Source organism: Caretta caretta, chromosome 3 (genome assembly GCF_965140235.1).
Source record: "Caretta caretta isolate rCarCar2 chromosome 3, rCarCar1.hap1, whole genome shotgun sequence".
Taxonomy (NCBI): domain Eukaryota; kingdom Metazoa; phylum Chordata; order Testudines; family Cheloniidae; genus Caretta; species Caretta caretta.
In genome coordinates, this window is record NC_134208.1 from 145,193,215 (window position 1) to 145,265,303 (window position 72,089).

At 40.2% G+C, this 72,089-nt stretch overlaps 1 long non-coding RNA gene across 1 annotated transcript; it reads left to right on the forward strand.

Moving 5' to 3' along the window:
- Positions 1–8,382: 8,382 nt before the first annotated feature.
- LOC142071437 (uncharacterized) lies at positions 8,383–33,963 on the forward strand. Its single transcript, XR_012667466.1, has 4 exons — positions 8,383–8,474; positions 27,448–27,477; positions 28,059–28,217; positions 31,339–33,963. It is a non-coding gene; the product is annotated as an uncharacterized LOC142071437 (long non-coding RNA).
- The last annotated feature ends 38,126 nt before the right edge of the window (positions 33,964–72,089 follow it).

The window sequence follows — 72,089 nt, forward strand, 5'->3', positions numbered from 1 at the left end:
TATATCTATCAGAAGAAGGTCTGCATTCTTTATTAGGTTTATTATGCAGAAACTCTGTGAATTGATCAAAATTCTAACAAGAATACACGTTATTATCCAATTTGACAAATAACACTTGAATAGCTCTGTTGTTTTGTTTTACTTCATGGGCAAACCTAGAAAATCTCTTCCTCTGAGTTATTGTAACACTGAAATTGTATCTTTTGTCCATGAAACTAAATAATTATGGGCTTTTGTATATCATAAAATCCCCTTACGGTCCTATTTTCTGTCATATTGTGTTCAATTTCTCATTGACCATAGCAGATCAAAATGTCTCAACCTTGATACTTACTATCTCCAAAATCTCTCAGGCTCCACTCTGTCCTTTCTGTCTATTGGTGGCTGTTTTAAATTTCCTGTCCGCCTGTGGCCATCACTTTCCAAACATCATCTGGAGAGGAGCAAATGACTTCATCTTCGCTCTCCTTAGCCCACCAGCAAAACCTATTTTTCACTTTCTCTCTCTCTCTTAAACTGCTCAGAGGTCATATTCTCCACTGGCCTATGGCAGGTTTAGAGGGTGGAGGGTTATAACTTTAAAATTATAATTCATACAAATGAAACTCTGCATTTGCTGTTCTTTCCAAAATTCCATTTCCACCTTCCACATATATTCATCCCATGACTAGAGGTATCAAACATTTTCTATTACAAAAATCTGACTATCTAAACAACGTGTCTTTTTCACTCCTTTACCTTGAGCTTGCATAATTGTCATTTTCACTGATTAATTTTAAATGCTGAGCTAATTAATTCATAATCTTCTTCTTCTTATACACCAGATTGGGGGTGTTGATAATGTCTGATGTCTTTATTTATATAGCACTGTTTATATAATGTTTGATATCTTTATTTATATATAATATATATATATAAATATATATATATATATTATAATATATAATTATATTATATATTTATATATATATATTTATTTATACTGTTTATATAATGTCTGATATCTTTATTTATATAGCACTGTTTACATAATGTCTGATATCTTTATTTATATAGCACTGTTTTAGTGTTATAGCACACTGATAGGTAGGAAGTTCAATTATTATAAATAAGCATCCACATTTTGGGGGAGGGTGTTATGTAAACTAAACCTCTAACCCTTATGAGGTTCTCCTATCTCTAGATGTGATGCTGTATGAACAAATTTCTGAAGTAGGTCAGCTCAGTTTGAGTAATGCATGGGTGGAATTTCGTATAGGTTTGTTGATCGGTATTATGTATCAAAAGCTTTTTAAAAATTCTTGTCAGAACAGAGGCAATTACCATTTAACTACTTCACAGACATTTATCTGAAATCCATTTGGCCCTGGAGATTTGCCTATAGTGAAGCACTGAATAAATAGGGAATTTCTACAGTAATAGCATGTAAGTGAATCCAAGAATTTACTATTTTATTATGAGATTAGGTCATTCTAATTTGCAGAGGATGTCATTAATTTGAGCTCTGTTTATGGCTATCTGGGAGTAATACATAGCAGTACAGAAATGTGTAATAGCTGCCTTAATTTCTGTTAGTTGGTCAATTATCCTGTGAGCTCACTTTCTAAGCTGACAGGATATTATCCTATCAGGTTTAATGCTCTTCTTCTAAATGCTGTAGCATTTCTAGTGTAGACATACTCTAATTGGGGAAAGGAAGCTGCTACTATTTCCTCCTCTGGGAAAAATAGCCCTTGCACCCTTGAGCTGAGGAAGTGGAAACAAAACAAATTAAGAACAGGAGACATACAATTCTCTCCCAAGGAGTTCATTCACAAATTTAATTAACACATTATTTTTTTACCGAGCATCATAGAATCATAGAATATCAGGGTTGGAAGGGACCTCAGGAGGTCATCTAGTCCAACCCCCTGCTCAAAGCAGGACCAATCCCCAACTAAATCATCCCAGCCAGAGCTTTGTCAAGCCTGACCTTAAAAACTTCTAAGGAAGGAGATTCCACCACTTCCTAGGTAACGCATTCCAGTGTTTCACCACCCTCCTAGTGAAAAAGTTTTTCCTAATATCCAACCTAAATCGCCCGCACTGCAACTTGAGACCATTACTCCTCATTCTGTCATCTGCTACCACTGAGAACAGTCTAGATCCATCCTTTTTGTAACCCCCTTTCAGGTAGTTGAAATCCCCCCTCATTCTTCTCTTCAAAATCCCCCCTCATTCTTCTCTTCTGAAGACTAAACAATCCCAGTTCCCTCAGCCTCTCCTCATAAGTCATGTGTTCCAGTCCCCTAATCATTTTTGTTGCCCTCCACTGGACGTTTTCCAATTTTTCCACATCCTCCTTGTAGTGTGGGGCCCAAAACTGGACACAGTACTCCAGATGAGGCCTCACCAATGTCAAATAGAGGGGAGCAATCACATCCCTTGATCTGCAGGCAATGCCCCTGCTTATACATCCCAAAATGCCATTGGCCTTCTTGGCAACAATGACACACTGTTGACTCATATCCAGCTTCTCATCCACTGTAACTCCTAGGTCCTTTTCTGCAGAACTGCTGCCTAGCCATTCGGTCCCTAGTCTGTAGTGGTGCATTGGATTCTTCCGTCCTAAGTGCAGGACCCTGCACTTATCCTTGTTGAACCTCATCCGATTTCTTTTGGCCCAATCCTCCAATTTGTCTAGGGTCCTCTGTAACTTATCCCTACCCACCAGCGTATCTACCTCTCCTCCCAGTTTAGTGTCATCTGCAAACTTGCTGAGGGTGCAATCCACACCATCCTCCAGATCATTTATGAAGATATTGAACAAAACCAGCCCCAGGACTGACCCTTGGGGCACTCCAAGTGATACCAACTGCCAACTAGACAGGGAGCCATTGATCACTACCTGTTGAGCCCGACAATCTAGCCAGCTTTCTATCTATCTTATAGTCCATTCATCCAGCCCATACTTCTTTAACTTTCTGGCAAGAATACTGTGGGAGACCGTGTCAAAAGCTTTGCTAAAGTCAAGGAACAACACATCCACTGCTTTCCCCTCATCCACAGAGCCAGTTATCTCGTCATAGAAGGCAATTAGATTAGTCAGGCATGACTTGCCCTTGGTGAATCCATGCTGACTGTTCCTGATCACTTTCCTCTCCTCTAAGTGCTTCAGAATTGATTCCTTGAGGACCTGCTCCATGATTTTTCCAGGGACTGAGGTGAGGCTGACTGGCCTGTAGTTCCCAGGATCCTCCTTCTTCCCTTTTTTAAAGATGGGCACTACATTAGCCTTTTTCCAGTCGTCAGGGATCTCCCCCAATCGTCATGAGTTTTCAAAGATAATGGCTCTGCAATCACATCTGCCAACTCCTTTAGCACTCTCAGATGCAGTGCATCCAGGCCCATGGACTTGTGCTCATCCAGCTTTTCTAAATAGTCCCAAACCACTTCTTTCTTCACAGAGGGCTGGTCACCTCCTCCCCATGCTGTGCTGCCCAGTGCAGCAGTCTGGGAGCTGACCTTGTTCGTGAAGACAGTGGCAAAAAAAGCATTGAGTACATGAGCTTTTTCCACATTCTCTGTCACTAGGCCCCTCATTCAGTAAGGGGCCCACACTTTCCTTAACTTTCTTCTTGTTGCTAACATACCTGAAGAAACCCTTCTTGTTACTTTTAACATCTCTTGCTAGCTGCAACTCCAAGTGTGATTTGGCCTTCCTGATTTCACTCCTGCATGCCCGAGTAATGTTTTTAGACTCTTCCCTGGTCATTTGTCCAATCTTCCACTTCTTGTAAGCTTCTTTTTTGTGTTTAAGATCAGCAAGGATTTCACTGTTAAGCCAAGCTGGTCGCCTGCCATCTTTACTATTCTTTCTACACATCGGGATGGTTTGTCCCTGTAACCTCAATAAGGATTCTTTAAAATACAGGCAGCTCTCCTGGACTCCGTTCCCCCTCAAGTTATTCTCCCAGGGGATCCTGCCCATCAGTTCCATGAGGTTGTCAAAGTCTGCTTTTCTGAAGTCCAGGGTCCGTATTCTGCTGCTCTCCTTTCTTCCCTGTGTCAGGATCCTGAACTCGACCATCTCATGGTCACTGCCTCCCAGGTTCCCATCCACTTTTGCTTCCCCTACTAATTCTTCCCAGTTTGTGAGCAGCAGGTCAAGAAGAGCTCTGCCCCTAGTTGGTTCCTTCAGCACTTGCACCAGGAAATTGTCCCCTACCTTTTCCAAAAACTTCCTGGATTGTCCGTGCACTGCTGTATTGGTCTCCCAGCAGATATCAGGGTGATTGAGGTCTCCCATAAGATCCATAGGTCCTGCGATCTAGTAACTTCAGTTAGTTGTCGGAAGAAAGCCTCGTCCACCTCATCCCCCTGGTCCGGTGGTCTATAGCAGACTCCCACCACGACATCACCCCTGTTGCTCATGCTTCTAAACTTAATCCAGAGACACTCAGGTTTTTCTGCAGTTTCATACCGGAACTCTGAGCAGTCATGCTGCTCTCTTACATACAGTGCAACTCCCCCACCTTTTCTGCCCTGCCTGCCCCTTCCTGAACAGTTTGTGAGTCCAGTCATGTGAGTTATCCCACCAAGTCTCTGTTATTCCAATCACATAATAATTCCTTGACTGTGCCAGGATTTCCAGTTCTCCCTGCTTGTTTCCCAGGCTTCTTGCAGTTGTGTACAGGCACTTGAGATAACTTGCTGTTTGTCCTGCTTTCTTAGTATGAGACAGGAACCCTCCCTTTTCACGCTCATCAGCATGGAAGCTTGGCCTCTGGAATGGTGGCCAAAGCATGAAGGGGCATATCTGGCACGTAAACACCTTGCAACGAAGGCTACAAAAGTGCCATGTGAATGCCTGTTCTCACTTTCAGGTGACATTGTAAATAAAAAGCAGGCAGCAGTATCTCCCATAAATGTAAACAAACTTGTTTGTCTTAGCGATTGGCTGAACAAGAAGTAGGACTAAGTGGACTTGTAGGCTCTAAAATGTTTACATTGTTTTGTTTTTGAGTGCAGTTATGTAACAAAAAAATCTACATTTGTAAGTTGCACTTTCATGATAAGGAGATTGTACTACAGTACTTGTATGAGATGAATTGAAAAATATTTCTTTTGTTTATCATTTTTGCAGTGCAAATATTTGTAATAAAAATAATATAAAGTGAGCACTGTACACTTTGTATTCTGTGTTGTAATAGAAATAAATATATTTGAAAATGTAGAAAAACATCCAAAAATATTTAATATGTTTCAATTGGTATTCTATTGTTTAACAATGTGATTAATTGTGATTATTTTTTTAACCGCAATTAATTTTTTGAGTTAATCATGTGAGTTAACTGTGATTAATCGACAGCCCTACTTTTTATATTTCAAAAACTTTTCAAGTTCTAATATTTGTCAATTATCTGGGGAAGGCCCCCAGAACATATTTTTAAGTTTTTAATAGAGGTTTTAAGACTCTCACAGATGGAAACATCTAATACAGCCAGTTCCTAGCTGATAAGTGTCATCACCTGTACAGTCAACAGCTGGGGCAAGGTTAATTAGGGAAGCTGAGAATGCTCTTTTGCCTAACACTTTTGAAATAAAAAATCCCCATCCTCAGGCTGGATTTCAAAAGGAATGTTAATAACTTCTGTTTGCTCTTATGACTGAATCTGGAGTCCCCCATCAACCCAGCAAAGCTGATTTTTAGATATAAAGGAGCCTCTAAATTCAAGTAATGTTCAAATGCCTAAAAGTTAGAAATGTGGTACAATACATTTATTTTATGGGGGAGAAGTTCTTGCAGTAAGTAACATAGCCCAAGAGCAACTCAAGTTGGAAGATGGCATTCTTCTATTATCTGTCTGTCTATGTGCTATACGCTATACTTAATTTAGGAGCAGAGTTTTTGCTCATATTTTTTCAACACAAGATCATTTCTCATCTCTTCTTAAAAAGAGATTTAATCAAATGATGCTGAAGAGCTCTTCAGTCTCTATTAAAGCAGATGTGGAGCAAGTTCCTGATGTTAGCGCAGATGATATGTATGTTTAATTAATATTTAGAATATTTTAAGAATTTTCTCACTTCAAATTAGTGTGATTTTTTTTTTTACTTTTATTCTTGAGACAATCAAATATTTATGCCTTTAAACTGCCTTTGAATTTCCTGTATTCGTGGGCTATATAGGCATGTGATGAGCCCCTTGCATAAATTGGAACAGTCTCCAGGCTGCTCTAAATTGCTCTCTGTGAGCTTCTGATAGAAGGTCCTGTCTTCAGAACAGGTCAAGAGTCAGAATGTTGGGAGAAAAGGTACTGATATTCGACTCAAATTTTGCCCACAACAAGCAAGGAAACAACTGTATTGGCATTTAAATGATCAGCAATAGACTTCAGAGTTCAGACACCACCGAGATGAATGTGGGAGTTGACGCTTCTCAGACTGTGTTAAAACAGCGCTGCATCGGTGCACATTTGATACAACAGTGCACGATTGAAATTCCTTCGCAGAAATTATTCCTATCTGACATCCAAAACAGGCCAAACGATGAGGTCAAGCATGTTCTGACATCCAAAACAGGCCAAACGATGAGGTCAAGCATGGGTCAAGCTCTGTGAGAGGGATCCTTGATTGTATCAGTAAAATTCAGGGAGACCATCACATCCTCAGAGACATGTAAAAGTTCACCAACGCTAGCAACTGGCCTGCCTCCATGAAAACCAAAAAAACCCATTTAATCTGAGAGGTCACAAAGGCCAGGAAAAGCATGCAATCACGGTGCCTGATGCAGATGCAGTAGTGCATTTTTGGCCATCAATACTACCTGAGAATCCAGAAGCAAGTGTGGATTCAGAAATACCTCTAAATTATGAACCTCACTGGACAAAGGATGAACAAGCCACTTGATTCACAGAGGTTGGCAGAATTCCCACATTTTTTCCAAATTCTCCTAGCCCACCAGCACCATTTCAGACATATCTCAAATTAGCCTCAGCCAGGTCATTATTAGTGGAACATTGCACCATCTGGGCCTGAATCAATCACTGGGGGTTTGAGTCTTTCAGTCAGAGGATGGGGCACTTCAAGTGGTGGGGAGAAAGAGAGTGATTGGGAAATAAACAGGCCTAGGAAATTTTAATGCCCACAAAGAGGAAATAGATGTCTCTTCATCATAGCAGCAGCAGCCTTACCCCAGAAGATACAGGGGAAATGCTGCCTTATTAGGATGTGAAAAAGTTTCTCAGGGAAAGTGGTGGAAGCCCCATTGCTTGAGACCATTTTAAATGATAATGAACAAAGCACTTGCAAATATACGTGGAGAGCAGTTCCATTTCGGCAAGAGGGAGATGGCAAGGGGATAAATAAGATGAACTTAAAAGTTCTTTTTCATCTCAGATTTCTATGATTTTATTGGAGAAACAGCTTGAGGGGTGACTTAATAATGGTATACAAATACAATACATATGGGAGTCAATTGCGAATTGGGAAATAAACCTGTTTTCAATACAGGATAATATAATGGAAATTGAGAGAGGAGATTTAGACTGGATATTGAGAAGATTTCTTGTATTCTTGTAAAGATTTATATGGATATGAAATAGACTGCCAAGGGAAATAGAAGAAGTTAAAAGCATCAAAGGATTTAAGGTCAGAATTGATAAGTATCTGAGGACTTAACATTTGGTGGGGGGCTGCCTGTTGAAAGATAAATTAGTTCTGTTGAAAGGCAGGGTGTATGCTACTTCTTTCAATCTCAATCTCAATTCACTGTGTCCCAATATCATCCCAATCAAATGTTATTTACCAGCAGGTAGTTGATGAACAAAGTTGTTTAAATCTATCAAGTACACAAAAAGCATGCCATCTTTTCTGTTAATTGGAGCATTATTATATCTTGTTTTTCTAAAGCAATTTGGAATTTCTCTGTGTGTGTAGAAGTGGATTTAAGTTACTGGATGCTTAAGACAATAGCATTGACTCAAAGACCTCTGTAATGACTGCCATCTCCTTTTTATGTCCACTGATTTCTTTTCCAGCTATTTACCAGTCCCTCTGACATGTAAATTATGTCAGCTAAGGCTCACTGTGCCAAATTCAGAGAGAACACAAAAGTAAGGAGGTGTAAATTACATGTCAGTAAATGACTGTGCATTTAGTAAAGTCTAACTTGAATCTAAATTGGAATAATTTACATGGTGAGAGCGCTAGAAGATACATATCAATTACACCAGACTGACTGTCCTTTAAAATTCAAAATATAGCATTTTTGCTTCATCGTGACCTTAGATTGGAGGGGATAAATTGAGTCAAAGAATGTCTATGCTATGGGAACTGTACCTGTATAGCTACATCACGGTAGCTATGGCAACATAACCCTGTCATGTAGATGCAGCCTACACTGATGGAAGGGGTTTTTCTGTTGGTGTGGGAACACCTCCTCCCTGAACAATGGAAGTTCGGTAGAGAGAAGCATTCTTCCATTGACACAGGTATGTCTACGCGGGGGGTTAGGTCGGTAAAGGTACATTGATCAGGGGCATGGATTTTTCACAACCCTGACCAACATTGCTATGTCAACCTAAATATTAAGCATTTACCAGGCCTTAGAGCTCTGCTGTTAGTGGTATCTGAAAGCACTCTGCTGTAGACAGTGCTACAAACTTTTGGCGAACCGGTGGGTTTTTGTAGTACCTTCGCCTGTCTCTGTCAGAACCTTTTGTAAGGAAATTTCATAAACAGTATTGGATCCTGATCCAGTTAATAGAAAGATTCCCATTGACTTTAATAGGCTTTGGATCAGATCTTAGAACAGGCTGGAAAAATCCATAAATTCCACCCAAGGTTAAAAGAAAAGGAGGACTTGTGGCGCCTTAGAGACTAACAAATTTATTTGAGCATAAGCTTTCGTGAGCTACAGCTCACTTCACTTATGCTCAAATGAATTTGTTCGTCTCTAAGTTGCCACAAGTACTCCTTTTCTTTTTGCGGATACAGACTAACACGGCTGCTACTCTGACACAAGGTTAAGACAGTTTTACCATTAGGAATGCTAAGCTAAAGATTTCTGAGCTGGTATATTAACGAAGCTCATCTATGGACATGCCATACAAAAATGCATTTACAAAAGAATTTGCAGTATAAAGCTTAGGTCTATAGTGTGCCTTGTGAATAATCTATAATGAATTAGTTAGTTTTCAAATTGGTAAAGTCTGCAAAACACTGCTTTCCCTCCAGAATGGAGCTCTACACTTACCTTCTCATGAGGGATGAAAACATAATTACTGTAGATAGCCCTTTACTAGACAAGTGCTATGGACTGCACAACCAGTCACTTATAATTTCATCTCCAGATCCTTCTGAAATTGGTTTAGGCACCAACTGGAGGCTGAGAAAATGCTTATTTAAATTAATCACTTTAGAAAATATGTATTGAAATTTTTTTTAAAATTCATGCAGTATGACTGGTGTTTCTCTATTTTGCAAGAGGAAAAAATAAGATAGCTTGTTTTATTTTTTTCATGACTGCTTTACAGTCAGTGCAACCTGTGTTAGGGCTAGGGTGAGTCAGCTAGTCAGCTGTCCCTATTTTTATAAATAATTCAACAGTTTGGCCTCGTATTTTTAGCTAAATTAAATTAGCGTGGTTACTGTATTTGCCTTTCAGTATCGTCATGTAGGCCTCCTCTATATGATAAAGTTGCTTCCACTTATCTCAGTTGCTTTTAAATTGATCTACTTAAACTGATGCAAACCCCTAACATAGATGCACTTAAACTCATTTAATCCTTGCTTAATTCTGCTTTAGCTTACTTTGGTCATCTACTGATGCCATTTAAAGAAGTTTAAGCAAGGTTAAACTGATGTGTGTGTGTCTATACTAGGGAATTGCACTAATTTTAAAATCAATGTAGTTAAACAGGTCTAACTTCTCATAGATGACAGCCTGAGTTCAGGATCATAAGTAGCTGTTCACAACTGTCACCGCTTTACAGGATGTTAACAAAAAATTCTGTCGAAGAGAGCTTCTGTGAAGATGTGTCTGATTTCTTTAAATCTATAAAAGGAATCCAGGCAGTAGGGGCCAGGGAAGAGTCTAGGCAGAAACCCTGCAGTAAAATAGAGAGCAAGACTAAACACTGAGGATGGAGTGGAGGTTAAGGATAATCTAGGCATGGCCCAATATCTAAACAAATACTTTGCCTCAGTCTTTAATAAGGCTAAAGAGGATCTTAGGGATAATGGTAGCATGACAAATGGGAATGAGGATATGGAGGTAGACATTACCATAACTGAGGTACAAGCGAAACTCAAACAGCTTAATGGGACTAAATCGGGGGGCCCAGATAATCTTCATCCAAGAATATTAAAGGAATTTGCACATGAAATTGCAAGCCCATTAGCAAGAATTTTTAATGAATCTGTAAACTCAGGGGTTGTACTGTATGATTGGAGAATTGCTAACATAGTTCCTATTTTTAAGAAAGGGAAAAAAAAGTGATCCGGGTAACTACAGGCCTGTTAGTTTGACATCTGTAGTATGCAAGGTCTTGGAAAAAATTTTGAAGGCGAAAGTAGTTAAAGACATTGAAGTCAATGGTAAATGGGACAAAATACAACATGGTTTTACAAAAGCTAGATCGTGCCAAACCAACCTGATCTCCTTCCTTGAGAAAGTAACAGATTTTTCAGACAAAGGAAACACAGTGGATCTAATTTACCTAGATTTAAGTAAGGCGTTTGATACTGTGCCACATGGGAAATTATTAGTTAAATTGGAAAAGATGGAGATTAATATCAAAATTGAAATAAGGATAAGGAATTGGTTAACAGGGAGACTACAGCGGATCCTACTGAAAGGTGAACTGTCAGGCTGGAGGGAGGTTACCAGTGGAGTTCCTCAGAGATCAGTTTTGGGACCAATCTTATTTAATCTTTTTATTACTGACCTTGGCACAAAAAGTGGGAGTGTGCTAATAAAGTTTGTGGATGATACAAAGCTGGGAGGTATTGCCAATTTAGAGAAGGACAGGGATACCCTACAGGAGGATCTGGATGACCTTGTAAACTGGAGTAATAGTAATAGGATGAAATTTAATAGTGAGAAGTGTAAGGTTATGCATTTAGGGATTAATAACAAGAATTTTAGTTATAAGCTGGGGACGCATCAATTAGAACTAACGGAGGAGGAGAAGGACCTTGGAGTATTGGTTGATCATGGGATGACTATGAGCTGCCAATGTGATATGGCCGTGAAAAAAGCTGATGCGGTCTTGGGATGCATCAGGTGAGGTATTTCCAGTAGATATAAGGAGGTTTTAGTACCGTTATACAAGGCACTGGTGAGACCTCACCTGGAATACTGTGTGCAGTTCTGGTCTCCCATGTTTAAGAAGGATGAATTCAAACTGGAACAGATACAGAGAAGGGCTACTAGGATGATCCGAGGAATGGAAAACCTGTCTTATGAAAGGAGACTTAAGGAGGTTGGCTTGTTTAACCTAACTAAAAGAAGGTTGAGGGGAGATATGATTGCTCTCTATAAATATATCAGAGGGATAAATACCGGAGAGGGAGAGGAATTATTTAAGCTCAGTACCAATGTGGACACAAGAACAAATGGATATAAACTGGTCATTGGGAAGTTTAGACTTGAAATTAGACGAAGGTTTCTAACCATCAGAGGAGTGAAGTTTTGGAATAGCCTTCCAAGGGAAGCAGTGCAGGCAAAAGACCTATCTGGCTTTAAGATTAAACTCAATAAATTTATGGAGGAGATGGTATGATGGGATAACATGATTTTGGTAATTAATTGATCATTAAATATTCATGGTAAATAGGTCCAATGGTCTGCGATGAGATGTTAGATGGGGTGGGATCTGAGTTACTACAGAGAATTATTTCCTGGGTATCTGGATGGTGAATCTTGCCCATATGCTCAGGGTTTAGCAGATCACCATATTTGGGGTCGGGAAGGAATTTTCCTCCGGGGCAGATTGGAAGAAGCCCTGGAGGTTTTTCACCTTCCTCTGTAGCATGGGGCATGGGTCACTTGCTGGAGGATTCTCTGCTCCTTGAAGTCTTTAAACCACGATTTGAGGACTTCAATAGCTCAGACATAGCTGAGAGGTTTATCGCAGGAGTGGGTGGGTGAGATTCTGTGGCCTGCGTTGTGCAGGAGGTCTGACTAGATGATCATAATGGTCCCTTCTGACCTTAGTATCTATGAATCTAAGAGAAAGACAGTGTAACTTTAGAGATAAAATTGTTTTCCTTATTCTAATAATGGTCCTTTTGTGAAGTTAGAAGTAACCAGCACTGTCCATGATTCTTTACCATTGTCACATGAGAGCCTCACCCTTAAAACAGATACTTCTGTCAATAATTCTAACTGCAGCTGAGACCAGAGCAATTTGCTAACCTCAAACATTTTAAAAATCATGAGGCAGGCCCCCAAAACTATGAAATTGGCTTTAAAATTATGAGATTTTTTTAAAAAATCAAGTTGGTGTTCTCTTGTTTTGCCTTGTGATTTCTGAGCCTTTAGGGTACACTTGGGTCAAATTTTCAGGCTTTCCTGCACACAGATGAGGGCTAGAAACTTTACTTTAAAATAAGTAAGTAAATAAATAAATAAAAAGCTAAGATTCTCATGTAATTACATGCTTCCAGGGGCTGGGACTTTAAGAAAAACAACAATATTTTGAGACTTGACAACACTAACCCCTCAATTTTACTATAGCCAAGGAGCACACAGTACAATTAAGGAGAGGACAAGATCCAAAGTTGACTTAAGTCTGTGTGCTTCATTAGTAACCCCAGTGTAAGTTAGAGCACTCTAACTGCTTTCCTTTTTGCACCCATTGTCAATGGCATTAAGGGCCTGTTTATGGCAGCTGGGGAACAGAGGAGTCTCTGCCATGTCCTGTACTGCAGTCACAGAGGAGTGATTGCATAACGACCATTAACACACGCTATGCATACTGTGATGTCCAATTACACTGGTTTAGGCATAAAATGGCCCCCTGCTTCAGGGGAGGATTGTGGGCAGGTACTGTTAGACATGTTCTTGCACAACATTGTAACCAAATTACTGAAGGATTCATATGTTTTGGTCGTTAGCAAAGGATACCTTTGTCTTCCGTGTTCCTATTGGGTAGAGAGGCCTCAGAACAGTCAAACTTGAAACTTTGTATCAACTCTTGTACCTTGCCCCGCAGTATATAATTAAACTGAATAAAATCAGGGCTGTGTCTGCAGAGCTGTTTAAAAGCAAGTGGTGAATCATGATTCTTCAACACAACAGGTATAGAATGTCTCCTTGTGGTATTCTCATGCACCATGTGCTTATTTTGATCACCTTGTTGTAACTTCTTTTTTATGACACGTGACTTTGGCTTACATTTTCAAAAGTGACAAAAGCCCAATTTAAGACACCTTAAAGAGGCTGATTTTCAGGAGGTGGTGAGAACTAGCCCTCTGTAAACCTGACCCTTTTAAAGTGTCTCAACATGGGCAACCAAAAACTGAGGTTCACAAAATTACTAGTCACTTCTAAAAATGTCGGTCTTTATTTCTGTGGCTGTCCTGTAAGCAGCAGCTCTGAAAGTAAGAAAATATGCCATCAGAGAGCAACCTTAATTTCTGGTATACAACAGCTTCTAAAAAAGATGTGAGCCACAAGCAACACAACATTTCTTCAAAGATCTAACTGCTGGTACATTGAAATTAAACAAAACCTGTAAGAATATATGTAACAGCACTTTCTGGTGACTCCCTGTAATATTGTAGTCATGATGACTTCACTGAACCCGTTCAGACAAAACGTTGTTGATACACGGGGGAAGACTCTCACAACATCATTTTCAAGCATTTACTCCAAACTAAGCACCATGCGCCAGTCTAAATTTTTCACTAGACCAATGAGTATCTGAAACGGTTATTATCAGCATATTTAGTCAGTAGATAAGCAGTGATCTCATACATGCTGTTTGTCACAAGCAAACATTTTTGAAATCCAATAGTCCATTGTATTAAGTATGGCAGTATTTGTAATTCCTGCCTCCCCTCTCTTTAATTGAGAAATATTATCTTACAGCCTAGGTGGTGATCTAGATTAAATTTTTCTCTATGCTGAAAGAGAAATAGGATATTTGGTTTGATGGTAGTGTTTATTGTACACTGCCAAGGGTTTATATTAGATTATTTCCTCCGGAGCTTCCTGGTGTAAAAGATAAAATAATTGTTCAAGTGCCTGGAGTTTCCTCTTTCTATTTCCTTACCAAGTAGGAATTTGAAACATTACCAGTGCATTGATTTATTAAGTTTAATGGGTAAATACAGTTAGTAAGAAGCAAAATAAGCTAGTATAATTATATCCTCCTGAGCTGCATGCTACTGCAAATGTATTTTTATAACATACATTTTATTCCCCAGTCTGGAAAACTCTGTTTCATAGGATAGCTGCTATGCAGAGTTCAACAACATGAATCTGCCTACGGCAGCATCGAGGTTGGCCTTAGGTATTGTAAAATGTGCAGTCACCCCCAGGTCTTCAAATCTAGGGCTGGCCTGAAAATCCTTGTGCCCCATGAGCTTATCCTCCAGGAATGCAGGCAACAAAAAAAGTCAGCCCAGGTACTTGGGAAGACAGCATTGCGCTCTGAAATACATCTTAAGGAACACAAGGTAGGTTGGCTAAAAGACCCTCAAGCTCCAGGAGCTCTTTGAAAGAATTGGGAAGCGGAGGAGGGCCTGAGGGCCTGAAGTTTCTGTGTCTGGCCTCCACTTCTGCTTTAGTATTTACAAGACATTAACTACTTATGTCATGTAAGGTCATGTTTGTATGAAGGAGTGCCCTCTCCCCGGCACCCCTCCATACAAACAAACTTTTTAATGATTCATACAAATCAAATTTGTCACATATATAATCGTATGAATTTATTATTGCTACCCTAATCTTTCCTTGCCTCCTATTGTTTATCACACTCACATGTCTTTCCTTAAATTAGATTGTAAGCCTGTCAGGTCGAGAATGTTGTGTCTTCCTACGTATTTTCCCATATCAACTTTTAAAAGAAATTGCAAACAATTTTTTCTGTATTTAATTTCCTATCCTATCCGATACAATTAGCATTACCTACATAGTGAAATACTTTTAATTTGATAGAGGTATTGTCTGCAGAAGGATATTTAAATTTACAAAATCTGACCTAGATAAAGACTAGAAAATTAATTTATAATTATATTCTAGGCTTTAATCAAATTCAAGTGTATCTTATTACAAGGTACAGAAGAGTATGATGGGACCATATCAGAAGTATGCCAATCCCTATAACTCAGAGGTGAAAGGATGGGTATTTTACTCTCTGTGATTTGAGAGACTAGTTAGGGCAGAGGGAATGTATGGTCATAGTGGAAAATTAATAAAGGATTAATGGAAATCACATGGGCAGAGATGTTAAGAGGAGTTCCTGTTTTCTTGTTGTTAAAACTTCCTGTTTTAATTAAATGGATTCAGTCTTGATGCAGAAGACTTCAGCACACTATTGAAATGAGATTGGTGTTGTATCTTTCCAGACATAGCAAACTAATGTGTGAAGACTCCATTAAAAGAGAACATTTTCCCTCAAAAAAGCATATAAATGCTAAATAAAGGTCCTGAAGAGCAAGTACATAAATCAAGCAGAATTAATAAAGAAAACCAAATGTCAGGGAATGTATCCCTGAGGTAAAACCTTTATTCTAGACTGAAAAATGAAGCAACTTTGTAAACATTTTTAATAGTGCCCTTGGGCACTCCATGCTCTGTTCACAAGGTCGCATCTCACAAAGTTTTCTGCTTAAGGATTCACCATATGTGTTCATTAATTTTACATCTCTATGTCCTAGGCAAGGACATCCTCATTCATCCAAAACTCCCATTGATTTCAGTAAGAATTCTAGAAGCATAAGAACTGCATGCCTGGGCTCCCAGTGAAGAAATCCTCTAAAAAGGTAGGGGGCTTGGTCCTCAGCCTGGTATAAATCAATATAGCTCCTCAATAAAGCAATGCCAGTTTACATAAGCTTGAGGATGTGTGCCCTCAGGCTCATTTTCATCAAAAAGTGCATGAATTCAGCTACACAACTCTCTTCACATTAGTGGAAGTCATGTATTCAGTCATTGTCCAGAAAATGTAGCTTTTAGGGCTTTTCGTTAACAGACCTACTCTATAAACTCTTCGTGATGAGAAGCTAGTTTTGTAGATATTCTCTGATCTTTCACTCTATGTAATTAAAGTCACCGTTGCTCTACTGAGAAAAATGATATCCTGTGATATTCCGGAATGCAAGACTGTTGGGGTTTTTTTTAAACAAGTGCCCGAACATTTTTATGGAATTCAATTTAGTAGAAAACAACTTTGATTTCTCCTGTAAATGATCAAAAACTTAAAAACTGGAATTATTGCCAGTTGCTATTGGTAGTGAAGTCCACCTGCATCCTTTGAGATTCTGATCAATCAGAATCTCAATGTCCACAGCTTGTTCATTGACCTCGTTTGTACTTTTGTCGAGCAATCTTCCTTCCAGAAACATTATTTTTAGCCAGCATATCTCAAACACAGTTTTGGCTAATAGAAGATTACTGTTTATTTTCCCTTGGTAGTGAAATATTGTTTGAACAGCACCAAAGAGGAATGATTTTGGCTTCTGTGCCCAGGATGAGTTCCGGGGAGAATGGACCTACTTTAAAACTATCAGATATGTCTTTCATCTTCTTGGAAGTAGTTAATATATGGTTTATTAGTCACCTGAATAACAAAGTGACTATTAGAAAAGGAGTACTTGTGGCACCTGAGAGACTAACAAATTTATTTGAGCATAAGCTTTCATGAGCTACAGCTCACTTCATCGGATGCAGTGACTATTATTATCCAGTGTGTGTCTTCTCACAGTATCTCTTCGGGATTAGCAGCTGGCTGCTTGAAGGCAGATCAGGTCATGTCAATTAAAATCTGCATGATACACCTTTCCAAAGACCTAAATTAAGGCTAGGCTCTGTGTGATACTGAATTTCTCTGGAGACATGCCTAATACTCTCTGTAAAATGTCAATAGTTTAACTTTAATGGGACTTGCATCTCACAAGACTGACACCCCTCGTTCTCTGCTTCAGTCTCCTTCAATAGACTTAGAAACCATATTTTTTCACACAAACTTGCGATCTTTACCATAGGATTTTCATAACCAGCTTCTCATTAATGCCCTGATCCAGCAAAGCACTTATGCATGTGATTGATTAACTTTAAACTAGGGCTGTCAATTAATCACAGTTAACTCACATGATTAACTCAAAAAAATTAACCATGATTTAAAAAATTAATCGTGATTAATCGCACTTATAACAATAGAATACCAATTGAAATTTATTAAATAATTTTGGATGTTTTCTACATTTTCAATATTTATTTCAGTTACAACACAGAATACAAAGTGCACAGTGCTCACGTTATATTATTATTTTTTATTACAAATAGGTACTGTAAAAATGATAAACAAAAGAAACAGTATTTTTCAATTCACCTCATACAAGTATTGAAGTACAATCTCTTTATTATGAAAGTGCATCTTACAAATGCAGAAATTTTTTGGTTATATAACTGCACTCAAAAACAAAACAGTGTAAAACTTTAGAGCCTACAAGTCCACTCAGTCCTACTTCTTGTTCAGCCAATCGCTAAGACAAACGAGTTTGTTTACATTGACAGGAGATACTGCTGCCTGCTTCTTATTTACAGGGTCACCTGAAAGTGAGAACAGGCATTTGCAGGGCACTTTTGTAGCCGGCGTTGCAAGGTATTTACATACCAGATATACTAAACATCCATATGCCCCTTCATCCTTCGGCCACCATTCCAGAGGACATGCTTCCATGCTGATGATGCTCATTAAAAAAATAATGTGTCAATTAAATTTGTTTCAGAATAGCAGCTGTGTTAGTCTGTATCCGCAAAAAGAACAGGAGGACTTGTGGCACCTTAGAGACTAACAAATTTATTAGAGTGGGCTGTAGCCCACAAAAGCTTATGCTCGAATAAATTTGTTAGTCTCTAAGTTGCCACAAGTACTCCTGTTAATTAAATTTGTGACTGTAGTCCTTGGGGGGAGAATTGTATGGCTCCTGCTCTGTTTTACCTACATTCTGCATATATTTCATGTTATAGCAGTCTCAGATGATGACCCAGCACATCTTAGTTTTAAGAACACTTTCACAACAGATTTGACAAAACCCAAAGAAGGTACCAATGTGAGATTTCTAAAAATAGCTACAGCACTCGACCCAAGGTTTAAGAATCTGAAGTGCTGTCCAAAATCTGAGAGGGATGAAGTGTGGAGCATGCTTTTAGAAGTCTTAAAAGAGCAACACTCTGATGTGGAAACTACAGAACCCGAACCACCAAAAAAGAAAATCAACCTTCTGCTGGTGGTATCTGACTTAGATGATGAAAATGAACATACATCAGTCTGCACTGCTTTGGATCATTATCAAGCAGAACCCATCATCAGCATGGAAGCATGTCCTCTGGAATCGTGGTTGAAGCATGAAGGGACATATGAATCTTTAGAGCATCTGGCACCTTAAATATCTTGCAACCCCAATTACAACAGTGCCATGTGAATTCCTGGTCTCACTTTTAGGTGACATAAACAAGGAAACAGGCAGCATTATCTCCTGCAAATTGTAACCAACCTTGTTTGTCTGAGTGATTGGCTGACCAAGAAGTAGGACTGAGTGTACTTGCAGGCTCTAAAGTTTTACATTGTTTTATTTTTGAATGCAGTTTGTTTTTTTACGTAATTTTACATTTGTAAGTTAAAGTGTCATGATAAAGAGATTGCCCTGCAGTACTTGTATGAGGTGAATTGAATTTTTTTTTGTTTACAATGCAAATATTTGTAATCAAAAATAAATATAAAGTGAGCAGTGTCCACTTTGTATTCTGTGTTGTAATTGAAATTAATATATTTGAAAATGTAGTAAACATCCAAAAATATTTAAAATAAATGGTATTCTATTGTTCAACAGCGCAATTAATCATGATTTTTTTTTTATCGCTTGACAGCCCTACTTTAAACACATGAGTAGTCCATTGTTTTCAGTCAAGCCACTCACATGTTTAAAATTAATTTATTACATAAATGCTTTCCTGGGCCAGGGCCTAAATTTCTTTGCATTATATCAGTTCTGTAATTACAAAATGTTTTCAAGACACATATTAAGTTTTTATTATTAAACTAAATAAATGTGATTAATAAATAAATAAGATAAATTACTTGTTTAGAACTAAAGGAGTACTTGTGGCACCTTAGAGACTAATCAATTTATTTCAGCATAAGCTTTCGTGAGCTACGTAGCTCACGAAAGCTTATGCTGAAATAAATTGGTTAGTCTCTAAGGTGCCACAAGTACTCCTTTTCTTTTTGCGAATACAGACTAACACGGCTGTTACTCTGAAACTTGTTTAGAACTGAATCTTGCACAATTTTATTTGACAAAACTGAGCTTATTTTCTGTACTCCTAACACTGAACAAACAAATAAATTTTCTTTTGTGTATTATAATGAGAAAACTGATGGATCCTTTGGTAACAAATAAGTTATGAATCCAGCCTCTCGTACTATAATAAATAGTGTACAGACAAAACAGGAAAGTAATGTCTATTGATCAGAAGACAATGCATCATGGGTAGAGCTGAGCAAATAATTGCCTTCAGTTCAGTGGAAAAATCGGGGAGGGGGGGGGAGAAGAGGAGGAAAATGGGAAGGAGCAATTGCATTTTGAGTTTAATTAAACGTTTTGTTTGACTCAAAACCAATTTTTTATTTATTATTTCTTTGCTGGATGCTTTTACTCTTGTTTGTTTGTTTAGAAATTTAGCTGAGTTTATTTAAAAGACAAAATAAAAAATGTATACTGAGGAAAAAAGAAAGGAATATAAACTCAGGTAAGTCAAGTGTAAATGTATAATGAGGCAAGCCAAAAAAGAATTTGAAGAACAACTAGCAAAAGACACAAAAAAGTAACAGAAAATTTACTTTTAAAGAATCAGAAGCAGGCAATCTGCCAAACAATCATTGGGGCCACTGGACAATCAAGGTGCTAAAAGAGGACTCAAGACAGACAAAGCCGTTGCAGAGAAGCTAAATGAATTCTTTGCATCAGTATTCGCTGTGGAGGGTGTGAGGGAGATTTCTACAACTAAGCCATTCTTTTTAGGTGACAAATCTGAGGAACTGAGATTGAGGTGTCCATAGAGCACGTTTTGGAACAAACTGATAAAGTATACAGGACCAGATGGTATTCACTCTAGAGTTCTGAATGAACTCAAATATGAAATTGCAGAACTATTAATGGTGATATGTAACCTATGACTTAAATCGCACTCTGTCCCAAATGACTGGTGGATAGGTAATGTAATGCAGATTTTTTTTTAAAGGCTCCAGAGGCAGCCCTAGTAATTTACAGGATGATAAGTCTAAAATAAGTATCGGGTAAATTGGTTGAAACTATCGTAAAGAACAGAATTACCAGACACATAGGTGAACATGATACGTTGGGTAATACTCAACACAGCTTTTGTAAAGGGAAATCGTGCTTCACAAATTTATTAGAATTCTTTGAGTGGGTCGACAAATATGTGAACAAGGGGGATCCAATGGATCTAGTATACTTGGACTTTCAGAAAGCCTTTGACATGGTCCCTCACCAAAAGCTCTTCGGCAAACTAATCAATCATGGGTATACTGGTTCTGCAATCTTCCCTCCCCATCAGGCTTGGAGGGAGGCCACTCTGCTTCACTAAGTCACACAATAAGCAGTCATTTATCAGGCTAGGGCTCTGGCCCTATGGTCAGGGCAGAGCAGCACACAGTCTATTCCCCAGCCTCCTAGCTGAGGCAGGCAGTAATCTAAAATCTATAGCTCTTGCCCCCTGGGCCGGGCAAGAGCAACAAGCAGTCTACCTAAGTCTCCTGGCTTGGGAAGACAGCAATTGACCATCCAGGGGCTCTGACCCTCCAGGCAGGGCAGAGCAACAAGCCACAGGCAAGACACTAAGGCCTTCCAGTCTAGGGAAAGTAGGCCGCCACCCCAGGGATGGGGTTGGTGGCAGGGAGTAGGTATCTCAGGCCCACCCTACTCCACCAGGTCCCAGCCCAGGGCTCTAAAAGTGGCAGGTGGTCCCGGCACTGGGTCAGCAGGGAAGTCACCCCAGCATGCTGACTCATTCCCTGGCCACACAACCAAACTAATGTTTGGTTCCTGGGGGATTCTTCCTACCACCCTTCCTTGATGTGCCCCTGCAGTCCATAGCTCCTCAGGATAGATGGCAGATGGCAGTCCCAACAACTCCTCTCCACAGTCAGTCTCCTCCAGTGGTAGAGCACTGCACAGCTCAGTCTCTGGTCCAGAGTTTTGCAGCAATATAGAGATGTCTGGCTCCAGCCCAACTGAACTGGAGGGCCTCCCTCTTATACTGTGTGTCCTGCCCCTCTGCTTCCAACTTGGGGGGATGGGGATGGCTTGGCGGTGCCCACCAGGCTCAGCTCCTCCCCATCAGGCTCAGAGGGAGGCCATTCTGCTTCACAACATAGGATAGGAGGGAAAGTCCTCTCATGGATCAGTAAATGGTTAAAAGATAGGAAACAAAGGGTAAGAATAAATGGTCATTTTTCAGAATGGAGAGAGGTAAATAGCGGTGACCCCCAGAGGTCTGTACTGGGACTGGTGCTGTTCAACATACTCATAAATGATCTGGAAAAAGGGGTGAACAGTGAGGTGGCAGAATTTGCAGATAATAGAAAATTACTCAAGATAGTTAAGTCCAAAGCAGACTGCAAAGAGCTGCAAAGGGATCTCACAAAACCGGGTGACTGAGCAACAAAATGGAAGACTAAATTTAATGTTGATAAATACAAAGTAATGCACATTGCAAAATATAATCCAATACATACAAAATGATGGGGTCTAAATTAGCTGTTACTGTTCAAGAAAGAGATCTTGGAGTTATTTTGGGTGCTTCTTTGTCTGCATATCTGCTCAATGTGCAGCAGCAGTCAAAAAAGCGAACAAAGTTAGGAACCATTAGGAAAGGGGTAGATAATAAGATAGTAAATGTAATAATGGTACTATATAAATTCATGGTACACCCACACCTTGAATACTGCATGAAGTTCTGGTTGTCCCTTCTCAAAAAAAAAGATATGTTAAAAATGAAAAGGTACAGAGGGGGCAACAAAAATGATGAGGGGTATGGAACAGCTGCCACAGGAGGAGAGATTAAAAAGACTGGGACTGTTCAGCTTGAAAAAGAGACAACTAAGGGGGGATATGATGGAGGTCTATAAAATCAGGACTGGTGCGGAGAAAGTGAATAAGGAAGTGTCATTTTCCCCTTCATATAACACAAGAATCAGGGGTCAATCAATGAAATTAACAGGCAGCAAGTTTAAAACAAACAAAAGGAAGTACTTCTTCACACAGCACACAGTCATCCTGTGGAACTCATTGCACGGTGATAGCATGAAGGCCAAATATATGACTGGTTTCAAAAAAGTTAGATAAATTCCTGGAGGATAAGTCCCTTAATGGCTATTAGACAAGATGGTCAGGGATGCAATGCCATGCTCTGGGTGGCCTTAATACACTGACTTCCAGATACTGGGACTGGACCTGCAGAGTGCATCACTTGAGGATTGCGCTGTACTGTTCATTCCCTTGGAAGCATCTGGCATTGGGCACAGTTGGAAGATAAAATACTGGGCTAGATGGACCTTTGGTCTGACCCAGTATGGCCATTCTTCTATTCTTAAATTCTTATGTTTTGGAATGACAAGTTCTGACTGTCCCTCTCCGCCCCTCCCCGGCTCTCCGCTCCACTCCCTTTGGCTGAAGCTATTTGCTGTATTTGAAAATAGTTTTAATGGACCCAAAACTGCATTTTTCATCAATAAATTATTTGTCCAAACATTTCACTTAGGTCTTATCACAGGTTAAAAATATATCATGAACCATATTGTTTGTTACACAGTACTGGTAAGTCTGAGAAAAGGAAGACAATGTTATTTGTCAGGAGGTTATGGTCTATGATTTTTCATAAATAATATATCCCCATTATTTTGTATGAAATCTAAAGCCCATAAAATTCAAGGAAGAGAGACACTCCCATTAACTTCAATGAGCTTCAATAAAAAACATTATTTTTGAAAGTAGAAGCTTTCAGTTTCCACAATATATGCCAATTCTTAAACTGACTGTAAAATCTGTGCTTTCTGAATTTATACAATAATATAAGTATCACATTATTAGAATCTTTGTGTAAGTGCATGATCTTGAATGAATTCAAGGAATTAGGTTTTTTGCATAAAAATAATGTTTATTGTCTGGCCAAAATGACATTTTGCTTACAAATTTGAAAAGAAAATTAGGCCCTTTGTTTACATGGGGAATATAAGAAATTGCTCCAATGCCCCAACTCTAAATAAATTCTCATTTTCATAATCAGAAGCTGAGAACAAAGAAAGTTTTAGTGAATAAAGAGTGGGCTAGGGGCGTTTCTATTTAGAAATATACATTGCAACCTGTCAGTAAGCAGCAAAGCATTTTCTAATATAATAGCTATCTAACTAAAAACTTCACCAGAAACCTAAGATATCAAGTGTGAACTTCCTAGGGGTGCCGAGGATTGTGAGGCACCTTGCTACCATCTATCCTGACTCCACCAACGACAGGCAACATAAGCATTCTCCTCTGGGCCTCACTGTCACCCTACATGTTAGCAATAGACACTCCAACCCCCTAGTTCTCTGAAAGTCCAGCCCCTTGTCCACCGGGCACTCATCGTATTCACAAATTCACTGCTTCCAAAGAAACAAGATGTCCTTTCTAACCAGTTCTATCTCAGATTACTGCTCTGCTTAACACACAACACTTAGATATGTTTATAGTGAAATCAAGTACAAGTTTATTTAACAAAGCATAGGTATTCAAGTAACAGCAAGTAGAAGTATTGGAAACAAATAGTTACATATGAAGTAAAATCATAACACATGTTCTACAGCCTAGATTTAATTGACAAGATATGCCCAACAAAGAAAATAACAGAACACCACTAGCCATCACCTTCAGCCCCCAACTAAAACCTCTCCAACGCATCATCAAAGATCTACAACCTATCCTGAAGGATGGCCCATCACTCTCACAGATCTTGGGAGACAGGCCAGTCCTTGCTTACAGACAGCCCTCGAACCTGAAACAAATACTCACCAGCAACCACACACCACACAACAGAACCACTAACCCAGGAACCTATCCTTGCGACAAAGCCCGTTGCCAACTGTGTCCACATATCTATTCAGGGGACACCATCATAGGGACTAATCACATCAGCCACACTATCAGAGGCTCGTTCACCTGCACATCTACCAATGTGATATATGCCATCGTGTGCCAGCAATGCCCCTCTGCCATGTACATTGGCCAAACTGGACAGTCTCTACGTAAAAGAATAAATGGACACAAATCAGACGTCAAGAATTATAACATTCAAAAACCGGAGAACACTTCAATCTCTTTGGTCACTTGATTACAGACCTAAAAGTTGCAATTCTTCAAAAAAAACCTTCAAAAACAGACTCCAACGAGAGACTGCTGAATTGGAATTAATTTGCAAACTGGATACAATTAACTTAGGCTTGAATAAAGACTGGGAATGGATGGGTCATTACACAAAGTAAAACTATTTCCCCATGTTTATTCCCCACCACCACCCTTGACTGTTCCTCAGATGTTCTTGTCAACTGCCGGAAATGGCCCACCTTGATAATCACCACAAAAGGTTCCCCCCACCCTGCTCTCCTGCTGGTAATAGCTCACCTTACTTGATCACTCTCATTACAGTGTGTACGGTAACACCCATTTTTTCATGTTCTCTGTGTATATAAATCTCCCCACTGTATTTTCCACTGAATGCCTCCGATGAAGTGAGCTGTAGGGTAAATATTTGTGCAACTTTTGATACCGCTCCAGAAGGGGACTAAGCTAAAGACTAACTCAGCTGGGGCAACAGATGAAGAATCTCCAGGGAGGAAGCCTGGGGAGCATTGCTCCATACCAGAGCAGGGACAATTTGAGAGAGAGCTCAGAAGGGGCTGAGAGAGTTTGAAAGCTAGCCAGGATGGTACTATAACCAGGATACTGTGATATGCCCAGTTGTACTAGAATGGAACCTAGGGACAGGGCTATGAATAGAGACATAGGCCCTATTGGACCATGTACCTGGAAGAGGTTTGTTTTGTGCGTGTTCACATATGGACTGTGTGTGAATCGGCCAAAGGGCTGAGTCACTGAAAACCCACCTGGGAAGTTAACTGCCAGCAGGAGTCACAGATGACCAGAAAGGGAGATAGGTGTCTGTTATCTCTTGTCTGAAAGGAACTTCTGTGAGGTATGTCAACTCCTTAATGACCTTGCCTTTACACCAAGACTTTAAGACCATAATTTTCTGTGTAGATACATAACTCCTTAAATGTTACCCATACATATAGTTCACAAAGTTTCTGATGACCAGTGGGCTACTGGCTTTCAGTAGAGACCTTACATGCCACCCTTTGGTGAACTATTATGCAGGAATCCAATACAGGGGATCCTGTAAAATCTTATGCACCCCTTGTGCCCTCTGCCAGTTAGCATCAAGGCTTCCCTAGGTCACACCAGGATAAATTTAACATTGTTTGTTTATAATCATAGAAATGTTGGACTGGAAGGGACCTTAAAAGGTCACCTAGTCTAAGCTTCTGCACTGAGGCAGGACTGAGTATTATCTAGACCATCCCTGGCAGGTATTTGTCTAACCTGTTCTTAAAAACTTCCAATGATGGAGATTCCACAACTTCTCTAGGTAATCTGTTCCAGTGTTTAACAACCCTTACAGTTAGGAAGTTTTTTCTAATGACTAACCTAAATCTCCTTTGTTAAAATTTCAGCCCATTATTCTTGGGAGACCCCATTCAAATGCCCTTACAACTTGACTGTGAACCATTGATAACTACTATGAGTACAGATGTCCATCCAGTTGTGCACCCACCTTATACTATGTTTGTCTAGGTTATATTTCCCTAAATAGCTTATGAGAAGGCAATGTGAGACAGTCTTTATCTATATCTATACCTAATGAGTCCTCTTATATAAAATAACTTCTGTTTAACACCTTCAGGCACAAGATACCTTAAGTGAGTGATCTAGACAACTTTCCCATTGGATTTAGGTTTACCTGACAAACTTATAACTCAACAAGGGTTTCAAGAAGATTGCTCCTCAAACCCTGGGAAAGTTTTGTTGGGGTTCTGATCTTCTTGGGGCAGGATCATCTCTACTTATTTACTCCATTCTATAAACAGATATGATTAGAGTAAGAATATTATTTTCCTTCATCAGTTGCTGCTCATCTGTTGGGAGAAAAACTAAGATAAACCTAAGTGATCTAAGTTTCAACATACTTAACTATATAATGGAACCAGACCTCCTAAGCTTTGGGAATGTTCAGATTCACATCTGGATTTCAACCCCCCCAAGTTCAGCAGTGTTTGGTTACGAGATTGTCTCTGTCTTATATAAACTATGTATTTATTTATTATTTTTGTTGGGATGCAAATAAATCATCTAGAATTTGGATTTGAGATTTTGTTTGGACCCTTTTCTAATTAAAACTAGCCAGTTTTGATTTGAGACATAAAAGATACTCTGTTTAGAATCCCTTTACATATGTTAGGATATATGGAATCCCAGTCCATCTTACAAAGGATAGGTTTATTTCTTAAACTAGCTATAAAGTATACACACAAGCAGGCTTCTACACACCTTGAGTTCCAGCTTTGTCTCTCTTGCTTACCAGGAACTAGACCCCGTCTTCCACACAAATGTCAGTGACTGACTAACATACTGCAAGTTAACATATTTATCATAATATAGACCCCAACGCTGAAAACAAGTTATCTGCAGAGAAGACTCCTTATCCTTTGGATCATCCATATTCAGTGAAATCCTTTCCTGAATACCCTTATATAACATGGCAAAATAATAACTATTATTACTATTATAATAAATGTGTATTATAGTTGCACCTAGAGGCCCCAGTCAGAGCTCAGGGTCCCATTTTATAAGGCACTATATAGACATATAGTAAAAAAAAAAAAAAATCCCTGTCCCAAAGAGCTTAGAATACTGGTTAATGATAGAATGCAACAAATTTGTTAAAAAAAAAACACATGTGGGATGAAGTTTTTGTAATACAAGGAAAAATATATATTTTATGACTATAATGGCTTACAAAATTTCTGCTGGAATTTTATCTTCCTACCCAATAACATTAATATGTTCAAGGCATTGAGTGAAGGCAACTTTTTTTACTTTCACATGCTCTTTCAGTCTGACATATGCAGTGAGGAAATCAGTAAGGTAAGAGTCAATCTTCCTATTTTTTCTGGACCTGACATTTTTAAATACCTGCATCACCAATGACTCATGCAATGATATTGAGAGGGGGGAAAAAAACTGGTTCAGAACAGTGAGAGAATGTGGTTTGGGTGGGCAGAGGGAATGTGGGAGGTAAAAGAACAGACCGTATATCATTCTCTTATAAAGCAGCAGGGAAGAGAACATTTTAAATGCAGGGGACATTAGCTGTGCTGCAGTCCTTCTGGGTGGGCTATCAGTTCAAGGATCAGAACCAAAATGCTCATGGGAGGCAATTTCTGCCATGCCCAGTTAGTGTCACCACTAATTGAATCTTCCATCAGTAGCCAGTTAGTGCTAGCTACAGTTATTTACTAGACACTTGTCTTAGATAGTAAGCTGCTCAGGGCAGGGTACTGTCCATTTCAATGTGTTTGTACAGCACCTGGCACAGTGGAGTACTGCTTGTTTTCAATCAAGGATTCTGGGTGCTACTTTAGTGTAAGTAAATGATAATAGAGCTGAGCACCGGGATTCCATGTCCAGAAACAGTGGAGACACTTTAATGTTCTTTCTGGTTTTAGACATTTTACAGGTTTCATACAGGTACCTGGGGACCATTCCTAGAACCAGCATGAACTTCCTGAGTGATCCCACTCTATGTGCCACGATCCAAGAATATCTTGCAACATCTCTTGGTTTAAGGGGCTGAACAACTTATCTCCTCCCACATTCAATACATGGTGAGAGAAAACTCTGCAAGTGGCCATCTGGTGATTTTTTTTTTTCACACAGGGGAGATACTGGCCATTTAATGGTTTGTTCTTCCATGGGTTTGTTCTTCCACAGCCTTGCACTTTGTGTATTGATTTCTATGTTTTCAAGCTAAATGTCAAGTGGATCATTCTTCCTTAGTAGCATTTTATACCCCGTTTGCACTGATGTAAGTGACTACACAAGGGACAGAACAAAAGAGAACTGGACCCCCAAGGTGACTGTTTCAGGCAATCGATTAGAAGAAACTCATATTCAAGACTTTTTTAGATGTTTCTTCAGAGATCTGGCAGAGACACTTATTTAGTTAGTAATATCTGGGCATCTGGAATTTTTTTTAAGTTAAATTTCTCTTGTAGACTTCTGAAAAACGTAATTTGGATTCATTACATAAATGAACTAACCATCTAATTTCTACAGTAGTTTCTAGCCATTCTTCTTAACACCTCCCCATTTATCTGTAGTTTTGCATTCCTCCAAATCAGACTAGTTGGCTCATTTGTGCAAAGATGTATATATTCAAAGTGCTTGATTCCAGATTGGTCTCATATTTCGGAGCTTGGATATGACAGGGTTTCTTCCATCAGAGCCACTACATTTGCCAAAGTGGACCCATGTGCATCTCCTAGGCTACCCTGGAACTGTTCTTTTCTTAGCTGAACACCTTGCTCAAAGAGGTGAGATAATAGTGCTAGACCATTAACTATGTGATATCATTATGTATTTGGAAGCCCTAAAGCCTCCTGCTGACTTAAATCTGCTAGTGGCAGTTGAAGCTTGTATATTCCTAAAGAATTCCTTAACGAAGCTTTCTATGTTTTTTCCTTATAAAATGCTAGTGACTACAGGGAAAAATTACTGAATATAAGAACTTTAGGTGTAATGACCATTTAGATCTTTAGGTCACAGCCTCACATGAAGATAGTCTGTTTACCTCTTTCCAGTCCCATGCCAAATATGAAAAATAAACTCACTTAAATCTTAAGGACTTGCTACTGAATTTGGTTAATATACATAACTCGTTATCATGTTTTATGGAGAGCTCACACTCCTTCAAACTCTACTTGATTTTCTTCTGCATTCAGAGAATAGCTAATCCCCAGTGTATGTTCTTAATATTACAAATTAACGCAAAAACACAAGGAGCTTGATTCTCCATTGCCTTCTACCTTTTACACATATGCAAAGTGGGTGTTAAATGTTACCAGACTAAAAAAGATACCACTTGACACTCTTTGCACTCATTGTGAACTGACATAAGGTGCAAGGCAATGGAGACTCAGGCTCAATATGTTTCAGTTTTGGATATATAAATCACAAAGAAACTGATCCAAAGGACACATAAGTCAATGGTGTTCCCTTCCATGGCAAACTCTGAACTTGATTCAGCCAAGTACTTAAGCAGCTGCTTAATTTTATGTAGCTCAGTAGTCCCGTTGATTTTAATAGGACTAGTCACACATCTAAAGTTCAGAACATGCTTAAGTGCTTTTCAGTGAGTGCATCTGCAAATCTAGCATTTATCTTGGGCCACAAAGCAGAGTCACAAGACAATAAGCACACATCTAGTTGGACTATCTATTCAGTGATTCCACAAGGAAAGCAAAACACACACTTATGACATGTTAATTTTAAAAAAAGTCAGCAAAAACTGACAGCATTGTAGTAGAATTCAAGTTTTCAAATCCTGACCAATGTACAGATCTGGTAAATTTTATATATTTTTTTCATTCCAACCATTATATTTTGAACTGGGCTGAATTTGTTAAAATACCTTGTGCTAAAATAATTGAATAAAACATAGCTTTTTATTATAATTGTCTTTGCCATTTTTTATGTAGCTCTGGTCTACACTAGAGGGCGGGGGAGGGGGAATCGATCTAAGTTACGCAACTTCAGCTACGTGAATAACATAGCTGAAGTCAACATACTTAGATCGACTTACCATGCTGCCACTCCCCTGTCGACTCTGCCTGCGCCTCTCGTGGTGCTGGAGTACAGGAGTTGACGGGAGAGCGCTTGGGGGTCGATTTATCACGTCTAGACTAGACGCGATAAACCAATCCCCGCTGGATTGATCGCTGCCCGCCAATCCAGTGGGTAGTAAAGACATACCCATAGAATCCATATAGCATCTTCAGTTTTTATTAGGGATGGGTGGACAAATTCAAACAGCTCACAAATATTGCTAGTTCCTCTCATATGGGTGTGCCTCAAGATTAAGTTTTAATGAGAAATCCTACAACCCATAAATTTCCTACTCAAATTAAATATCAAGTGGTTATACTCCTTTTAACTAATTCATCTGTGATCATTCTTGGGACAACAGCTAGATCATATTAGCCAGAACAGCTACAGTAAATCTGTCCTGATTTCTTTCAGAAATGGCAGTGTCACCCAGATAGGAACAGCGAATAAGCTTGACACTGTACTTTGCCAAACAAGGATGAGTATTTTATAGAATAAATGCATGCATAAACATCTCTAGCTTTTAAATTCATTGAAATCTGTGGAGTTTCTCTAGGCATGAATTTGGCACACATTGTTCAAGCTATTCATAAAATATTATGAGGAATAAGAAAACACCAAGACTTGCTAGCCTTGGGGTGACATGCTTTGACTGCAATTGTGTTCTGTCCCCTCCATAATCTACATTCTATATCCTCCCATTCTTGCCTAGAACCACCCATTCATCAACTTCAGTGCCATCATATTCATTAAAACAACATTCCCAGATTCAGTCCTATGCTCATTCTATTCACCATATTGGTAGTTGACCTCTGCCTCAACTTACCTTTTGATTAGAGTTGATTAGAAATTTTCCACTCGAACATTTCTTCACTGGAAAATGCTGATTTTTTGGAAGCTAAATGGTTTGTAGAAAAGTATTGATTTTGATGAAATTTCATCCTGGAAAACAAACAGAATGGGGGAATTTAGATAAAAATTGAAACATTCTGTTTTAACCTTCTTTTCAAAAGAACTTTTCATTTAAATTTTCTCATAAAATATGATAAAATAATGTCAAAATCAGAACAATGTTTCAACTGACATGAAACTAAATTGTTTTTTTGGAATTTCATTTAATAGGAAATTTGGTTTCTGAATGGAAGAAAATATGAAATCAGACTTTCCCACAAAGCAGAAAATCGAGTTCCTGCTAAGCTGTTTTCAATGCAGTAGTTCTTTGACATTTGGAGGTATAACTGCTTGATTGCAAGATGAACAATTATGATGAAACTCTTCCTTGCCTACCCTTTTCTGTACCATCTCAAGTCAGATGATAGATACTTGAAAATTCAGCCTCGGCCTCTGTTCTTTTTCTACATGTCTTCCCTGCTTCTACTGGTCTTTCTTCAGGTTTTGATTATCACAATTATTGTAGTAGGTCCTAATCACATAGAGATAATCCCTGAAAAAATCTGGGACCAACCAGCGAGTGATGCATACATCAAGTCTAAATTGAGGTTAGCCGACACTAGCCATGCGGAAGAAAATATTTCAAATCACTTGGTAACATCTAGTTATGCCTACAGCTGGGCTATAGTATGTAATTGCATAATCTGGGTTCAAGTTAAGGCAGGGAATTTGCCACAGAGGCAGCTGATTTACCTCGGTAGGAAAGAGAGAGTTGTATGCATGGATGCTGGGAGAACATGACCTTAACCTCCTGGGAAACAATTTCCAAAAATGCAGCCAAGTCCTTTACCAAAATAAGCTTGATTCCAATCAATATGTTCAGAAGTAGACCTGATGTGATTAATTTAATTGAGAATGCATTGAGTTTAATGTCACATTTCAAATGTCACTGCCTTGTTTGTTTTGCAACAGTTAGCAAGAAAAATATATATGTTGCAAGGAACTTGAGGTTGTACTAATACACCAGAATATAATTTTTCTCAGTAACATGTGGATGAACCATAATACATTTCTCTATTATTTCTCTTGTAAGCATTAGGTACTATTGAGAAATGCCTAAAATGTTGTCTGTGCCATTTATTTCTGTGGAATTCCAACAGGATTTTTTAAAACTTTGTAATATATAGATGTATAATAATTTGTAAACTATGTGCTACATTTCTTTATTTCCTGTGATTCTGAAATCTGTTACCCTCATTTTTAAAAGTCTGTTTACCTTTCTGTCTGAACATGTTTTGAAAACCCTCACAAATATTTTGTTAGAATCGCATATTCTAGAAACACCCCATTAGAATATTTGATGTGTTAGTCCTGTAACAAATCAATATTGTGAATACTTTTCAGACTTGAGAACTATCCAAAGTCTTTTGTAAATTGTATGTGTAAGATCCGCTATGCAGTATCTTCTCTAGAGAGAATCTATAATCCAGCTTCTGTGTCTTGAAGCCTGAGACCCAAGTCTAGTCTAAATCTACAGATTTAGAAATACAGATTGTGACCTATCCCTTGGATTCTAAACATAACAATTAGATTTTCCAGTCTTCGGTCTCTTTCCTATGTATTATCTCATTGCACTTTGAATGAACTTACTTAAAGTCTCAAGCTTGATTTTTATTCAAGTTTCAACTGATCTGCTTTCATTCCTGCTTTTTTCCATCTAGCTTTCTCCTTCAGAATTACTATTCAGACATCAATGTTGTTTCTGCATGTTTTAACTTAAAGTTTGCCTAGTTGTAGCATTTCCTGGTGTTTGATTTATGATTTGTGCATTCAGGCTTTCAGGCTTCACAGATAGTAAATATATTTCCTAGGTATTTGCAGATTAGTCATTTGGTTAAAAATACCCTTAATACTCCAGAAAATGGAAATCAAATGAGGCCGGGTCATTATAATGTCTGTCCTGCCTCTAAAGCAAAAGTTGCAAAAAATGCCACTGCCCTGCAAGTGTCTCAAAGTCTTAACCAAGTATTGGGAACCCTTGTGCTCATTATGTAACAAGCATATTTTCCCTTAAACAGTGATATACAGTAAAGCACTGCAGCTGAACAAAGCACAGTGATAAATAAACTTTGATTTTACCAGCAATGGTCTCCTGTTGGAGGAAATGAGTGATGCTCTTTTGAATGAGATCTAAACATTCTAGCTGATTCAGTGTACAGTCTTTATAAGGAGTAGTTTAGAACCAAAGAAACTGGAACGCTTAATTAGGGAGCAAGAATTGGTGCATTGAATCAAATATAGCACTCTTCATTATGGAGTTTATAAAGCTATGTATAATTTTCAAGTCCATAAGTTATGGTGAAAAGAGAAAAATGGAAGTAGTGCCAAAAAAAGAAAAAAAAAGGCAGGATAAGATATTGGTTAGCAAATGGGGAAAGAGGAATAAAGAAAGTTTACAAATACAGCTTGAAAAATTCAGTCGCCTACTCTAGTGATGATTGGGAAAGACTCCTTGACAAATGTAGCAACCTAAGACATCAATTTATTATTATTATTATTATTCATTATTTGCCACATAATTGCAATAGAGCCTGATCAGGATTTACAGCCCCACTGAATTATGTGCTGTACACATATGCATTAAATGGACCGTCTCTGCCCCAAAGAGCTTTACAACTGAATCATATGACGAGACAACAGCTGGATTGTGGATCCCCCCACAGACAAGGGAGGATTATGTAACAAAGATGTGATGAGGAGAGTCGGACAAAAAATTTTATAGGAAGCTTTTGTGTGTGTGAAAAATGGAGATTCAGTGACACTGAAATATTTCACGAATTCATGTAAGTTTTGCCAAATTGTTTTGGTAAAAAAAAATCAAGTCATAAAATAACATTTTCTTATGAACAAAATATAAAGTGGTCTCTATTGAAATGAAACAGCCTGATTGTTTATTTATTTTTTTGTCAAAATGAAATTTTTCATTCAGCCTGAAATTATTTTTTAATACTTTTTAAATGAGCTAAAAACATTTTGAAATTTCATTTTTGGACTGACCTGAAACTAATTTTTAAAAAAATCAGAATTGCCAGTGATATACAGAAATATCTGTGCAAAGTCTCAATCCACCCACTGCCTGGCCACTGATCAGTGTTTTGAAGGCGTCACAACACAGGTGCATTTTAAGGATAGATCTGTTCTTTTTAGTTTAAAGATGAACTAATTTTAGAATCCTTATTGTTGTGAATCCCTTTCCCAATGTGCAGTGCTGGTTTCTGCAGCCTGTTCCAGCGTTTTTACTGCTTTTAAAAGTTTTTCTAAGTAGCTTCAGCGTGAAACTGAGAATACTTGGGTCATCTTCACTACTGCTGTGGAAATCTGGAGGGGGATGAATTATTATTAATAATCATTATTATTTAATGTATTACAATAGTATTTTAGATGCCCCAAAGACTAGGACCCCTTTGAGTGAGGCACACTACACACATAACAAAAAAGGTAATCTCTGTCACTTTTTTATTAAGTATGTATCTACTGGTGAATATGTATGAAACATTCACCCAGCTTTATAGGTTGAAAGTATAGTGAGGAAAAATCAAATAATTGAAAAAATATGAAATTTATTCATATAATTTACTTTGTACACACATCAACCTTGATTCAGGAAGGTACTTAAGGAAGTGCCTAACTTTAAGCACATTGACATTAATGGGGCTACTCCCTAGCTTTAAAGCTAGGCGTATGCACATGTGTCTTTCAGAATGGGTACCTTGCACCTCGTACAGTTGCCTTTATGATTTGACTACACAAAGTGTGAGGCAGTGGAGAATCAACCCCACACATTCTGATTCTGCTGTAGAAATGGTACCAGTTAGTGCTGAGGCCAACGATTGAAAAGAATTTGCCACCAGGCAAATATCTAGCTAGAATCCAAGTCATTCCATTCCCATTAGAAACCTAACAAATAGGCCAAAGGGCTTCTCCTACTTATACCACCTTTGCACCAATGTCATTCAATTGACTGCCATGAAGTTAATCCTCATTTACACTGGTGTATGGGAGAGGACATCTATAAAGCAGATGATGTTAGAAAGCATTGTCTCCATATCCTTCAGGGTACAAAGCCTTTCTCTCATATTGCAGGGGAAGACTTCCTTAGGTAGCCTTTTGGAGGTTATTTTCTGTGAAGCAGCAAGGAAGAGAACTCCAGTGGACTTATGCTATCAGCATTCATGATCAGATTGATGTGAAACTCCCTGACCTAACTCTTCTACCTTCCTAAATGACCAATCACAATTTACAGAGATTTAAAAAAAAAAACATAGATATTCCAGTGTCAGAGTTTCCACCTATCCCACTCCCATAATTTGACTTTTGGATCTGGGCATTCTGGGAAAAAAAACCACCTCACCTTCCTGTTGAAAACTGTTTGAAGAAGCAGGGATTTTTTTAAGGGATTTTTTTTTTTTAGAGGCGTTAGTAAGAGGTTTCAAATTAACTCTTCCATTTTTGCAACCACTGATGCTCTAGCCCATGGTGTAGAGTATCTTACACAAGGATGTATGAAAGAGATAAAGAACAAAGCACGTTTCTATAAAACTGTAATTGCCAGTCATGCCTACACATTGGTTTCATACTTCTGCTATAACATTCTACAAAATATTTTTCATGTTGCATGTATGAAGTTAGGGGAGTTTTGTAAATTAGGGCAAGTGAACTATAGATATACCAGCCATAGAGAGGAAAAGCAGGGTGAGAACTGCAAAGGAAGGTTAGTGTGAACTATGCAAGAAGTAAATCCCTTGATCCAGGAAGCTGTACACAACGAAGAGAAATCACTTTGACATGAGAACAGCAATGTGGTCTTTTCACAGCTAGTTATGGGTGATGAACAAGATGTTATCATTTTGTAATTTATCTACACTTTAGTTAATCTAAATTAATTAAGTGAAACTTTGTTCATTACATATCAATGGAGCTCTGGACAGAATATATACGAAGAGTATAAGTAGAAGTAAATGGCTACTACTCAGATGACTCACTATAAACCAAGATGGACCATGCATATTACCCTTTATTTTATTAGTCCCTTTAACAGAAAGAAGATGGGGGGACAAATCTTGGTTTATATAATCAACTTTTAGATCTAATAAAAAGGGGATATTAATGTTCAATCCTGCCCTCGGACAGGCACATATTTTTCACTTCCCAACTTATTAAATCAGTGACTCCATGTATATGCAAACACAGCCTGTGATTTTACAAGATAACTACCTATGGATATGGGACTGGATCAAGCCCCAGAAGCATGCTGAAATAAACAGGAAAAAAATTAGAAAGTTAGAAAACAGTCTTTCCAAACAAAATATAAACTGTAACCAGTAATAAAAGGAAAGGCACATTGTAAGCAAAAGTATAAGAATTCATGCTCAGCTCAGATGTTCATAGAACAGAGTTTGCACTAGGATCAAAATAGATCAGCGTATAACACAAGTTAGGTTAATATACAAATATCAGAGGCTATCTTGGAAAATGCTCACATATACAAGGTTTGCTGGTTCTTTTTATGGGTATATTCATCCTTCACTTATGTTAACAGTAGCCAGTGTCTTCTGGGTGTGATTGTAGATCACTGAGAGTGGTGACTTACTCTGTTACAGAGGTCTTGGGCCAATCACTGGTTACTTAGAGCACTAGTGGTGCATTGGCCGGCAAATTAATGGCCAGGTTTCCTATTCATTCACAAAGTGGCAGGTTGTGCTGAAGCCCTAATGTGGATGTGCAAGAGGAGGGAGGGAACAAAGATATTCCCCCATCCATCTTGTGTCCTACACAGGGCCAGACCCAATAGCAGCCACTATGCATAGGAGATGCCACCCCCAAGAGCTCAAAATCCTGAGTCAGGCCCTCAAAATCATGAGATTGGCTTAAAAGTCATTATTCAAAGAAAAAAAAACCCCACATATTTCAAGTTCTTTTTCGTGTGTTCACCTTTTGGATTTTGAGCCTTCTGGGTGCTTTCATGTCATGTTTGCAAGCTTTTCTCCACAGCCATGAAGGCTGGAAACTTACTTTTTTTAAAGAAATGACAGTTGAGATTCTTGCGTCATCACAGGATTTCCAGAGGTAGGGCTTCAAGAAAAATGCTGAATATCCTGAGATGCATGATAATGTGATGAGAGTTGGCCACACTTCAGGAGGAAGGAGGTAGGGCCATGGCACTGCGCTCCCTCCACAATGGACACCAGAGCTGGCCTGGTGCTTTGGAGAGAGCAGGATGCAATAGGCAAGGGTGCAGCATATGTATTCCCCCCTACATGTCAAAGAGCTAGGAAAGGGGTTAATCTGGTTCATATTGAGTAGAATTAATATTAAGAATGAATGTATCTAAGCCCTCTATCTTGAAAAGAAGACTGAGCTAGCTTTGGGCCACCTCGAGGTATTAATCCTGCCAAATCATGTTTTCGAGACCAATGCAAAGAGCAGACACGCCTTCCAGGTAGGGATGCTCATCTGGAGTACTAAGATAGCACTGTGGGAATGGAATTTCCCAGGCATTTTACTAAGTTGCAAAAACACAACAGGAAAAGCAGGAAGTGAAACTGTTTATCAAAAGTAATGAGGACAATCCCAAAAGGCTTTGGGACCCAATCAATAGATGTGCTAAGAGGGACACTAGGGAACACCCTTTTGGGGCAGGGAGAGAATTATTATTGTTCAATACCTATATAGCGGTGGTATCTAAAGTCACAACCAGGTGGGGCTCCTTGGCGCTTGATGCTGTACAAACATATAGTACAGGACAACCCCTCCTCCAAGGAGCTCACAGACTAAATGAATCTGGGGTGATAATGAGCCAAGCATATTGAAGAACCCTGGGCTCTGAGTCGAGTAATGAGGAAAAGGTGATTCATGAGATGTGACACCAGAGCCTGCGGTGGGCCTGTTTGTCGAAAGGGTGAACGGGAAAACACAGTTCTCTAGAAATATAGGATGTTTGTGTTCCGTCTGACAAACCCGATCCAGGTGAGCTTTTTGCAGATAGACTAGACTGGACCTGCTATTTTCATCCCTTCATCTTTCTATTTTTAAAAAATGCTGTTTTGATTAGACGTTTGCTTCTCAGAATGCTGGGAAATTTCATTTCAACCATTCCAGACTCATTGAACACCCTTCAACTTCTAATTCGGAGCAGGGACAGGAGGATGTCTGGAACCTAATCCACCCAGCATTCTTGGTCAGAAAAATACAGGTAAAGGAGTCATCATCTCCAAGGCTGCAGTCCAGTGCCCGTGTGGGAGACCACTCATAACCAGATTGAAGTTTAAGGTGACACTCCACCTGAGGAGGAGCAGCCCCCATCACCTCCAGTGTGAGCCCTTATACAAACTACGCACTCTGCCACACAGTGTTCATTATCTTTATTGGCTTACAAATGAATTTAGTTTCTAATATATACTCAGTTTTAAAACAGCATATTTCCACCTGTGAAATTATACAACCATATTTAGATGCTGCAGCTGTAAAGACTCAGTCCCTGAAGGAATGTCTTAATGTCAGAACCAAAAATAAATAAATACAAAATCTCTGGATAAGTTACAGCACATCCAGAATTCTGCAAGTCATGTGCTTGCGTGGGATGTTGTAGTATCCAAAGCTCAGGAATAATCAGAAAGACAGAGTGTTGTTTGCTTCAGATAAGTAGCTTGTCTGCCTCACAACTGTCTGCAAATGAATCACAGAGATCCAGATACAACTGGACTGCAGAACAAGGTGGGTAACTGGTGTCTATGGAGAGTACTCATGTGAGAAGTGGTTCAGATACAATTAGAAGTGACTCTAACATTCACCTGCAATTGTTTCAAAACTTGTGACCTTACTTTTGCTTTCTTCTCAATCCTCCCCTTCCCCTGCCCACATTTTCACACTTTTCTCCATTTCCCAGTTTTGGCTGGTACTAGAAAAAAGACAATAGTATGAGAAAAGCTGTCCACACCTGCTTCCTAATCCCACTTCTTGAACCAAAAAGGTTTGGCTGAGTGTTTGGGTGCTTATTCAGCATGAAGTTTTTGAGGTTTTCTCATTACCGATTATCTATACATAATCAAAATTGTGAATCTCTAAAATCCCTGTTTTACTGAAATTACTATAACCCAGAGATAAGGGGGTGAGACGGCTGGGGCTAGGAAACAGGAGAAAAGTGCTAAAATTGGAGATCCTGAGTATGCACCCAACTGAAGAGATAACTCCCCCAATCCTGCAAAAGGATCAGTGTATACAAACCCATATGCTTGTGTGGCATCCAAGTGAAGTCAACTGGGACTTTGCATAATTAGGGAATATGGAATGAATACACTGAGTTTGCAACTTTTGCAAGCCAGCTGCACATGAAAACTTGGACAGCGAGCTCCTTCTGCTGTGTCTTATTCCCCCTTTCTTTTAAATCTTTAATTTAAAGACTTTTCACAGTTTCTCTGCATTTTAGTAATATTGTAATACAGCATGTTCTTAGGCAGGCAGTGAGGTGTACTGGATAGGGCATCACATTGGCAGTTAGGAGCCTGGGTATTGTTTCTGGCCCTAACACTGACTGCTTGTCTGATCTTGGGCAAGTCACTGCACTTCTCTGTGCCTGTTTTCCCTCTCACCTTCTGACTGTTTTGTCTAGTCAGACTGTGAGTTCTCAGGAGCAGGGACAATTTTTTATTGTGTTTTTATGCGGTGTGCGTCACAGTGCAGCTCTGGTCCTCTGCTGGGGCCTCTAGGTCTATTATATCCATATTAATAATTATTTATTTGTAAAATAAATTAGCCATCAAGATTTGGCAGAAATGTTCTCTCTCCCTTTTTGCATTGCAATGGTTTATAAAACATATGGTGTCTGGTATAGTTTAGCACCTATTTACAACAATAACTCCCTTCTTTTTAGTTACAAGATCAATCTTAATAAATGTAACATTTGTAACTACATTTTTAAAAATAAATACATAACCTACATCAAAGAAGGCTACAGTGTTAAATGGGAACAAAGAGAATTGTCTAAGAGAAAAACAAGAAGAAATGTAATCATTTTCCCCTCAGTTCCTATTCCATTTCAAGTATTCTTCTAGTGTTACATGTGCTGTATTGTAGTACTTATTCAAAGTTTTCAGCACACCTTAACTACTTCGTGCTACTGAGTATATTAATGACTAGTGCTATTCTTTTTTCCTAAAGTATTCAGGGAATGGTATCAACAGTTCTGAAAATATGATCACCATGTCCATATGTATCTGTGACAGCTTACATTTCAGCTGCATGCCAACTTTCATGAACCCATTCAAGAAATGAAGGAGGATGGTCACCTTTCCAACAGATTGTGCTGCTAATAATAGAAGCCCAGTAAGAGTTTCAACATCCCTGTCACAGACTGTGAAATCCTAGAAAAGCAGGATGCATACTTCTGGTGCGGAAGGGATTTGAGAGAGAGTAATTTTCCCTGTGTGATGCGTGAACAGAGACCAATAATGAGTCCATTTTGAGCACTTCCAAAGAACATAAAGTTAAAGTGCCCTCACTCGCCTCAATTTCTCCACCACACGCAATATAGGAGTTTGGGATTTTTTTCTTCCAATATATCATTGTGTGCATTGAGTTTCTATTCGACTACATTGAGCAGGTTTTTAATCTAATTCATAATACTTTACTGTTTATTTCTCTCCAGCTCAGCATTCAGTTCCTTTTGCCAAATAAATATATCAAAAAGATAGTGCCCATTAGAGTGGACCTGAGACAGTATTGAATAACCTATGTGGGGATATTTTTGTTGGGATAAAGTTGCAAAAGGGCGTTCATTTCTGATGAGGATTTTTTATTGGAGGGAGTGGCTGGTGGGGTTTAATGACAGGCTGAGTGGCAAAGATGTTTGTAAAATGCAAAAGATCAGAAAATGTGGTATCATCCACCATTTTTTTTCCTGATCTCAACATGAGGTAAATCTGAGACAAACATATTGGCTTTTTTAACCTTACTTTATTTACTTGCTTTGATTTCCCTTGTAAATGCAAATGCCATCCATATATATTTCCTCTCCATGCAAGCCTGTCAGAATCTTGCTCATTTTTTTTGTTAGAAGATTTCTGTGGAGTTTGTAATGCCAAACAAGAGCAACGCCTTCCATACAGCATTGTAAAAGTCATCATCTTGGTACTGTCAAGGTGCAGCAGAACTTGCCAGAATTATAAGATTGTAATCCTCACTTATAGAAATGAAAGGATGGGTTGGAATGCTGCAAGTAACAACTCTAGCGTACACAGGCAGGATGTAACTTCTTTCCAGTGGTCCCCTCAAGCATGGCCAGCGACAAGGATGTGTGGCTGTAGTACCACTGTGCTCTGGTGACTCCCAGCTAACAGAATGCCCCCTTGGGGGCTCTTATTACCCAGCACAATTTAAAGAATTCCTGAGGTTCATTAAGGATTTTTTGAGAGGGTGAAGGCTGAACCCAAATTTACCTCACTGCTTCCACTAGCTGTAATTAATAGAGAGGGGTTTGTGGACTTGCTCCAGTATGTCAAAAATTGTTTGGGGTTCTCTCCTATGTCCTTGTGGTACTCACCGATCTCTTAGGCCTTGTCTACACTCCAAAGTTTTGTTGGCAAAAGTTATGCCGCTTCAATTAAAGTGCTTTAACTAAAACTGCTCTTGCATGTCCACACTAGCTCCTTGTGTCGGCAGTGTGCATCCACACTAACAGCTCTTGCATCGACACAGAGAGCAGGGCACTGTGGTGGCTATCCTGCTGTGCAACTGGCCTCAGGGTGCTTTGGGAAGGGTTTGCAATGACTCATGGGGCAGGTACAGCATCATATGACACAGGTTTCTCAATCCCATCTTTCCAGGAGCATCCTAGTAGATTCTGCTTGGCACAGCAGTCTCTCCTGAAGCAGCCCACTCTGCCTGCGGTTCTGTGATTCCCTCCAACTTCTCCCACAGCCTCCTCAGGTGCCTGCAGCTCTGTGAGCTTTCCAGGCTGAGAAATGTCAAAGCAATACAGCAGTCCTTTCCACCCGCTTCCCCGCCCCCAGCTGTCAGCCTGCCACTGTGTTCCTAGTGCTGGGCAGAACAGGAGCATTCCATGATAATGGATTTGCTCTTTGTTCCCCAATTGGAGCAGCCTGTTCAGCTGTCAGATACTTCCAGGAGCTTTGAAAGGGGAGGGGCTCATGCCTGCAGGGTAGCAGAGATCAAAACAGAGACCAGAGCAATCATGGCAGGCATTGTGGGATACTGGTGGAAGCCAGTTATGTGGACAAAACAAACAGCAGTGTCTACACTGACACCTAGTCACTTTAACTTTGTCACAAAAAGCTTTTGCCTCTCACTGAGCAGAGTTTGCCACCAAAAGTAGCTTTGTAGTGTGTACACCTCCCCTGTTTTGTTAGCAAAAGGCAAAATGCTTTTGCCGACAAAACTTCATAGTGCAGACAAAGCCTTAGTAGACCTGATTCTGAGGAGTTGTGTGAAGTTCTTCTTTATCTCTTCAGAACTTTTCAAAGAGATGTGGCAGAAAATCTGTACTCTTTCCTTCCTTCCCTTCCTTTGACCACTGAGGATGCCTGGACAGAGGTTCAGGATGGTCAGTAATTCCAAGGGTCATAAAACGCAGGGGAAGAATAGGACAGACTAAGATGTAGATGTGAGTCTTATGCCCATAATCAGTTTCATAAAGATGCCTCAGAACCAAGAAAAGGAATAGGTGTCAATGCCTCTGGAGTTTCGTCAGAGGACTAAAAGTTCTGTAGCTCACAAACAAAGGTATCCAACTCCATGCAGCATGGACCTTTAGAGGCAGTTTGATGGAGAACTTTATTTTTAGATACTTCAGAAATTAAAATCCCCAAATTACCAAACCCAGCCAATGAATTCCTGAAAAAAGGAAAATCTCCAAGGGATATGATAGGCTCCTTAGGGAGTTCTATAAAACCTTTAAGGATCCTACAGTTATCGGGTATGCTTAATGAGATTTTTGAAACTCAGCATCCAAGAAAGAATAGAGAAGTTACAGCTTTAATTTGCAAGCCTAAAAAAGTTTCCAAGCTCCATGGTAAAATTATACATAGGTTTTCTTGCTAACTAAGGACAAAAATAGTCCATGATAACTCCTAGCTCTTTTACAAAGTTTTCATTCATACATCTCCAAGTGCTTTACCAGGGGGAAAACACCCTCTTACAGATTAGGAAACTAAGGCACAGAGAAATGAAACAACATGCCAAGATCACATGGCAGGCTAGGTGCAGAGCCAGGAGCAAAACCCAAATCTCCTGAATCCCAGTCCAGTGCCCTATCTACTAAGCCACACTACAAGAAGTCTGGAGTAGAACCGGACAAATGCCTCAAAATTCCCACAAATATAAGCCTGAATATAAAGTTTAATTTATTCTGTCTGTCTTCTTGCCCTTTTGCATTTGCTGACCATGAGTATTTTAGGAATAGTTGGTGTGAGTTAAGATTGCCATTTGGGTAGGTGGCAAAAAGACAGGGTGTCACTGTTGTGTGGGGACAAATTTGGATTAGTAGTTGGGAGTGGTACATTTAAAAATGTTTGTACCCTTGGAACTAAAATCTCTGTGCTGGACTTTAGTAGCCAAGTTATAAAATGTCTAGAAGTTCTCCAACACATCTAAGGCCTCATTGAATGAAACTGGATGAAACTCAACCAGAAGAGTCCATGCATTTATAACATCCCATGGCAGGTGCTCAATCAGCCCAAACAGTATTGGTTCTGCCAGCAAAGCAGAGAGAAAATACATTTGTGGAGGAGAATCATTTTCTACAATAGTTGTTCGCTCTATAATATTAGCCAATTGTTCTCTGACAGCTCAAGTGGGTTGTGCTATACAAATGCCTGTTTAGTTTGTGGAGAAGTCAATAAATAAATCGATGCTACTGCCTTTGCTTTCCCTGTACGTGGTGAGTAATTTTAGATAATTTAATTAAATTCTGTATAAAATAAATGGGGTGCCAAAATATTTATTCAACAGAAAGGGTCAAGATAATATATTCTGAAGACTCAGAACACTTCTTAAAACCATTGCTAGTCTGCTTAAAATGTGGGTAAGCGCTTCTTTGTAAAGTTACAGCACCCATTTACCAGACTGAGACCTCATTTATTTCAGCTTGTAACTGTTACATTTATATTTTATGCTCACTGCTTATTTCATAGGTTAATTATGGTCTGAATAGATTGATCCCCCCCCCCATTCCTATTAGCTCACCTTCATCTGATTTTATCACTCCCTCAAGTTCATAAATCTTCATTTTTAGTCCATGCTTTAGCTTGGCTGGTTTTGATGTCACATCGGGTTTACTGGGATGTTTCTCATTAATTTGTATTCTATTACCATTTGTTAGCATATGTACTTTGAATTTGTTTTCTTAAGCACACTTTACACTGCAATGACATACCTGATTCATTGGTTTTAGCAGTCCTCCACTTTAATTAAGGGCTGACCTAACCACATTATTCTTCAGTTTTTTGGGTTTACTTCATTTTACTCACATTTAGAATTGAGTGTTCTTGGGAATTCTTACTCAGAGGGACACTGTTGAACAAAGCCTAGCATTAGATCTGCATTAAAAATCACTATGGGCTTGATCTTATTCCTATTCAAGCCAGTTGGAAAACTTCCATGTGTTTTAATGGTGCACGATCAAGCCCCTGTACAATTAGGACAGTGTTGTGCCTCTCCTGGCCTGATTTTCAGAGGTAGTGAGTGCCCAAATTCCCATTGCCTTCAGTGGAAGATACAGGTGCTCAGACCTAGCTTCATTTTTAGCCGCTAGGTAAAAAGCTACTTCTTAATTTTTAAGAGTCAGAAAAGAAAGTGGGTTAGATGGCAGGGTATGTCTACTTTGCAATCGGCGTGTGTGACTGCATGTAGACATACCCAAGCAAACTTAAATTTAGCTAGTTCAAGTACCAAAAGGAGTGAAGAGGAGGCCATACAGGGTTCAGCATGGGCCTCTAGCCCACAATGTAATTACATGGGCCTCTAGCCCACAATGAAGTCTGTGTTGCAGTTCTTCATTGCTATCAGTACTCAAGCTAGCTAGATTTAAGGTAGTTTGGGTATGTCTACTCAAGCTGCAGTTACACCCTCGGAGTGCATTGTAGATATAACCTGAGTGAGCTACGTATTTGAATGGTCCTATTAGTGGTTTGGTGGCTGGGCAGAGGTGAGTTGGAAAGAAGGATAGTAGGAAATATTAGCAACATGTGAAAGCAGGAAGCCTAGAAACATTTTTTGGGGAAAAATATGTCTCCTTTGTTAAGTAGAGAATATATATTTCTTTAGCGGAATGGATGATAGAATAAGAAAATTTGGGGGAAAATAAGTAAAAAGTGACAAAAATTTGTAAAGACATTATATCTCTTCTATCATTTATTTGACTTCTGGTAACAGTTCTGCTCCCTCCAAACAGAGGCTCAGACTGAAAAAGTGCTCCTCAGCTGGCAAGGGTTAGAACTTCCATATGTTTTTTGCATTTTTTTTACCTATGCCAAGGTATTCTTGTTTTACTTTGAAGGACCGACTCCCCATAGTCCAGGGTTGTTTTCTTTTTCTGCAACATTGGGAGCAGTAATGTTTCATGCAAAAGGAAAAGAAGCATCTCACTGAAGTGTAGAGAGAGAAGTAGCAGACCATGGACAGACTTGAACTGACTCAGAACTGCCTGGGTTCTAGGATCATGACATTACTCTAAGGTGATCTACAGCTCCCTGCAGCGAGAATAACCAGTGCACTAAATGCCCTAATAGCAACTATGTCAGTGACACCAGACAATTGCTCACAGGAAAATGATAAAAGACAAAAATGCCACATCACCTGTGGGCAAACACTTCTCACAAAAAGAAAAGGAGGACTTGTAGCACCTTAGAGACTAACAAATTTATTTAAGCATAAGCTTTCGTGACCTACAGCTCACTTCTCACGAAAGCTTATGCTCAAATAAATTTGTTAGTCTCTAAGGTGCCACAAGTCCTCCTTTTCTTTTTGCAGATACAAACTAACACGGCTGCTACTCTGAAACTTCTCACAAAGCAATCAGTCTATATCGGTCCAATCCCCACCCTCAGAGGAAACTTTCACAACACTTTCAAAAGACAAGCTTGGGAGCCTAAATTCATAACTTTGCTAGTCACTGAAAATCAGGGACTTAATAGAGACAAAAAGAAAAGGAGTGCTTGTGGCACCTTAGAGACTAACCAATTTATTTGAGCAGAAGCTTTTGTGAGCTACAGCTCACTTCATCAGATGCATACTGTGGAAAGTACAGAAGATCTTTTTATACACACAAACCATGAAAAAATGGGTGTTTACCACTACAAAAGGTTTTCTCTCCCCCCACCCCACTCTCCTGCTGGTAATAGCTTATCTAAAGTGATCACTCTCCTTACAATGTGTATGATAATCAAGTTGGGCCATTTCCAGCACAAATCCAGGTTTTCTCCCCACCTCCCCACAAACCCAATCTCCTGTTGTTAATGGCTTATCTAAAGTGATCACTCTCCTTAAGATAAGCTATTGCCAACAGGAGAGTGGGTCTGTGGGGAGGTGGGGAGAAAACCTGGATTTGTCCTGGAAATGGCCCAACTTGATTATCATAGTTAAAACTGCAAACCGAAAGGGAAGACAGAGTGCGCAGTACAAAAAACATTGAAAGATGGCGCCAAATGTGGACAGAAGCAAAGGGAATACTGGGATGCGAACCGATGCATCACGGGGTGTTGGGACAGGATCCAGAATGCCCCACACCCCCGCCCCCTTCCCACAAGCCACAGCGCCAGAATGGGAAGAGGTGCTCCGTGGGATAGCCGCCCACAATGCACCACTCCCAATGCTGCTGCAAGTGCCACAAATGTGGCCACGCCAGTGTGCTTGCAGCTGTCAGTGTGGACAGACTGCAGCGCTTTCCCTACTGCGCTGTACGAAGGCAAGTTTAACTCACAGCGCTCTACATCTGCAAGTTCAGCCATGCCCTAAGCATGTGTGTTCTGAGTAAGGACTGATTTGAGCATTTCCTAGATGCTTTCCTGAATTCAGGCCTAAATTTACATAAGTCCCACTGACACCTATTACTGACCACAGGTCATTTTGATCTAGTAGGCACACTTTTCTGCTCATCCAGTCAATTTGTGCAGAATCCAAACTTTAATTAATAAACAATAGTTTTTTAAACTATTACTGTGGCAAGAACAAAACTAACAAAATATATGCTTCCAAATCTAAACAAATGCAGTGTTTGTTTTCTGAATCAGCAGATACTCTGAGAGCTGCCCCACTGATATGAATAGGATATTGAGTCTGAATCCATTTGGTCTTCAGATGCAGAAGCTCCCACATGGACATTTGTTCAGGGGTACCCCCTCCAGAATACAGGGCCACTTCTTCTGCACAGAGTGGGATAGGACGGCAAACCAAAAATATCTAGTCATATGTGAACTTGTTGCATCTTCCACACGGGATGCATAATATCTATTTTTCCATCTCTCTCATGGCTTTTCGTGAAGATCTAAAATGTGCTGTTTTTCCATTTATACCAGACTTCTAGCTATAGAGTACTTTTGAAGAGCTTCTCTCCCATGGGCTTCAGAAGATAGAGTGTGCATTTTTATAGTAATAAGCATATTATGAGCATAGCTCTGGTGAACAGTGGTAGAGGGAGTGGGTGTATTTCTGCCTATCCTGTGTTGAAAACGTTCTCCAAAGTACTGATTCCACCAATAAACAGGAAATACAGAATAAATAAGTGATTATGCTTATTTTTTTTTCAATACAGTATCCAGCTAATTGCAATATGCTGCATTCAACTTAGATGCTACATTGTGACCTCCAGTAAGTGTTACATACTGTGGTCTGCTATCTTGAACTTGCTTGCTGCTTATTGATTTGGTGTGCAACTCTGAGTTGTTGTGAATTCTTTTACTTTTCTCCTTATACCGCCAAATATGCTGCTAGGTTGATCATAGCTATAGTCATGTTTAGAGCCAGAGTTTCAGATTATTTCTTTTCTCAGTGATCATTTGTTGTGTTCTTCTTGTCCATTGCTTATTGTTTTTGGAAGCTAGTCGTGGAGTGGAGCAATATAAATTTAAATTGTTATTGCTGCAGTGTTGCAAACACTTTGCCTATCAGCTGAACTGAATTACTAATGGTAAACAATGATTTAAACCACAACTGTTTTTTTTCCCCGTGAAATTAAAAAATGTGCGTGGCATAAATAGGATATATGACTGACCAGGTTTACTATCTTTCATTCAGATCAGGGGGGAAATAACGTAATTCATTTATGCCTTCAACATTTGGTATGACATATCTTTCAGATGTTATGGATATAAAGTAATGATCACTCTTTAGGGTGAGATTAAATTTGTTAGTGTGCTTATCACAAAAAGCATGATAAATAACTGAATAAAGGACAGGTTTTTTGAATAGTAGGAGGAATGCCTGTGTAAATGACTTTTCTAGCAGCCACTAAAATATTATTGAAACAACTTAGATTATTATCCACCTATGTACACAGAAAGCAAACTATATTTGTTATATATGTATGTGAATATGTGTATGTGTGTTATAAGCAGGACTGGATACCAGAATTCTAGTATCTTTAATATTGAACTTTTGAACATAATAGATCAGATTAAAATATCTAAGTAAAATTTTAAAAATTTTGGAACAACCTTAATACATTTTCAGAGCCATTTCAAGAACTAGCAACAAATACCAATATTTTCCACTGAATGCATCCGATGAAGTGAGATGTAGCTCACGAAAGCTTATGCTCAAATAAATTTGTTAGTCTCTAAGGTGCCACAAGTACTCCTTTTCTTTTTGTGAATACAGACTAACACAGCTGCTACTCTGAATACCAATATTATTTTTCCTAAGGTTTGGGGTTGGATTTTTGGGTTCAATTTTTGTATTACTTATCTTGAAATTTTACTCTTGATATGTCCTTCATTTGGTCTTTATTATCCAGCATCTAGGTAGTAAGATGTGCTTGGAATATCACTCCACGTCTATTATTTATTTTAATTAATTGAACCAAGTTCTAACACTTATGTTTGGCACAGGAAATATGCAACTGTCTGATTTCCAAAGCTACTTATTTAATTGATTAGGACAGAGTAGGAACTCTGTTTCACCTTCAGAAAGTTTTAGCTATCTCATAAACATATGGAGCCCCATTCTGCTCTTGCTTTTAAACCTGGATAAACCAGGATGAACTCAATCAAAGTTATATGGTGGTGGTGTTATTAGTTGAATCACCGTAGTGCCTAACAGCCCCGCCCAAGACTGAGTCACCATAATGCAAGGCCTTGTACAGACAAAGTGTCTCAAAGAACTTACAGTCCAAGTAGACAAGCCAAACAAAGAGAGGAGAAGAAACAGAGGCACAGAAATGTGAAGTGACTTGCCCAAAGTCACACAGCAGGTGAGTGGCAGAACCAGGAACAGAACTATTTTCCTCAGTCCCCTTGACCATGCTATGCAAACTCACAGTCTCGTTCTCTCTCGCCTTTGTTTCCAAAAGGATAAGTACACACTCATGGTAGATATATTAAATTCATTCAACTTTATGCTGCACATGTTGAACTTAGCCAAAGCCAATTATCTTTTACTCTGGTAGTACGTTTGGCAACTCAACTTTGTCCTGAAGGCAACATTTGTCGTCTTCTCATTTAAATCTGGGAATTAGGTCAAAAATCGCATCTGCACGGGAAGCATTATTTAGTTACTGAACAAGAATGTTATTAATACACCCTGCAATCCCTGAAATATCCTGCTGCTCTTTTCCACTTCTTAAAAGATGGAAGATATGTGACTAGAAAGCTAGATTAAAAATATATATACTGTCTAGCCCAGTTATAATGAGCAATCTTTTTTTCAAATGATGTCAAGTTTCATATTTTAGTCACTTTTAAAATAATTGCATTTATTTCAGATACGCTCACATTGCCTTGTTTTCGTCTTGACTTTTCTTATTATTTTCAGCATTCTCTGCATTTCCTTTCCTGATTATATCACAAATCTATCATCTACTTTCTACAGCTTCAGTTTAATCATAGGTCAGATGGAAGATTATTCACTCCTGCAGTATCACAGTTTCAAGTTATACACTCTAATCAGCTGTGGAACATTCAAATGGGAATCTGACTCCCACCTCAAGTGACTTTAACGGGCTTTTTCTGCATTAATTCAGCAAAGATACCCAAATTTAAAAGTAGAGTTCCAGAAAGCTTTCCAAAGTCAATTTGAACTGGGTTAGTAAGGGTGCGGTTTTTCCCCTTGACAGCGTGATTTCCAGGCCCTGAAGTTCCAACACTTTTGGATCTAAATTGAATTACTTAGTATTCATATCTTCAAATCTTATTGCATAGCCACAGGTAAGGTTCATTCTCACAAACATTTTCATAGGTTTGCAGAGGTTCATTGGGTCCCTTAATGGAACAAGTGGCCATACTGGTAAAAAAAATCACTGAGAGTGTTGAAGACTGATCCAAAGACCATTAATGTCAACTTTTAGTGAGCAGAACAGAGCCATTTTTCAAAAGAGGAGAGAGCAAATTTAAAAATATTAATCAGTCACATTTTTAAATATAAAGGAGAGTAAGGAGGCAGTAGCAGATTAGGTCCTGTGACCAAAGGCCCTGGCCAATTAGGGGGCCCAGAAAAATGGATGGCCCACCTCACTCCCTGGCAAAAGTGCCAGAGGAAATCCCAATACCTGGACCCTGGCTGCATCCCCGGCACTGGAGGAGCTCTGGCTCCCTGAGATGGCCTCAGGGCTGGAGAGCTCTCACGCCTTGCTGTGGCCCTGAGGCCATGGCGGGGGGACAGGGCTTTTCTGGTTGTGTGGGGGCAGAAAGGAGCAAATGGGTTGTGGGGCTGCAGTGGGGGTGCAGAATAGGGCAGACCGGGGTGGAATGGGGTGGGGTCATGGGGGAAGGGACAGACCGGGATGGGGCCATGGGCGGGGCCACAGGCAGAAGGGATGAATGAGGGCGGGACTTCAGGTGGAAGGGGTGGGAGGGCCTCCTGACTTGCTCTGGCCCAGGGCGCCAGAAAACCTTAATCCACCTCTGTAAGGAGGATATGAGCAGAACTGTGGGGCTAATGTACTAGTGGTACAATAAAGGGGGATGGGTAATTGCAGAAGAGGGAAGTGTGCAAAAAAAAAAAATAGCAGCAGCAGTGACAGGTGGCCAGCCTGCCCCCACTGGTTATCAGTGGAGCATGTGGTCTGCTGTCAGGATCCACTTTAAAAAAAAATAATTACAGAGGATACCACGTAGTATGTTGACAGCAATCGCTGCTACAAAGTTGAGCTAAAGCACATTTTCTATCTGAGGAACCAATGGATTAGCTTCTGAGGATCTTCATAATAACATGGAGTAGATTCAGCCAGGCAGATACACTGGAAGTATACTAAGTGACTTTCCTCCTGTGACCAACATTGTTCAGACTTGAAATGCACTGGTCAACAACCAAAGCAAAGGAATGAAAACCGATACAAATGTTCAACAGATGAAGATTTAAAAACCAAAACCCCCAAAATCCCAAGGATCCTTTTCAAAACATACTTCCATTTTTTGCCAGTTCTAGCTATGAAATATTCCCATTGTATTTCAAATGTGCAATTAGTACATGTATACTAGGTAAGGTAAATGTAATTTTATCTGTACTTGGAGGATGTGGTCTTTGATACCTTAGGATAGAGAATAGGTCTAAAGAAAATCATTTAAAAATCTTATGTCAACAGTATTTAGCTTCTAAAGATATGAAGAATATCAGTGCTGAATACTGGAGATGCACTGGGAAACCCCAAATGCCACTTTTTGTAGAACTGTAAAAGCTTTTGGAGAAGGCATTTTTCAATGAATATATTATACAAATGGAATCCTTTATAGTCCACTGGTAGTGCTGCTGGGCCCCCCTGAGAGGGAAAAATACAACACTGATTTCACATCTATTAATTATACTGCCTTGCAAACTAGCAACTAGATGGATACTTGCTGTACAGAAACTCCCTAACAAGGATTTGTTTGAATGGTTTTACTTACTGAAAAGTTAACAGATGCAAATAATGTCTATTCAGGTGACTTTTAAATAAGTTGAAGTTCTCATTCTGCCACCTGCTATTAACGAGAAGCATCTTATTCCATGAGTTGTCTCATTGATTTCAAATTAAATATCAGAAAACAGGCCACACTTTCTTCATCACAGCCACCAAGACTAACTCTGCCATACAGGTTGAAGAGGTGCTTTCAATAGGAATAGAAATATTAGTCACAGAAACACATTCATTGGTTCTTTATCATATAACTGCAGGATATGAGGGGCAAATATTTTCTACTTTGCCCAGTGCAACCAAATTGCTAAAGCTGGTCCTACTCATTATGGAATCCTATTCCCCCAGAGATGTGGTGTCTTTAAAGTCAGCAATGTCTACGATTTGTAAGTAATCCCACACAGCACTAATCAGACTACAAAATTACTTTCAGATTATCAAACCTTCAATTTACCCTTTCAAGCTGATAAAGTGAAGAAGGTAGGTAATCACTGCATACCGATTAGCTGAAAACTCCTATAAATCTATTTCTCAGCTACTTGCTACTAAAACGGAAAATCATGTTTTATAATTAAATGTGAGGTGTGCAGACAATGACATATCCAAGGGAATACTTGCAGTCTGGGGGTAAATCTGAAGCTGCAGCAAGCTCTTCTCAAGAGTTTTCTCCTCCAACATCAGCTCCCTGTTGCTGGACCTCCAAGCTTGTGCTCAGTTAGAGTAAGCACAAAAGAAAAGTATCAGCATAGAGAACGCTGTAAACATCGAAGGATGGTTTGTTTTACCCGTAGCCTTGCATGAACTGGGGCAAAGATGGAAATCATTGTAGATTTGCATTTGAGGGAGAGTGGAGAAAAAAGGACACTCTTTGGACAAGATTCTCATATGGTATATGTTGATATAGCTTCATTGAAGTGAACAGATTATATATATAAAATATAAAGGGCCATATCCTCAGCTTGTTATACACACACACACACACTATTGGAAACTGCAAACTTCAGAAACAAGCAGTGGGCACACACCATCAGTTACAGGGACAGATGCCTTTGCCACATCTTTCAATTGCTTCCTCCAAACTACCAGCATCACCTTAGTCTTGAACTTCAGGAAGCAAACCCACATCTGTGCCCAGTCTCTACCAAATACTGGTTAAAGACAGTGGCTGGCTGGCTCAACACAGAAAGATTACATAGTGTAGCTTCACAGGGACAATGGGAGAACACTGACAAGAGAGTCTGAAAGCAATGTAAGGAGTGGTTCACCTTGCAGCTTGGGCAGAGCAGAGGATTGGAGGTGAAGAAAGAAGAGACCAGAACAGACAGATAGACAAGTAAATGGATTTACACTAGTGTATGAGAAGCATTGTGTTCATGGATATTATTATGGAATGCAAGAGGTGAGAAAAAGTCAATGAATGAAGTGAAAGACAGTCTGGACTAGGTCAAAGTGGTGAAGTTAAAGTGTGGGGAAGGTGTTCAGATCCAGGATTTTATTTCAGCCAATATATAGAGAATGGGACCAGAAGAAAAAATTAAAATCCAGATCCAAACTGTCCCTCTGAGGTGCACAGGTCCAAGATTTGGTTTCCATTTTTTAAGTGGTATTTATTCTGTTGTATGGATTTCAACATTTTTTCAGTTACTTCTCTCATTTATTAGTCTTCTTTTGAGGCTCTCACTCCTTCTGTAGGATCATAGGAATTTATTATTTTGAAACAGAAGTAAAAGAAGTAAAGTAAAATCATAACTCTGTTTTATTGAAACAGAGGGTTCTCTTTTGCCAATGGTTTAAAGAGGCAAACATTAACTTTGTTTTCTTGCACACTCAGCAACAAAATAAGTGACTGCAATGCACTAACGTTGTGTTGTAAGTCATCCCCAAAACACTGTTATTTGTAAGTATTTTTCTTTTCTTTTCTAATGCAAAGTCCTTGACTGAAAGACAGTGATATATTACACAACAAAAATATTTTGGATGATAGTATGCACTCCAATAAATATATGGAAGACATTTTGATCAGGTTAACACACAATAAATCCATTTAAAATGAATATAGATGAACAGCATGTACCTGCTCATATAGTAGGAAGTTTGTACAGCCAACTCAGAAGACCAGTTATAACTTTAAAAAAAATCTGTAAAGAATTTATGAGTCTCTGAGTGCTATCCACTTAAGATCCATGACCTTATGAAAACAGATAGAGGCTCTGGCATAATTATTCTAAAAAATGCCTATCTAGGATTTACAAAATACACACTTATTGAGGCTATGATCAATATATTTGTTGCTTTTCACCAAATGTTATGTTAGTTGACTAAGACGGGCTTTGTGTGTTTCCTGCAGGCTACCACTAGAATTAGCAAGGGGCAATGGCAATTTATGGGGAATTTTCAGTGCTCCCTGATTCATCCATCTTCAATTATCTTCGTCTGCAATTTTGACTGTAGAGTGATCAAAGAATTGGAAATCAGTCCTCTCAAAAAAAAAAGTTTAAAAACATAAAATTGCAGGTTCCATGGAACTGATGCACATCGCCATTAAGGTACCAGCAGCCCATCTACTGCAGGGACATTTTTCTTGATGCAAGGACAGACTACTTTAAACTACTGTCCTTTGAAATGTTAACTTTAAAGACCATTTCCTGCAGATGACTGTCAGGGACAGAGTCAAAAAAACTGGGGCATCTGACATCCAATGCAAGGGCCAAATACCATCCTCAGATATATGCCATCAATTTATCCTGAAACCAGTGGGACTTGCATGTGCATATATGGTTTCAGAATTTGGCCCCAAGATTGCTCACAAGCCCACTTTATACTCACCAGACTTCTTACGGATCTTCTGCACCTTTACTCCTACACAGTGTCACCAAGCTACTATTAAAGTAGTAAGGAAGAACTGCTTAAATAGGGTTCAGGAGCAATTCACTTTGGCAGAAGTCAATGATAGTTTTCCATGAACACAATGTTAGTATGGAGTGCTAAAAAAGGCTGATGAAGAATCAGCAATTCTTACTTTCCATTATCACTGTGTTTACTGCTAAGATGTTTGCTTACATTAACTACATAATGGGTCTGAACTCCAGTCTCAAAATGACCCAGTTCATTCTCAAGCCTTGGCCTGGCATGCAGTTGCATGTAAGCACTGCTATTAAAACCCCAGGTCTCCCTACCAGTCTTGGGCTGATTTCTGTTAACAATGATGTATCCCTTTAGGGACACCATAATGATGTAACCTAAAAACCCCAGGTCTGCTGGTAATGGATTGGCTTTAATAGCTTTTAGAGTGCACAGCTGCTAGCTGCTGCAGCTCTGCTAATAAAAGCATGTCTTTGAGTTTACCATTGCCAAAGTAGTACAACTGGCCATGAGGTAATGGAATGTGTTCTGAGGAAAAACATAATAAAGGGTTAAAAACAATAAAATGTTACCATGTTTGTTTGTATAGGACATGTATAAAGGGTATTGTCTGTTTAAAAAAAAAAGGCAATCCTCTATACTCATCTATACATTAAAAAGATTAAAAAATTGGCTAACAGACAGGTCTCAACATCCAATTGTAAATGGGGAATCATCATTAAGCAGCTGTGTTTCCAGTGTCTCCCCACAGGGACTGGTTCTTGGCCCAACCCTAATTAACAGCTTTATCAATGACGTGGAAAAAAACATTAAATCATCACTGTTAAAGTTTGCAGATGAAACAAAAAGTGGGGGAGTGATAAACAATGAAGAGAACAGGTCTCTGAGTCACAGCATCTGGATTGCTTGGGAAATGGGATGTAAGCAAAATGCATTTTAATACAGCTAAATGTAAACGTATATATCCAGGAACAAAGAATGCAGGCCATACTTACAAGATGGAGGACTCTATCCCGGGAAGCAGTGACTCTGAAAAAGATTTGCGGGGGCGGTGGTAGATAATCAGCTGAATGTGAACTCCCAGTGTGGTGCTGTGGCCAAAAGAGCTAATGTGATCCAGGGATGTATAGATAGTGGAATCTCGAGTAGGAGTAGAGAGGTTATTTTACCTCTATATTTAGTGCTGGTGAGACCGTTGCTGGAGTAGTGTGCCCATTTCTGGTGCCCACAATTCAAGAAGGATGTTGACAAATTGGAGAGGGTTCAGAAAAGAGCCACAAGAAATATTAAAGGATTAGAAACCATGCCTTATAGGGATAGACTCAAGCAGCTCAATCTGTTTCGCTTAATGAAGAGAAGGTGAAGGGGTGACTTGATCACAGTCCATAAGTATATAACGGGGAACAAATATGTAATAAAGGGCTCTTCAGTCTAGCAGAGGAAGGAATAACATGATCCAATGGCTGGAAGTGGATGCTAGACAAATTCAGACTGGAAATAAAGCATATATTTTTTAACAGTGAGAGTAACTAACCATTGGAAGAAAGCAGCAGCAAAGCCAGGATACAACAAAAGAAGCACTCATAGTGTGGCTGTGTTAGAAAGCCAGGAGAATGAGTTTTGGGGCAGAGCGGTGACTGGAAAGGTAGCCATGGAATTGTGAGCAAGAAAGCTGCCTCCTGTTGTCTGATTCCTACTACGTTCAAGGGAAGAGGACTATATGTCAATTCTTTGTAAATAAACATGGTTGCATCAAAGAAATACCAGTCTCTATCATCAATTTCTTATCCACAGGTCCAGGACTCCCTAGGTGGCCGTGGGCAGGTTTCAGGGGATCTGCCAAAATAAACCAGAGAGCAGGGCCAGCATTAGACTCACTGGGACATGGGGCAGAAAGACGAATTCCAAGCCCCACTGGCTGGGGCTGAAGCCAAAGCCTGAGCAAATTAGCTTTGTGGGGGCCCACATGGTGTGGACCCCTGGGCAATTGTTCTGCTTGCTACCCCCTAATGCCAGCTCTGGCTTTTCATCTACTGAAAAACAGTAGTTCTGGCACAGGTGGGCCATGGAATTTGTATAGCATGCTACGGGGGACTCAGAAGTTGAGAACCCCTGTAATAGAACACCCTGCAGGACCCCTAACATTGGCTAACCACTTGGGCCAAAAGGGGTAACAATATGTCAGACCTATGAAAGTTCATCGGGAACCCTAACAGGATGAGAGTTCTTTAATCCCTTCCATTCTGGTGGCTCATCTCTGGTTGGAAACACCTTCAAGTAGGTCCACCATATTTTTGAACAGCACAGCATTCATTGTCTAATCACAAGAGAATAATAGACTTATATTTGCAGGTTCAGGAATTCAAATTCTGTAATAGGCTAAAATGGTTATAAAGTTACCTGTGCTTTGGAATAACAGAAATATTTTAACCTGGTGGCATGGAAATTGGATAGATTTTGTAGTATAATAATAAAATAATAATAATGAATAGCACTTTGTATTTATATAACACTATTCTTCTGTTTTAAGTTCTGGCAAAGTTAGGGTTTACCTAAATGGCCAGTTAGTGCATGGCAAGCTAAGCTGTGAATCTACAATGTACTATCCTGATACATACTAAATTGCCATGTGGACTGTGCTATTACACACTAAAATTGCAATAGGGCGCTTTGAGATTTCAGATGTCAAAGTGCACTATGGAACTTTTAGTGTGAAGTAGCAGAGTCCATATGGCAAGTTAGTGTGCATCAGACTAGCGCAGTGTTTCCCAAACTTGGGATGCCACTTGTTCAGGGAAAGCCCCTGGTGGGCCTGGCCCATTTGTTTACCTGCCACGGCCGCAGCTTTGGCCAATCGTGGCTCCCACTGGCCACGGTTCGCTGTGCCCAGCCAATGGGGGCTGCAGGAAGTGGCGCGGGCTGAGGGATGTTCTGGCCACCGTTTCTCACAGCCCCCATTGGCACAGCGAACTGCAGCCAGTGGGAGCCGCAATCGGCTGAACCTGCAGACGCGGCAGGTAAACAAACCAGCCCAGGGGCTTTCCCTGAGCAGGCGGCGTCCCATGTTTGGGAAACACTGACCTGGTGAATTGTAGATTCACACCCTGGCTTGCCATGCATGAACTGGCCTTTAGGACAAACCCTTAGTAAGTATGTGCGTGTGCTTGTGAAAACTAAGCTTATAACAGAAAGCTCACTTCATTCTTGTTTTACATACCACCTGGTGGCTAATAACATGAGAAGACTCCATGTGTGTAAAACTAAACTGGCTCTTTACTAAAGCAACTCTTTATGGAAGTGCTGCAGCTACAGCATTGAAGCCACATGCAGGCAGGCTGCCTTCATAACAGTTGTTGTACTTTTTGCAGCTCACATTTAAAACAAACATCGCCAACGAGAGGATAACCAGATTATTAACAGCTATTTTATTTAATTACCTATGCTAGTTTCAAAATGCAAATAGTTGGTTACCCAATACATTCACTTTTATTTTTTTACTATGTCCTATTTTATTGCATTACTTTTTGAAACACAATAACCTTTCAGTGTGCCGTTAGGAAATTGCATATAGCTATCCCAAGAAACTGGCCTCTTATTCAAAAGTTATTGTTAAACCATAGTACACAGTAACTTATCTTCCCTTATTGCAAAAGGAAAATATAATTCATTTATAGTAAGGAGAATTCATAGCAGCTAGTCCTATAGACAGTTCAAACACTTCAAAGGCAAGTCAGACTTCACACTTCTCACTGGTATCCCCCCATCTTTGAAGTACCTGAAGAAGCCATTTTTAGTGGTTTTAAAAATAGTCTTTATATCTACTTTCAGCCAGATGGCAGCGGCTGCTGCTTTTGCCTCAGGTGCTGAGCTGCAAATAAATTGAAAGGCTATTTGTTTTCAAACATCTTATTTCTCTATTTCCAGAGCTGCTTCATCTCCAGGTGCTCCAAAGAAAAGCAACTATTTGGGAGCAGAGATGGAGCTAAAACCAGCAGTGCTGCTTTCACCTCACCCTGGAGAGTAGATGATCGTGAGGGTTTTAACACCTCCAAATGTTTTAAATGAATTATTATTTTTAAATAATGTAAACATACCAAAGACGAGCTCCTTGGAGATGGATAGCAGTTTTATGGCCATTCAGGCCCCAATTCAGCAAAGTACTGGAGCTTATGCTTAAAGTTAGGCATGTGCTTCAGATCAGCGCTGAATTGGGGACTTAGGCCCAGATCCTCAAAGATAATTAAGGGCCTAAATATCTTTGAGGATCTGGGCTTTGGTTATTGGCCTGTTGCTGAAACTGCTGACATGGGTTGCCAGTTAACACTTTTGTGGACTTGTCTGGGGCATCTGTCATGGGTGAAAAGTTTTGGTCTCAACTCAGCAGAGGTCAGAATCCTTGCTAACCAATGAGATTGCTCCCTTTCCCCAATATTAGTAATCCACTGAAAATACAGATGCTGGGAAGCAGGGAGCCACCTTAACATTAGGGTCCCAGCCTGACTAATCCCAAGGGGTGGCAGCATCACCCCACTCATGGAGGAACTCACATTAAAGACCCTCCCACCCAGTTATTATACATACCTTGTCACTGGGTTATTCTGATTTTGATGAAATTGATGCGTCTGTTTATTTTTTTAAAATATATTTTAACAGATTGTTGAGGGTATCCAGAGAACTGGATAGAGGCTCTTTGGTTTGTATTTTTTAATCTTAATTAATCAATTTAATTGTATAAATAAATACAACAGAAAAATACAAAATTTCATTAGGTAAGTGTAGATGGATTTTTCTCCAAATTATGGTCAGATTTATTCTAATTTATTCCATGAACACTATTATTGGAGGGACAGTGATAAAAATTATTATAGGGTAGGGTTCTTCATAGTTCTTTAAATAAATTTAAATCCTAAATATTTACATTTTTGAAGGCACAAATAATATAAACTAATACATAATATTCCTGAGACAATTTTACAATTAAAATAAACCACCTGGATCCATTACACTGAGTGGGTCTTATCATGACATCCATTTTTAAACAAAAATGGATTTCTGCCGAAAAGTGAGATGTTATGACATGACTCACCATCATTGATGATCAGTTAAAGTAAGTTCCTAAACCATTTAAATAGTTGTTGAATATGTTAGAAGAGTTTAATTGCAAGTGCCATGGAATTATCATTTTAATGTGTTTTGTGCATTCTGATCTGAACTCCAGTATTGAACAATGTTGCAAATGAAAATATAATTGAAATATGCAAATGAATAAAATGGTGTTTAAAACTATTGCAATAATTTTGCATAACTGTAAATGTAGCACAGTTCTGTCATTTTCTTGTTTTCTTTTTTCTGTTTGCCCTCTTCTTTCCATGCATTCAGGACAATTGCTGAATGTTTATCAAAAAAGAGGTATTTTTTCCCCTCAATGCTTTAAGAAATAATCATTTTTAAAAAATCAGCATACTATTTGCAGTTGCATGGGCCTAATTCAATTGGAGTCTTTGAATTGATTTAAATGGGTTAGGCCCTATAAGCACAATCTCTGCATACTCATGCCCCCTCCAACACACTGTAAATGATGTTGAAATATCCACTGATAACTACAGTAATCTCATGTTGTCTATCAAAAGAAAACACTTGCAAGTGAGTAAATTACACAAATCCACTTCTATTCCACCCAATGGGTTATGCTTATATAATTTCAACTCTTTAAACAACAACAAAAGTCTTTAAAAAAACCCCATATTTGAACCTACAAATGTTTCAATTTAACCACATTAGCCATGTATTTACTACTCACATTTTTTCTCCCTTTTATTCTAATTTTCTCCATTTTTTCAAGCTCTCTTGTCCCTCTGACAGGTTACTTTTATTAAGCTTCTTTTAATAGAAAACTTTCCAAACTTCCTACCCCCAGTCAGGTCAGACAGTTCCCTTCTCCTCCATCACAGATCAGACAGCAGTACCCCATTTCACTTGCCAGGTCCAGTTTCCTTTCTTTCACCTTCAACAGGCCAGATTGCTGCCCCTTCCCTCTTCCTCACCCCACTACCACATGTTCCTTACTTACCTACTGTAGGAGGAAGGGCAGAAAATAATAGGGAATAAAGATACATTCAAATCTAGATTCCAGATCTCAACACATACCACCTCCAGCCCCACCCCTGAACTTCAGGATTAGGTCCAAACCGGGTTTATGTGAGGGGGTGTTTCTCCGCAAATGAAGGAGCCTGGGTTTCGATTAAAATGTGTGGTGACCTTGGTTTTCACATCATCTCCAGCAGAGGCTGGGGCTGAAAGAGCTCTTTGACTGGAGATTACTGTGATGCTTACTTTCCTTGGGATTGTCTCCTTGATGATGAGGTTTAGTGGTACTGCTGGTGGGTACATTTTGGAGGATATCTCCCTCAGGCATCCCTTTACATGGGGCTCTACTGTTCTGTTTGCCATTTTTCTTCTAAGCATTATGACTTACCCATGTCCACATTTTTTAGAGCTGCAAAAGTATTCCTTTAATATGCCTGATTTTTCGAGTCTCTGAAATTCACTCTCTGATTTGGATATGGCTAGTCCATTCTGCTATGGGAATCAGGATTTAGTTGGCAATATACATTAAAAATCTGAACTGTGAAGGCTGTATGGCTATACTGCTGTGTTTTTATCCCTCAGGTCAGAGAAGTCTTATGGTTCTGCCTTGGCTGATGTTTCCTTTCCACTTCCACCAGGGGAATCGAATACATTTGTTCAACATTAATGGGATCTTTTTTTATATTCATGCCCAAGAGCGTGGGGATCCTACTTTCCAATTCCAAGCAAGAGTGAAAGTGGGCCCAGGGAACTTGTGGGGTTTCCTCCTACTGCTCCACAGCTCTTGGCCTCCCAACCCACTTAATCCTAGGGATCCACAGTGAAAGGAAGAAAATCCACTACAGAGCAGCTGCCCTGCAACGATTCTAGCTAGCTCCCCCTAGCGGCACAGCTCCCTTAGAAACCATTCTGAAATTAGTTTCTCTTGCTCCTGTGGTATGTCCTTCTTACCCAGTGGGTACATCGAGCGGGTGTTGTTGCTCCCTGGAGCAGCACTTATCACACTATTTATAGTCCTTGTTTATGAGGGCTTTTCTTCATTTTAATCTGCAGCACTGACTGAATCAGTTCAGGCAAACATTCAGGCAGATATTCTGAAAGTTTACTCTCTCCTCTGGCATGTGTCTTATTTTGGAGTAACTCAGAGGAAGATAAAAAGAAAAGGAGTACTTGTGGCACCTTAGAGACTAACCAATTTATTTGAGCATAAGCTTTTGTGAGCTACAACTCACTTCATCGGATGCATACAGTGGAAAATACAAAAGATGTTTTTATACACACAGACCATGAAAAAATGGGTGTTTATCACTACAAAAGGTTTTCTCTGAGTTAACCTGCTCTTGTCCTTCCAAACACAACATTTTGTCTCCTTTTGCCACCTCACATATTAAATTCAGTCTCAGAATTTAAAAATACTTTAAGGTATAATCTTAACGATCATTGACAAAATGGATGATGTCACACAGCTCCTTCAGAAGAACAAACATGAACTTTTCATGTTCTGATACACTGCGCTCTCCTGGCTACACATTCTTTGTGTTTTTAAAGAGGGATTATTATTTATTATTGTTTCACCTTTCTAAATTTGTAAAGTATGATTTCTCTCCAGCTATTATAAGAACCTCAGAACTTTCCAAAGAGGTCAGCATTGCCAAAAGAGACTCCTCCTCTCCCCCAGCCGCCATATTGATACAGCTTTGTTAATGAAGCTACTGAAGTTGCAGCAATTTAATGCTGGATACACAATTTGTTTTTTTGTTTCTTTTCCGGTTTCTCCAGTCATACTACTTTAGATGCCGCGGGAGCTGAATTTCAAAAATAAGAAGTAGCACATGAGATTAGCCCTTCTGTTTGGAGGTGGGTGTGACATTTTTGTATGCTTAATTTTTTTCTTCTCTAATTATGCTAAGTATAACAAAACTTGTAGGCATGGCAGCAAGGCAATTAGTGTCATTGGTAGCAGTGGGAAGCTAAAATACCTGTGTACTCTGGCTCTGACACTGTTTTTCCTGCTACAGAGTATAAAGAGAGATCCCTTGTTCAAAATGATTAAAGTGAAAAGTTGAGGGTTTTGTTTATTTTTGTTGAGTTATTTTTTAAATGAGTATAATCACCATAAACTAAACAAGGACACTATTTTTAAAACTCAAATCCTGGCATGATAATAAATCACATACTTAACCTAAACTGTACATGTTTCAGATTTCACACTGTACCAGATTGACTTCTAAACTGGTCAATTCTTTGATTTTCTCCAAAATAGACTTAGCAATGCAGAGTCCACTTTGTACGTGCAAAGACCTTCTAGCTCAGATGAAGAGCTTTAAAAACGTACTGAAACAAATTAAATCCAAAATAAACTATCCTGGCTGAGTGGCTGCAACTCAAATGGAGACCTCTGTTTCAGTTACTAGTAATGTTGTTTGGTTAATCAGTTTGCTCCTGCTAGCAAGGTTTCAATAAGAGAGCATTTATCTCTGGGGTGAGGGAAAGGAAAAGCCACCAAGACTGCTGCATCTCTGCCTAAAATAAAGACAGATGTGTCAACCAAAGAGTAAGTATGTTTTGTACTAATAGAGAAACATATTGTTCCTTTAGCTCTCTCATCAGCAGTAATAGACCTCTGTGTCACTTGCAGTCAGGGAAAATGACTGTGATTTTAAAGGACCCCCAATGTGTGTGTCTTGGCCCATCCATTTCCATTTCCACACACCTTAAAATAAAAATCAAATAAAACCATATTGTAACTTTTAAAGTAAAATAAGTTGTATGACTGTGTATTCTTTTGTTTTGCCATATTATATATATTTTTTGCCTGAAGGCAGATTTACTTTCAAATTTTAGAAGCTGAAATTCTGTTTCCTTAGCAGCCCCCAAATGCCTTAGGATATACAGTACTGTACAACACTTTCCTACAAAGGGCCTTCTGTACTGAATCGAGGTAAGCATGAAAGAGTCTCTGCTAGCTTTAGCAAGACGGCAGTTCTGTGGCTGTGGACGATGGAGACTAACTGTACATAAATCACAGCAATTACAGATGGAAAGGGTTGCAGGATGGTTTCCGAGAGCTTTTTTTTTTTTTTTTTGCACATTTGTCAGTCCACTTTAAATGATCCAAGTGTTGGGAATCCCACCACTGTCCCTGGGGAAGCTAGTCCATAAATCTCAAGGTTTGGAGTTTTTTTTCCTGATTAATTCAGCCTAAATTTTCCTCTGCCCAGTTTCATCACATTATTTCTAGTTATACTTCTTGGAACACCCTCAGAAATTCCTCTCCTTCCCTAGTGTTTCCATCCTTCAGATACAGGTATGTGTTTATATTCCCCGTCATTTGGGTAAGCATTGTATGTATAGATTAAGATCCAAAAACCCATAGCCCAGACAGCAGCCTCTGTACTAGGTACCTCCATGGGGACAGAGAAGGAATCCTTCCCAGTCAGGCCACAAAATGGCTGCAGAGTAGCTCCTGGAAATAACTTCAGCCAAATGACTGAAGTAGCTGTCTGTGGCCCAACAGTAGAGAGAGAGAGAGAGAGAGCCTGGAGTACTGGGCCTGGTCTGAGGCCTGACCCAGAGGCTCTGAACCAAAGTCAGGCCATGTACTAAAGCAGATGCTAACTAGTTCACTGTTCAGTGCATGAACTTGGCAAAGTTGTTGCTACTGAACTAGGCACTAGATATTTAAATAAATATATTCCAGCTGGAACAGATACATCCCCATCTAGTACAAGGTAAGATGGTTTGACAAAATAATGACTAACGTTTTGTTCAAGATATTAGGAAGAAGAGGAGGTAACAAACAGATGTCATGAAACACATAAGGAGGTGCATAAGATGCTTATTCCAATTGTTTATCTCAGTCTATAACTTTCAGGGTGCCTCGCCTTAGCCCTTTGTCCAGCCTAGGGGGCAGCAGAAAGTCCTACCACTGACTGAGCCAAGTCTGTTGTAATGAGCATATATGTATTAGCGTAACCGTAGCTATTGGTCCAAGGCGCTCATATTGTGCTTCGCTGACAATAAACCTGGCCAACCGCATTGGCCGCTGAACCAAGCCTGTGGTCTTTCTTTAGGAGTAACACTGAAGCTTGCTGAATGAGCAGGCTGCCTTATCCGCTGCTAGGAGTGATAACGTTTGGAGCTCAAGGACAAAAGCAATGGTAGCCTGAACAGCATTACTGAGGCAATGACATTTCAGCCTCCAGCACTTAACCACACTGGATAGTACTATCAAGTTCTGCTGAACCAGCTATCTGTCCAGCATATGGAAAGAACACACACACGCCAACTGACAATAGGCCCCAATGAATCCCTCCACCCCAGAGAAAGGAACTGGAGATCAGAAGCACAGCCACGCTTCAATCTATCTTTGTTCTTACAAAGACACCCCTCACCCTTGCCCCAAGTGCTCTGATGTGTAAAGAGCCCCCATGGAACTGGGTTCCAAGTGGTGCAGAAGGTGTACCTGCATCTCTGGTGCAGTCACCCCTAAAGAAATTGCTGCACTACTTCTGCTGCCAGGAGCACCTCCAGAGCCACTGGGGTGGCAGACTGGTTTTTTTTTAAATGCTTCCCCATCTAAATTGTCAACCTGTTTCTGATACTTTGCCGTGTATCCATAATGGCAGGGATCATTTTAGGTGCATGCTAGTGCCACACCGTTCCTGGTCTGTGATGTGAGGCTATTGTGTCTGAATTAGTGAGTAGGATTTTTATACATAACACAGGAATTTATGCTACAATTTTTGGCATTTTCTGACTCCAGAAGTCATTGAATCTTATTTTCTTTATCACTTCATGAACAAGTGAAAAGATGAACTGTGATCACTGGAAAATGTTAGTGAGCACTGCTGGCCATGAGCTCTAGTCAATCAAAGGGAGAATCCTCAGGACATGTTGCACAACCCTGAAGCCTTTCTGAGCCTAACTGGGGGCAGCAAGTGGGACTTTCTGGCCTTAAACTCTATGAATCTATATAAGCTTGTAAAATGGGGACATTGTACAAGGAATCTCCATGTTGTTGACTCCTTTGGCACAGACACACTAACAGCAGGTGAGTGGTATTGTGTTTAGTTTTTAAGCACTCACATTACAATTGCTTTTTTTTGTTGTTGTTTTTAATCAGTGCAGTGAGAGAACTGTGCAAAATAGCTTGTGATCAGAGGAAGCCCCACCCAGCACTCCTACTTCTTATATTTAGATTTAAACTTTTATGACAAGAAGGTAAACATATGAACCGCAAGATCTCGCTGCATCATGAGTAAGCGGGTTGTAGGTAGGCACAGGCAGTGAATTTTCTCCGCCTGCTAGCCTCTGAAGCAGCTTCCTCTGCTCAATTAACACAGCTCCTTCCTTTACGTCTTATAGGAGGGTTGTTTGGCCCCCTTTTCAAGCTGCCTCCTGAAAACAGCTTAACCTTCCATGATGCTATTGACCAAAAATCCCTTCTTTCTCCACTCTCATGCATAGAAAGAATATGGAAAAATATGCATCAGAAAATAGAGCAGGAAATAACATAACAGGCTTTCCAGGCAGCTTACCAGTATTTTGCTTCCCCTCACTTCCTCTCCCCACAACAAAGATGTTCAGAGGGGTCTTGAAAGGTGGAAACAAATTATCAGAAAGGCAGCACACTGAATAATTAAGAACCTCTGTGATATTCAATTTCAGTTGGGCTCATGGTTAAGCAGGACTGGTTAAGTTCTTATTTGACTCAGAACAGTTTACCCATTCTCGTTTGTGACATCATGACTCATCATCACTGCATTTTGGCTTTGCCTTGCCAAGGAATGACTCGGTATCATCCTGATATATCACTACACAACACCTCCTTGCTACATGTAGGTGGCATACATCGCATTCTAAGATTTCGTTTTCCCTAACTTATTTGAGACCCTACGTCACTATGGGTATGTCTACACTATGAAATTAGGTCGAATTTATAGAAGTTGGTTTTTTAGAAATCTGTTTTATATATTCGAGTGTGTGTGTCCCCACAGAAAATGCTCTAAGTGCATTAAGTGCATTAACTCGGCAGAGTGCTTCCACAGTACCGAGGCAAGCATCGACTTCCGGAGTGTTGCACTGTGGGTAGCTATCCCACAGTTCCCGCAGTCTCCGCTGCCCATTGGAATTCTGGGTTGAGATCCCAATGCCTGATGGGGCTAAAACATTGTCGCGGGTGGTTCTGGGTACATATCGTCAGGCCCCCGTTCCCTCCCTCCCTCCCTCCATGAAAGCAGCAGCAGACAATCGTTTCGCACCTTTTTTCTTGAGTTACCTGTGCAGACGCCATACCACGGCAAGCATGGAGCCTGCTCAGGTAACCGTCACCGTATGTCTCCTGGGTGCTGGCAGACGCGGTACCGCATTGCTACACAGTAGCAGCAACCCATTGCCTTCTGGCAGCAGACAGTGCAATACGACTGATAGCCGTCATCGTCATGTCCGAGGTGCTCCTGAGCGCCTGGGCAGACATGGGTGCAGGGATTACATTAGAAGTGACTTGACCAGGTCATTCTCTTTAGTCCTGCAGTCAGTCCTATTGAACCATCTTATGGTGAGCGGGCAGGCTATATGGACTGCTACCAGTCCTACTGTACCATCTTCTGCCGGGCAGGCAAGAGATGAGGATGGCTAGCAGTCCTACTGCACTATCTTCTGCCAAGCAGCCATGAGATGTGGACGGCTTGCAGTCCTTCTGCACCGTCTGCTGCCAGCCAAAGATGTAAAAGATAGATGGAGTGGATCAAAACAATAAATAGACCAGATTTGTTTTGTACTCATTTGCTTCCCCCCCTCCCCCGTCTAGGGGACTCATTCCTCTAGGTCACACTGCAGTCACTCACAGAGAAGGTGCAGCGAGGTAAATCTAGCCATGTATCAATCAGAAGCCAGACCAACCTGCTTGTTCCAATAAGAACAATTACTTAGGTGCACCATTTCTTATTGGAACCCTCCGTGAAGTCCTGCCTGAAATACTCATTGATGTAAAGCCACCCCCTTTGTTGATTTTAATTCCCTGTAAGCCAACCCTGTAAGCCATGTCGTCAGTCGCCCCTCCCTCCGTCAGAGCAACGGCAGACAATTGTTCCACGCCTTTTTTCTGTGCGGACACCATACCAAGGCAAGCATGGAGGCCGCTCAGCTCACTTTGGCAATTAGAAGCACATTAAACACCACACGCATTATCCAGCAGTATATGCAGCACCAGAACCTGGCAGAGCGATACCAGGCAAGGAGGCGACGTCAGCGCGGTCACGTGAGTGGTCAGGATATGGACACAGATTTCTCTGAAAGCATGGGCCCTGCCAATGCATGCATCATGGTGCTAATGGGGCAGGACCATGCAGTGGAATGCCGATTCTGAGCTCGGGAAACAAGCACAGACTGGTGGGACCGCATAGTGTTGCAGGTCTGGGACGATTCCCAGTGGCTGCGAAACTTTCGCATGCGTAAGGGCACTTTCATGGAACTTTGTGACTTGCTTTCCCCTGCCCTGAGGCGCATGAATACCAAGATGAGAGCAGCCCTTACAGTTGAGAAGCAAGTGGCGATAGCCCTGTGGATAGCCCTTGCAACGCCAGACAGCTACCGGTCAGTTGGGAATCAATTTGGAGTGGCCAAATCTACTGTGGGGAATGCTGTGATGCAAGTAGCCCACGCAATCAAAGATCTGCTGATATCAAGGGTAGTGACCCTGGGAAATGTGCAAGTCATAGTGGATGGCTTTGCTGCAATGGGATCCCCTAACTGTGGTGGGGACATAGACGGAACCCATATCCCTATCTTGGCACCGGAGCACCAAGCCCGCGAGTACATAAACCTCAAGGGGTACTTTTCAATAGTGCTGCAAGCTCTGGTGGATCACAAGGGACGTTTCACCAACATCAACGTGGGATGGCCGGGAAAGGTACATGACGCTCGCATCTTCAGGAACTCTGGTCTGTTTCAAAAGCTGCAGGAAGGCACTTTATTCCCAGACTAGAAAATAACTGTTGGGGATGTTGAAATGCCTATAGCTATCCTTGGAGACCAGCCTACCCCTTAATGCCATGGCTCATGAAGCCGTACACAGGCAGCCTGGACAGTGGTCAGGAGCTGTTCAACTACAGGCTGAGCAAGTGCAGAATGGTGGTAGAATGTGCATTTGGACGTTTAAAGGCACGCTGGTGCAGTTTACTGACTCGCTTAGACCTCAGCGAAACCAATATTCCCACGGTTATTACTGCTTGCTGTGCACTCCACAATATCTGTGAGAGTAAGGGGGAGACGTTTATGGCGGGGTGGGAGGTTGAGGCAAATCGCCTGGCTGCTGGTTACATGCAGCCAGACACCAGGGCAGTTAGAAGAGCACAGAAGGGCGCAGTGCGCATCAGAGAAGCTTTGAAAACCAGTTTCATGACTGGACAGGCTACGGTGTGAAAGTTCTGTTTGTTTCTCCTTGATGAAAGCCCCCGCCCCTTGGTTCACTCTACTTCCCTGTAAGCTAACCACCCTCCCCTCCTCCCTTCGATCACCGCTTGCAGAGGCAATAAAGTCATTGTTGCTTCACATTCATGCATTCTTTATTCATTCATCACACAAATAGGGGAATGACTACGAAGGTAGCCCAGGAGGGGTGGTAGAGGAGGGAAGGAAAATGCCACACAGCACTTTAAAAGTTTACAACTTTAAAATTTATTGAATGCTAGCCTTCTGTTTTTTGGGCAATCCTCTGTGGTGGAGTGGCTGGTTGGCCAGACGCCCCCCAACTGCGTTCTTAGGCGTCTGGATGAGGAGGCTATGGAATTTGGGGAGAAGGGCGGTTGGTTACACAGGGGCTGTAGCGGCAGTCTGTTCTCCAGCTGCCTTTGCTGCAGCTCAACCATACACTGGAGCATACTGGTTTGATCCTCCAGCAGCCTCAGCATTGAATCCTGCCTCCTCTCATCACGCTGCCGCCACATTTGAGCTTCAGCCCTCTCTTCAGCCCGCCACCTCTCCTCCCAGTCATTTTGTTATTTCCTGCACTCTGACATAGTCTGCCTCCACGCATTCGTCTGTGCTCTGTCAGTGTGGGAGGACAGCATGAGCTCAGAACGTTTCATCACGAGTGCGTTTTTTTTCTTTCTAATCTTCACTAGCCTCTGGGAAGGAGAAGATCCTGTGATCATTGAAACACATTCAGTTGGTGGAGAAAAAAAAAGGGACAGCGCTATTTAAAGAGACACATTTTATAAAACAGTGGCTACACTCTTTCAGGGTAAACCTTGCTGTTAACATTACATACATAGCACATGTTCTTTCGTTACAAGGTCGCATTTTGCCTCCCCCCTCCCCATGGCTAACAGCGGGGAACATTTCTGTTCAGCCACAGGCAAACAGCCCAACAGGAGCGGGCACCTCTGAGTGTCCCCTGAAGAAAAGCACCCTATTTCAACCAGGTGACCATGAATGATATCTCACTCTCCTGAGGCTAACACAGAGAGATAAAGAATGGATGTTGTTTGAACGCCAGCAAACATACACTGCAATGCTTTGTTGTACAATGATTCCTGAGTACGTGTTACTGGCCTGGAGTGGTAAAGTGTCCTACCATGGAGGACGCAATAAGGCTGCCCTCCCCAGAAACCTTTTGCAAAGGCTTTGGGAGTACATCCAAGAGAGCCGCGAATTCCAGGGCAAATTAATCCTTTCACAACAAACAGTTCCTGGCTGTCAGGAAAACCAGTTTCTCCGCTTGCTTGCTGTGAGCTATCTTCTTTGTCCCCAAAACCTGCTTCCATGTTGCCTCCATCTCCATTGAAGGAGTCAAACAACACCCGTGGGATAGTGGTGGCTGAACCCCCTAAAATGGCATGCAGCTCATCATAGAAGCAGCATGTTTGGGGCTCTGACCTGGAGCGGCCGTTCACCTCTCTGGTAGGCTTTCCTCAGCTCTTTAAGTTTCACACAGCACTGCTTCGGGTCCCTGTTATGGCCTCTGTCCTTCTTGCCCTGGGAGATTTTAACAAAGGTTTTGGCATTTCAAAAACTGGAATGGAGTTCTGATAGCACGGATTCCTCTCCCCATACAGCGATCAGATTCCGTATCTCCCGTTCAGTCCATGCTGGAGCTCTTTTGCGATTCTGGGACTCCATCATGGTCACCTCTGCTGATAAGCTCTGCATGGTCACTTGCAGCTTGCGACGCTGGCCAAACAGGAAATGAGATTCAAAAGTTTGTGGTTCTTTTCCTGTCTACCTGGCCAGTGCATCTGAGTTGAGAGTGCTGTCCAGAGCGGTCACAATGGAGCACTCTGGGATAGCTCCCGGAGGCCAATACCGTCGAATTGTGTCCACAGTACCCCAAATTTGACCCGGCAAGGCCGATTTAAGTGCTAATCCACTTGTCAGGGGTGGAGTAAGGAAATAGATTTTAAGAGCCCTTTAAGTCGAAGAAAAGGACTTCATCGTGTGGACGGGTGCAGGTTTACATCGATTTAACGCTGCTAAATTCGACCTAAAGTCCTAGTGTAGGCCAGGGCTTAAGGTTATCCCACCACCAGTGTCTATATACAAGCTTTACAGGATTAGTCCTTTACAGGCAGAGTTAGCCTTCAGCTAGGAGGCCTCCAGTTCCCTCCCTGGCTTTTATAGCCCTCGGCTTGTCAGCCCAGCAGGTGTTGCCAATCCTCAGGCCAGCATCAGGCCTTTTCCATCAGCCCCAATCCATTTTCCCTGATTGGAGCTGACTGGGCAAGGGCTAATTAGATGCTTTTGCACCAGCACCCTGCTACATACCTCCCCCCTTAAGCTGATGCCGGGCCTGATCTTGCTTGGCCCCGCTTTTCTCAGCCTGGGGTTTTACTCTGGGGATGGCCTCCCTGCCCATCTGGGTGGTCCCTGGGAACTCCAGGGGTACTTGGGCCATGGGACAATACTCCCCAACTCTGTG